The following is a 72,089-nucleotide window of genomic DNA, read 5'->3' as shown; positions in this document are numbered from 1 at the left end:
CTTTAGAAGTCGCTTGTCCGTAGATTAGGATCTGCCAAGAGTGCTGAAACAAAGATATAAAAACAAATGTTTTTGTACGCACCCCATGAAGCTGTTCCTTCTGTTTACACGAGGTTATTCAAGTTTAAATAATGCTTCGTAAGAATTGCGTTCGTGACATATAAAATAAAAGGTTTTTGAACACGTTCACATGTTGGATGTAACCATCTGACGGGGGGGGTGTCTGTTATCAGCCGGACCCATCGCTGCTCAGTCAGACCTGGGCGCATCGTCCACTGTGAGCACGACGTACATATACGTATACACTCAATCTCAAGTTACGCTAACGTTACACTCTGTGTATAACGCAGCATAACGCCATGCACCATGTAATAATAACTAATAAGAGATTGTGTGAGTAAAGCTGAGAGCACCGATACAGAAGCAGCACAGGCTGATGTCAGTGTAAGGCCGGGGTATGTGAGCAGCCCCTTACTAGCCGTTAGGTATATGACTGTGTTTACATCAGGCATAATGAACTTTTAATATGTGACTGTGCTGTGCGACATTATAAATGTCTTTAAAATCCTTCTGCATCACATAAAGGTTGTAACCTTTAATCGATCCTCACTACAGAGACAAGTAAATACCAGCGCGTCTTGTTTAACACCTTCTGTGACTAATAAATGGCAGGACGGACGGTCACTATAAGGGTTACCTTACTGAGGCACCTGGAAGGCTGCAGAGATATAAAATCCTTGTTTCTGGGATGTGACAAGGACACTGAGTGTATTTGATATATAGTCTACGCCCCACGTGGCATCTCCCAGACACAGGGAGCAAGCACACTTGTCCCAGTGACCGGAATAGCTGCCCCCCACTGGAGAACACTCATCCCCTGCTGCCCCCACTAAACGCCTTGACCCGATTCTGTCTCCTCCTAACAGCTGTCTGCGGAAGACAAATTCACTGAGAAACATCAAACAGGTTTTCTTCCAGTTTAGAAGAAAAAAGGACAAATGCTGAGGATTTGACATCACTTTCCTCCTGCGGCGTAAACACATTCTGCGCCAGGACTTAGATTCCAAAAGACACACAATATATTGTATATGTTGCAGAGATGGTTGAACTCTATTGTTTCCTTGAATGTCAGAACAGCTCTGTGTACTCTGAGAATCATTCTCAAGTTGATCACTGAGGGTCTCATGCAAAGTTTGACGGACTTTACGCAAAAAACGTAAGTATAGTTTGCATCCGTGAAAATGATGCAATTTGCAAAGTATAGAGAGCCGCAGGTATCTTAACATACCCGTGAGGCTGCATAGTATGCAAATTGTGTACTCTGGACTAAGATATGATTAAAGTGTAGGATATGCTAAACTGAATTCTAAGTGGTTCATTCGTCATTCGGTTCAGGGATTTTTTAAACAAATAAATAAAAGATTGTTGTAAGCCTATAGACCCCCCACTCCAGGAACTCTGCCAACCTAGACCAATATGGCCTTTATTGCTTTTCCATAAATCCAGGTCTGACTATTACTTCGAACCTGAAGCTCAGCTGGTTAACTCTCAATCACAGTGCAAATAATGCAGAATCCAGTGACAGTGGAACATGAAAGTGCAAAGTTGGAACATTTTATAGATACATTTCCATGGTGGTTTCTGGTCACAAATAAGCAAATCTGTCACAAGATCACAAGATCTGAGCTATACGACTGTAGCATCTCCAGAGACTCTGAGCTATAATTTCTGAAGCCTCGGAGCGTCTCCAGGACAAGTAGTTAGTTGCTATTTTTAAACTTCAAAGTCAAGTAAGTTGTGTTTTTAGAACCCATTATAGAGCACTAAAATCCATGTTTTGTCTCTCTGCATCTCAACAATGGGTTGTGCAGAACCTTCACTGGAAATAACACACAACACGATTATTTATATACACCAACAGAGACACGATGATCAGGAGTTGTAGTGGTGAAGAAACACCAGATACAGCCATCGACATCTCAGAGAAGAGAGGTGGATCTGGGCGGTTCCAGAGGAACCTAGAAGTGGGGCCTGGAGCTCAGGGAACGTTAAGTATTGTCATCATCTCTCTAGAGGGGGAATGGAAAATGTAACCAAACCGCTAGAGACACCTAAAAGCCCCCTGGGACAATCTGGGACACCTCAAAGACAAATATATATATATATATATATATATCAGTCCCTTCTCCTGTGGAGCTCACAATCTAAATTATCTACTGTGGAAACACTAAACACATTTCTGGCCCAGGTTTTTTACTTCAGAAGCCAAATAGCCTATTAACATGTGTTCTGACTAAGAGATGAAACTAGGGAACCTGGAGAAAAACCAAGCCAACAAGGGGAATTCATAGATCTATACAGGTAGCTCCCTGGTTGGGTGAAAAGCAATACCCAGCCCTGCAATGCATCAGCGCTGATCACTGACCAACACTATATTCTGTCTGCTCCTGTGCGATCCACATGGTGTGTAAATAAAGCTAGGTGAAATAAGAATCTGGTCACTCCAAGTAGGTGAATGGAGACCGAAAGTTGGAGTAATGCCCTTAGCCCAGGGCAGTCTTATTCCGCTACCTGTGAAGAGAAGAGAAATGCAGCTCATGGAACCACTCTTAATGCTCTGGAACAGAGGGGATGGCTCCCAAGCATGAAGAATAAGAGACATTATCCAACCCTGGAAAAGTACGGAGAGCCCAGGAAGCAAAAGAACCAATCACAGACAGGAAGATGAAGAACTCACGGAATACCAGAGAAGAAGCACAGGAAACATTGTTACATTATATGATCATCACATAGAATGGAGCGCCCTGATATTAGCAGCTGTTACGGTGAAATGGCTCCCACAGAATATCCGGTAGATAATCAGGAGCTGGACCCTGGATGATGAGAAAGGGGGACACATGAGAGAGACAGCACACTGGAGAGTAAACGTGGAACTTTTGGGGTATCATATAAAGGACAACTATTTGGCTGGTGTATGAAAACGTAAATCTAATATTGAGTTTGCTGTTTGATTGCTGTCTGTTTTTGGTAACATTGCACTGGGCCCCCAATAAATCCACTGACATGGGCCCACTCTTTTCATGTTTTCTTTGTATCAAACATGTTATCAAGGCTTGTAGCCCCGGAGTGATTCTCTGGTCCAGGGATAACATTAGGACTTGTAATATACTATCTGCATGTTACTACAACAGAGCAGTGTTAACACACTCTCACCTCTTATTTATACATATATATTATACATAATGCAGTTGCAGAATACAGCCTCTCAGTGTTTCAGACTATTAATAATTTAATTAAAGCATTAATGGTAATTGTCCAAGTATGAAATAGTTTCTAGTGTAACATTCTGTACAGGATAAGGAGCTAGAAAGTACTATAATGATTATACTTCTCAGAATACTTTACAGAGCTCCGTTTTACAGGGGTTAAGTCACTATGAGAAACGCGTGCAGCTTTGCCTGAGTAACATGTTGATATTGTGCTGCTGCAATGCTCTGCTTAAAAGCAATAATTAGCCGTAACACTTTAATTGTTTGTTAGTTAATCCACATTTGTTTCCTGATTGTGGGCAGCCTGTGTTTTTGTGATTGGTAAACAGTGTTGCCCAGTCTGTTCAAGCTTTGAATGTCTTTCAATACTCGTTCTCCAGGCTGTGGTGAGATGTGACTGTGCAGAGTGCACGCTCTGTGGCCCAGAGCAGCTGATAAGAAACACTCAGGCATGAGAAATGTGGAAACATTAAACCATCCGCAGTGAAACTCGTCTAATTATCTCCAAGCAATTAGCATCAGTGCAGCATGTTGCTGATAAATACCTGGGGATGATTTGTGTGTCCGCAGCACAGAGACCAGACTTTAAATGAAAGTACTGAGATCACTGGCTGGAGAAGCACTGAGCGTGTAACTTATCCTGGTATTGGCTGTCTGTGATGTTGGGCAATTCTGTCAATTTGCCTTTTGATCCCTCGCTGACTGTGCTTAATACTATTTGCATAGCCACACTCACTATGTTGTGTAGCCACACTCACTATGTTGTGTAGCCACACTCACTATGTTGTGTAGACACAGGCACTATGTTGTATAGCCACACTCACTATATTGTGTAGGGACACCCGCTATGTTATGTATACACAGCCTCTGTTGTAAACTCACACTCACTATGTTGTGTAGGGACACCCGCTATGTTGTGTAGGGACAACCGCTATGTTGTGTAGACACAGGCACTATGTTGTGTAGACACACCTGCTATGTTGTGGAAACACGCCCCTTCGGAAAAAAAGATTGCGCCACAAGTCTGCCTACATCAGACATACTTAAAGTGATGCGAGGTCACATTTTCTAGTATATCCCTAGGGGACAATTTGCCTAGAACAGTGATGGGCAACAGTTGGCCCATTGATCCTTTACCTGTGGCCCCTACTTTATGACCCGTCGCTCCTTTTCTCTGATTTATACCCCACCGAGGTTCACGTGCGGTCCCAGGTCTTATTTTATAGGTAGCGGGTAAAGCTGGATGGGTCATGCAGCAGAGACCAGGACTGAACGTGAATGTGGTTCCTGCTTACTTCATTAAGGCCTGGGCAGAAATGTTTAGGCCGCGGGTTACCCGTGTGCTGCAAAGTCTTTCCGCTTACACATGTGAACAGACATTTTCTAAATGGGACACATTATACACAACAGGGTGACGGATGGAAACCTCTCTGCAGAATTGCTTTGTGTCCAGGGGTGTCACTAGACATTTGTAGGGCCCATGACAATATGTTTTACGGTTTGTTACAAAGCAGTCCTGTGAAGCTGAGGCAGACATTTAATATGGTGCAGGAACCACAGTAGCTGCAGGTCTGTATATGACACTGTCATTTGCCCACTATGTTCTTGCACAAGTTTGTCTGTTCTAGATTTTCACAAGTTGTACGTAAATATTTGAGGAGTGTCCAGCGGACGCATCTGCTGTTTTTTCAGACCTGAATGCATCTTCATCTACACTCGCATGCAAGTTTTTCTCTGTTCTTCGACCGTTTGGCGCATCGTAAAAAAAAAACGTCTCTGCATTTTTCACATTTCTTGTAAATAGATTCATGGTCTGTAACTCACTTTCCTGAGGTCACAGTGTCACTTGTAGGACTTCTGTGTGGATCTTCTGGTTCATCAATGATCCTTATTGTGCAGGAGCTTTTCATAGAAAACAGTCACAGAGGTCTCTTCCAGTCTCCTGCGGTTTTGTGGCACCTTATAGACGGGCTTTATCCAGACCATGCTATCTCTCTGTATGACATCACTGAGCACGCCTGAGGCTGACAGGCCCTGTGTTATTCCACCCTCCCAGTGATTTTATGGGGGAAGCAGACAGCTATGACACCTGGGAATAGTAATGTGTATTTCTGCACGGAGAATATGTTCCATTAAACACTTCGCCTCACACTGAACAAGTGGAGCAGTGTTCGTACTGAGCCGGGACCCTCACCTGGGGAACACATTCTATGCCCCATAACCCTCTGTAAGCTAGAAATAGACTAAGCTGACCCATGAAACTACAGACTCCCCCATTCCAGCTAATGTGTTTCCCCCCAGAGTATTCCCTGTTTCACAATGACCCACTTTATTCAATCTGCCGCAATGTGGGGAGAGTCTAGGATGTATCTTGCTGGGGTCCTCTTTGGACACTTTCAGGACCACAAGGGTTAAAATGACCCTTTCATCTAAAGCCAGCTTGTTTATAAATAAAATATTCTATACCCCAGTCAAGCGAAACTCGTATCTTTATACTTAGAATGAATGTAAATGTCCAATATGTAATTATATGTGACCCAGCCGGTTTCTGCTGAACAACATATGCGGGTGTCAGAGGTCGCCTTATCTCTTCTCTGTCCTAATAACCATAGGTTACCCAATACTAAGGCTAGGTACACACTGGAACGTTTTCGTCCAATAATCGGGCAAGTCAGCCAACACACGACTGTTCTGTCAGTGTGTATAGTGACACGATGATCGAAAGTCGTTCCATTGTGTTGATTGTCGGCTCATTTGGTTGGTCGTACTGTTTAATATTTTCCGAACAATCACCTAACGCTCATTTAATGTGTATAAGTTTCTGATCGATCCACGATCAAGTGCCGATAGTTCCTCGAGCTGCGACTCCTTTGGGGTCGTGTGTATGTTAATTTCTGATGCCTGTACCTGTCCCATGTGGTGAATGAAGAAAACGTGTTACCTTCACTTTTTTTATAAGGTTTGGGGTGGTTGAACATGCTCTGCCTTTTATTTAAATTTCTTGGGGATATTGTTAGATGGACCTCATATGTCGTTTCAGTGTGTACAGAATTCAAATCTTTGCCCAGACGGTCGGTTTTTCGTTAATAGTCTAAAACGTGACTAGTGTGTATGTATTAATCGTCTGAGCAATCAGACCTTCGGTAGAAGGTAGAGTCGTTGTAGATAACACATCAGTCGGAAAATTCTCCAGTGCCTAAAGCTGGGTACACACTACACAGTTTTCATCCACTAATCGGCTAAATCAGCCGACATACGACCGCTCGTTCAAAAGTCGGGTCAGTGTGTGCAGTGACACGATGGTCAAAAGTCTGCCCAAATGGACGATTGTCGCCTCATTTGGTTGGTTGTACCATTTAATATTTTCGTTCCAATCTCGTTTCCGCTGTGTAGTGTGTATAAACTTCCCACCGATCCACAACAGTGAGTACGAAATTACAGTCATTGCTCACGACAACATGGCTGTAAAAAGTCGCTAAAGGGACGTCCGCTCTTCCCTTTATCGTCCTAAACAAGGCTAGTGTGTATGCAGTCCATGGACCGAGCGATCGGACCATCGATCGCATGTAAAATCGCTCGGCATAAAAAGTTGGTTGAAATTTCTGTAGTGTGGACCCAGCTTAAGTCCTGACTCTCCAAGTGATGGAACTGCTGGATTTGTGTCATAGTATTATTACTCCTCAATGTTACTGCCTGCCAAACTGAGGTTCTTTCTACCATTTTTATAATTGTCGTTATTCCTCAGGACTTTTGCCCAGTTTGCCTGGGGGTGGTGTAGGTGCATAGACCTGTGCACCTCTCTCTGGAACCTGCCACCCAAGGGTAACTCAATCCTCTCAACTGGGGGTCATCTATGCTAACAGATGCCCCAGGCAGGTCTGACAACAATAAACAAGCACGGCTGCAGCTATAGTAGCGCAGTACAATCATCTGGAGACTAATGAATGAGTGCTGGACCCGCTATCACCATTATTACATCTTTTATCTCCAGCACAGTTTTTGGTTTCATGATTTACATTTGAGGTGTTACATAATTAACCTACAAAGCTGATTGGGACATGCCATCTCTCGTTTACCCTCTACAGCTCCGAGCCATCTCTCGTTCACCCTCTACAGCTCCGAGCCACACTCGCTACCTTCGTGGGACAGGCTGAATTCATTCCATTTAAGCTCTAATGAGTTTGAACACATTTGTGTCCAAGATTGCAGATGTAAAATGCATTAAAATAAACACAATTGCACCCGTAGCATATTACATCAACCAGATACACTTATCTGCATCTTTAAAAATATTTGTTTTAACAGCAAAATATTTGTTCATTAATAGGTTTCAATAACATTTTTTTGTAAAACCTGTTGAATAGAGAAGGCACAACTATCCCTCCCTTCTCATGTACGAATAAAAAAACATATTGCTAAAAAATACGCTCACAAAATCATATAATATAGGTATGAGCAATGCAAAAAAGCATTGAGGTAAATCTGCAGAGAGGCAGTCAGAAGCGGTTAGCTAGTGCCGGAGACCGTATCATCATCAGTGTGTATATGTTCCAGCCCTAAGGCACCAGAAATGTATATGGCTTGGACAGGTGTATCTCCTGTCTCCGAGCCCGTCTGCCTCTGTTCAAAATTATGCAAACATGCCCTTATGCACACAATTGCATTTGATATCTGTGATCTAGGAAATGCAAATGCATTTAAACTCAGCAATACCCCATAGAGGGCAAGGTGGCCTGCATTAAAACACCCCTTCCCTCCCCCGTTACACCACTCCAATCGCCAGCGGCCACAAGTGACAGATTCGAATAGGAGCATATTCTTGCAGCCGTTTCCTGTATTCCTTAGGCCCTGTCCTATCATGTTTATTATAAGTATGTGACACAAACATTGTCCACAGCACTGTACAAACCCCAGCAAGGGTCAGTAACCGCAGCTACTCACCCGAAGGAAACGAGAGAGCAGTAAATGAGGGAGATCTATCTACCAGTGATCACTATGACACAAATTCGCTGTATAGCTCAGGGAGAGAACCTTCCCGTCACTTTTAGCTGTATCACGTACCCAGTAGCAAGAGGCCTATTAAGCAGCACAAGGCCTGCAATAAAGAGCTAATTACTTACAGTATAATTAGTTTTCCTTAAAAGATTCAGTCACCCTTCAAATGATCACTTTGAAAAGTGATTGTGTTTTCCTTTCTAGAAGAGACTGTTGTATTTCCAGATTGTATCAGCCAATTACTGTTACTGGAGCCATAGTGATTTGGGTAATGATAACAATCTAGCTCTGCTTGGAGGAAAAAGAAAGAGGAGGATTGTGGGGGGGGGGGGGGACGCCGAGATTTATCCCAGACCTCTACTGCCAGGGGAAATCAGGACCTAAACCTAAAGCCTAATGTCTATAAATGGATGTTATACCAGGGAAAGGTGGAGAATGTTCTGCACTCCAGGCAGCCTCCATATAGCAGGGTGATGCTCTGCACTCCATCCAGCCTCTATATAGCAGGGTGATGTTCTGCACTCCATCCAGCCTCCATATAGCAGAGTGATGCTCTGCACTCCATCCAGCCTCCATATAGCAGGGTGATGTTCTGCACTCCATCCAGCCTCCATATAGCAGGGTGATGTTCTGCACTCCATCCAGCCTCCATATAGCAGGGTGATGTTCTGCACTTCATCCAGCCTCCATATAGCAGGGTGATGTTCTGCACTTCATCTAGCTTCCATATAGCAGGGTGATGTTCTGCACTCCATCCAGCCTCCATATAGCAGGGTGATGTTCCACACTCCAGGCTGAAGGGCAGATTGATGAACAGACAGCTGGCAGCCTGCAGGATGTGGTAGGAGGAAGAAGGGAGTTTTATATTCTACAGCTGCCCCTAATTGATCATACATGTATTAATGATTAATATATTACTCTCCCAGTTCTTTCATAGGCATATGGAGTCTGTGATCACTTCCTTCCTCAGGTTACAGCGTCTTGTATACAATGTATATACCCTGAGATTCACAAAACACAAATACTTATAAGTAAATGAATCTACAACGGCATCTTTTACTGCCTTGACCTGTTTATTTACCAATAGAGATTCTCAAAAGTTTAAAATCTGTTGGAATTCAATAAAATTTCATCTTTTTGAAGCCCTCGAACATGTTTGCGGTACAATCGTCAGTACGTGGCATAAAATCATCATTTATTGCCTGTATTACTGGCATCGGAGGAGTGCAGGTGGCACCTAATCCCACTTAGTAAGAACAATATACTCCATGGACAATACCCTGAGCCAAGTACTGCGGTGTAGGTCATAGTAGCAAAATCCAGTGGCAAATACATGCGGTGGTAAGTGCTACAGAGTCACAGGTCACACAAGTTAATGCCTCTTTCATAGATAACAATAAGCAGCGTCTATGTATCTGTAGAAATATCAATCCCTGCAGCCTCCTCCTGATCAGCCCTATCAATGAGCTGCAGAGAGGAGATGTGGTATACTGGGGCTCCCTCTAGTGTAAATATTCAGAAACTGAACAAAAATGTTAATTTGCTGTATAATGTTATGTATTACCTTTTATCTGTATAGTACCACCATATTATGCAGCTCTAATTAATCATTCACATCAGCCGCTGCCCCATTTGAGCTTACAGTATATACACGCAGTTTACCATCTACTACATAAACACACATTAGGGTCCAACTTTGCCATAAATTAATCTATGTGGACCTTTGAGAAGATGGAGAATGTAAATAGCAATGTACAGAGTACACGGACCATGGGAAAGAGGAACAGAAGTTTGCGTTTGGCTGCTGGTAAGATTTGGGTAGAGAGAGGACATTAAGTGTAATGTACGGAGTACACAGACCATGGAGCAGCGTGAGCACGTTCCTATTAGTGTACCGAGTAAGCGGCACAATCAGCAGAGGGAGGACGTTCCTAGCAATGTACGGTGTACACGGACCATGGGGCAGAGGGAGGACGTTCCTTACAATGTACGGTGTACACGGACCATAGTGTAGAGGGAGGACGATCCTAGCAATGTCTGGAGTATGTGGAGCATGGTGCAGAGGGAGGACGCTCCTAGCAATCTATGTACTTCACGGACCATGGTGCAGAGGGAGGACATTCCTAGCAATGTCTGGAGTATGTGGACCATGGGACAGAGAGAGGATGCTCCTAGCAATGTACGGACAACGCGAATCATGGGGCAGAGGGAGGATGTTCCTAGCAATGTCTGGAGTACGTGGACCATGGTGTAGAGGGAGGACGTTCCTAGCAATGTCTGGAGTACACGGACCATCGGGCAGAGGGAGGACGTTCCTAGCAATGTATGGAGTACGTGGATCATGGGGCAGAGAGAGGATGCTCCTAGCAATGTACGGACAACGCGAATCATGGGGCAGAGGGAGGATGTTACTAGCAATGTCTGGAGTACGTGGACCATGGTGTAGAGGGAGGACGTTCCTAGCAATGTCTGGAGTACACGGACCATCGGGCAGAGGGAGGACGTTCCTAGCAATGTATGGAGTACGTGGATCATGGGGCAGAGGGAGGACGCTCCTAGCAATCTATGTACTACACGGACCATGGTGCAGAGGGAGGACATTCCTAGCAATGTCTGGAGTATGTGGACCATGGGACAGAGGGAGGACGCTCCTAGCAATGTACGGACAACGCGAATCATGGGGAAGAGGGAGGATGTTCCTAGCAATGTCTGGAGTACATGGACCATGGTGCAGAGGGAGGACGTTCCTAGCAATGTCTGGAGTATGTGGACCATGGGACAGAGGGAGGACGCTCCTAGCAATGTACGGACAACGCGAATCATGGGGAAGAGGGAGGATGTTCCTAGCAATGTCTGGAGTACATGGACCATGGTGCAGAGGGAGGACGTTCCTAGCAATGTCTGGAGTATGTGGACCATGGGACAGAGGGAGGACGCTCCTAGCAATGTACGGACAATGCGAATCATGGGGAAGAGGGAGGATGTTCCTAGCAATGTCTGGAGTATGTGGACCATGGTGCAGAGGCAGGACGTTCCTAGCAATGTAAGGAATACACGGATAATGGGGCAGAGGAAGGACGTTCCTAGCAATGTCTGGAGTACGCGAACCATGGGGCAGAGAAAGGACGTTCATAGCAATGTCTGCAGTACGCGAACCATGGGACAGAGGGAGGACGTTCCTAGCAATGTCTGGAGTATGCGGACCATGGGACAGAGGGAGAATGTTCCTAGCAATGTAAGGAGTGCGCGGACCATGGGACAGACGGAAGACGTTTTAAGCAATGTAAGGAGTGCGCCGACCATGGGGCAGAGGGCGGATGTTCCTAGCAATGTATGGAGTATGCGGACCATGGAACAGATGGAAGACGTTTCTAGCAATGTAAGGAGTGCGCCGACCATGGGGCAGAGGGAGGATGTTCCTAGCAATGTCTGGAGTACACAGATGATGGGGCGGAGGAATGACGTTTCTAGCAATATCTGGAGTACGTGGATCATGGGGCAGAGGGAGGACGTTCCTAGCAATGTAAGAAGTACGTGGATCATGGGGCAGAGGGAGGACATTCCTAGCAATGTCTGGAGTACGCGGACCATGGGACAGACGAAAGATGTTTCTAGCAATGTAAGGAGTACACGAACCATGGGACAGAGGATGCTCCTAGCAATGTACGGAGAACGCGGATCATGGGGAAGAGGGAGGACATTCCTAGCAATGTCTGGAGTACGCGGACCATGGGACAGACGAAAGATGTTTCTAGCAATGTAAGGCGTACACGAACCATGGGACAGAGGACGCTCCTAGCAATGTACGGAGAACGCGGATCATGGGGAAGAGGGAGGACGCTTCTAGCAATGTCTGAAATATGCGGAACATGGTGCAGAGGAAGAACATTACTAGCAATGTAAGGTGTACGTGTATCATGGGGCAGAGGAAGGACGTTCCTAGCAATGTCTAGAGCAGGGTTGTCCAACCCGCGGCCCGTGGGCCGCATGCGGCCCAGCGCGACTGTAAATGTGGCCCAGCGGTTGTGGCAAGGGGGCAGCGCTGTTAATGAAAAAAATATCCTGCAAAAAAAAGAAAATACTTATCTTGCGGTCACGTCAGCTGACGCTCCGGCTCGCTCCCTGGTCTCCTCCTCCGTGCAGTGCTCGCAGTGAATGTCGGGGGTGACGTCATCACACCCGACATCCATTGCGTAGCGCAGCACAGAGGAGTCACTCGCGCGAACTATCAGCAGCAGTGAAAGATTATCCAGTATCTTATTGTTGTTACTCTGAATTTTAACTTTCTGCACCAGCAATTATGAACTAGCTGTGTTCTCTGTATGTATCTAATATAAATATTAAGAGATGATTGTATTTTTAATATTTTAAACCATTTTAAATGTGCAGTGCTGAGTAGGGTGAAATTATCACCCACTGTTACCCTCATCGGAGGCTGCTCCATGAGTCATTTTTCCCGCCACCGTATCTTTAAATCTCTGTAGATTTCTATTAGTCCTCCTGATGCTATCTATATCGGTGACCATTTCAAAATTATCAATTTAATTCCCCGAACCCCACTAAGGGGCAGATGCAGGTAAGTTAAATTGCAGCTGGTAATGGGACTACTGCTTTAATCATGATTCTGCAACAGGTTTCCTAACTCTTACTAACTTCATTTCCAAGTAAGTTTAATATGTTAACTATGTTTTCTATGTTTTTTTGGGATGATCAGCTATCGTTAGTGTTAGTGTATTTTATGTGCGGCCCAAACCAACTCGTCGTCTTCCAATGTGGCCCAGGGAAGCTAAAAGGTTGGACACCCCTGGTCTAGAGTATGCGGAGCATGGTGCAGAGGGAGGACGTTCCTAGCAATGTAAGGAGTACACAGATCATGGGGCAGAAGAAGGACATTACTAGCAATGTCTGGAGTATGTGGAGCATGGTGCAGAGGGAGGACTTCCTAGCAATGTCTGGAGTACACGGACCATGGGGCAGTGCAAAGAAAAGTTTTCTTTCTCTGGACCAAGGTCATTAAATGAGAACAAAGGGGTGGACACTGCACATTCTTTGGGTATTCCTTGCAGTGCGTACTGGTCTTTAGGTCTCGTGCTATGACTGTGCCTCTGGGGAGAGAGGCACACTGCTGGCCGCACTATGAACAATAAAAATCTTCACACATAAGAAATTGCTCCATGTAATAAAGCCAATCACGATGTCTCCTCATGATTAATTTAAGCCAGAAAGTATGTCAAAGCAAGCAAAATATTATGGGAAAAACAGAACGGATTTCTATAATGAAAGGTTGATACTAAAATGGCCGCAGGTTGGACTTTGTTGCGACGTTTGCACTTCCACACAATGCGCCATCTCTCTGCACAACGGGGAGAACTTACAGTTTTAGGAGGCGACTCCCAAGATCAGAGGCCAGGTGTGATGTACAGAGCGCACTGGGTGCAACATCTAGGCACAATATAGCAAAATAAAGGCGTCTTATGAGGCACCTCGTAAAATACCTTTACTATTTAATAAATTAAAATTGTCACAAACCCTAATACAATATGCAAGTAATACAATATGTAAACAATGCAATATATAAGTAACACAATATGTAAACAATGCAATATATAAGTAATACAATATGTTAAAATTAAATATGTAACAAAGTTGATTAGACCCTTATTTTCCTCCTACATTATTTATCATCATACTATAAGGCATGAAAGTGTTAATTCAAAGCGCTGCCCCCGTCATAGTGAATAGAGGAGCCTCCATCCTCCACCTTCTAGCTGAGACAGTGCAGTCTGCTCTCTGACCTCCGCTTCTGGTCCTTTCATCCTCTTTACCTTCTTCCATCACCCTCTGACCCCTCTTTCCCAAACTGTAGACTCCCCACATGGATGTTTCCTCCCTTCTCTCCAGCTCTTTCATCTCTTTCCGTTTTTTTCTGCCAATAGGAAACTGCTCAATTTGTTCTCAGCTTCTGAAGTCCCAGAAGCCGAAATGTCACCTCTAATCTTCCATGTTATTGTGCTGCTGCTTTTGTAATAGCCATCCTTTACCGGCACCTGCTGCTGCTGCTCTCCCACGCAGCACGCGGTGTATAAAGCACTCAAGGGTTTGAGATTTAAGAAGCAGTGACTTTGCTTTTGTTCAGTAACTTCAAATGAAGTTTGAGTTAAAAGATCATCGCTGATATCCAGAGGGAAGTGACTGCCAGAACTCTCTCCGACGGCTCAGACACCGATCAATCAGACAAAAAAGGTGACAAAACTCAGTCATAACCAGGCTTTGCTACCCAGTATAAGATCTTTTATAACAGGAAACAATTTATGGAGTGGCTGGCACACAGTACAAGACAGGAAAAGAGTCGGGGGCTCAGCAACGATATATAGTGGATTGATAGGGAAGGTTCCAATGACAAAGTTGGAGGTAGATGTCCTCAAAAACAATTTAAGGGAATAGGCTGTAAGTTTAAAGCAAGGATCTTTATTTTCTGAAATACTGCCTCATACCTCCCAACTAAGGAGGTATGTGGTACAATAATCAACCACACTGTACTCACCCACCATCATTTACAAGTAATGATGGAAATATCCATAAATTATTATTCTAATAACCTACAAAACGAGCAACACACAACATCACCTTTGTTATACACGTCTTATTGCTCAGGTTCCGGACGGTTTGTCAGAGCCACTAATCGACCACTGGAATTATGGGAAAATATTTGCTGAGTCGAACTGCTAACATATTGAAAATGACTTAAATTCTAAATCTTGGCCTGAAAATCAATAGGAGGACAATGTCATTTTACTGGTGTAAATTAATTAAATTTCCAAAATAAAAAGAATATTCCAGGTTGTCTAAAAAAATGCTGCAAAACAAGACTACAAGAAGTCAGTTTGTCATTTCTGTTGCACGTTTGGTGCTTAGTGTGTTGTGCTGCGGATTTTGGGAAAGTAGTGCCCATAGGCATTGTGGGAAACACTGATCCCTTGTGCAGTGACTATTCTCTTCAACAAGATGCATAGAGCTAGCAAGGTATCCAGCTTTATAATGACGTCCTTTACTGGCAGGAAAGACTGTAGATTCTCCAGGATTCAGTTGCACACCAGGGGTGGGGGGCACCAGCGACAGATTCATAGTCACAGAACTGTAGAAAATGATAACACGCAGACAGGTCGGGGACAGAGTAATGACAGGCAGCAATAATCACTATACCAGACAGTAGCATCCTGTAGCAGAAGACTAATGATAGAACGATCTGGGTTAACCTGCAGGCAGTGTTACATAATGGGTAATAAAGGGTAGATAAGATGTCATTATGGAACTGCAATAGTCCATATGTGCACACTGATAGAACAGGGCTGGGAGGAGGAGGCAGGTGACCCTATGGATAGTCCAATTATTTGGGTGTCCTTTGTTTGGTGATTTCATGTTTACACACTGGCCAGTGCAAGTGGAAATATGCCCTAAAAGGAAAATGAAACCCAATACATTTCTATTCAAGGACAATTAATTCACACAAAGATAATTTCTGAAGCAAGTAACAATGTCCCATCATATCCTCACTTTCCAGTCGGTTTGTTAATCCCTATCCTCTAAACATTCAGAGTCTGCATTATGCAAGTAATACTCTTCGTCTTGTATTCCCCCTCAGCCTTATGTTTAGATGTTGTAGATTGCACAGTTCTATCAAAAGACCAGAAAGAACCTCGGATTCCATTCTGCGATTTAGATTTAGCTGCTTAAAACATAACGTTGCATAACCAGGTGTCACGTTCTACCAGATACCTGTGTCACAAGGTTTATGCATATTGTAGACTTATGTTGTCTTACAGGTGGAGAGGAGGAACAGGGGGCGGGCGGTAGTTGAGTGCAGTTATTATGTTATTAAAGTTATTTCGTCGTTTTCCAATAATCATTGTCTATGCGATTTGTGTGGTTCCAAAGCACAAGCAATTTATTAAGCAAAAGCAAAAGAATAACAGTTCAATAAATAAGTACAGCCGAAACATATGCTGCGCAGTGCTGCTCGGTACTGCGCACTGCTGGATCCAGCTATACAGTCATTCAGTCCTGAAGTCTGTGGTCAAAGTGACTAAAGCTGATTCCAGGGAGCAATATATATACATTGTCACGGTGCGCTGGGATACTAGACCCCTGGCCTGCCAATACTAACACTCAGCAGAGGCGCGGAGTCTAACGCGGCGGCTGGCCTTCACCAAGAACCCCCGCAAGGTGGTATGGACTTTGCGGCGAGACCCACGGAGTTCAGCGAGTTAGGTATTGCGGATTGCAAAGATGACCGCTGGAATAGTGGTTTGCAGCGTGAGCTGAGGTGATCTGCGGTTGCAGAGATGAACGCTGGGATAGCGGTTTGCAGCGTGAGCTGAGATGATCTGCGGTTGCAGAGATGAACGCTGGGATAGCGGTTTGCAGCGTGAGCTGAGGTGACCTGCGGTTGCAGAGATGACCGCTGGTTTGCAGCGTGCTGAAACAAAGGAGATGTCCACACAATCACCCGCAGACCCGCAACCAAGATGGAGGCCGTCAGCTGGAGTCGGACGGGCGCAGAGGAGAGGTGGGTGAACCGGGTCTCGGTCTGGAGACCGGGAGCACCCGGCGTCTGACATACATTTGGTGTTACAGTAAATACAATACAGATGACTTAGCATGTTTCCATATGTTCAGGCTTCAGGAAGGTCTAGTGTAATGCAGGTCATTGGGCCAGTTCAAACTATGCTATCCAAGGATGGGGGTCAGCTCTCCAGAAGATGGATACTAACCTTCCTGCCAAGAACTAGTATAAACTGGTCTATTTGCATTACACAGACAATACCATTCTAATAATTTATTCCCTATAATCCATATTTAGCATACGCATCATCACCATTTATTTATATAGTGCTATGAATTCCGCAGCGCTGTACAGAGAACTCATTCACATCAGTCCCTGTCCCATTGGAGCTTACAGTCTAAATTCCCTAACACACACACAGACAGACACACACACACACACACACACACACAGACAAACTATGGTCAATTTGTTAGCAGCCTATTAACCTACCAGTATGTTTTTGGAGTGTGGGAAGAAACCAGAGCACCCGGAGGAAACCCACGCAAACACGGGGAGAACATACAAACTCCACATAGATAAGGCCATGGTCGGGATTTGAACTCATGTCCCCAGTGCTGTGAGGCAGAAGTGCTAACCACTACGCCACTGTGTTGCCCAAGCAAGGTGCAATCTTTTCGGCAATTGAACTGGACGTCTGCGGATAAATAGGGGATTTGAATGATACCAGACATGACGTTTCCTGTGACCTAAATCTTAGATCTCACTAATGTGTATATATAACCTTATAATATTTAACTATAGACTAAATAATATCTGATCATAAACGACTGTGGATTGCAACTTTTATAAAAATGAACTATATACAAGTGAATGTGTAAGTGTGAGTGTGTGCGTGCGTTATTTATCGTGTGATTGCACCATGACACGTGGCGTACTGATCGAAATCGCACGGTAAAACAATATTAATCAATATACTTTCTTTCATCCAATTATTCCACTTTGACAATGTTTATGTGAGTGTAGCATGCCCCAGGGAGATGCAATATAACTAGATGTAGATGCATCACTTGTGGGTGCTGGAGGACTGGTGCAATAATGCATGATGATAATGATTATCAGCAACACTATCTAGTAACTTCCGATCAGCTGTTTGCACCTCTCCAGTTGATAACAGTGGTGCCAAGTGTAGTAAACTGAATATAACACCAATACCCCTTGTTAATTCACCATTAAGGCATCCCCCTCCCCTCCAATTTCTTTCTGAGATACGTTATCTTGAGATATAAGCCACTCGACATAAGTGTGCTTTTATTGCAATAGAATTTTTATGCCTATGTATGGAAAGCAAGATGCTTCAAACTCTACATGAAGCCCTTAGCATGTCAGCTAATGAATGTTTTCACTTAGTGCAGCTACCCATATGCGTTCTCAGTTGCAGAAAAAGAAGGAATGCAATTTTCAAGGTTTAAGATTTTAAGTAATCAAAAGGCAATTTTTCAAGTACCTCGCACAACCAACATGAGTGGATTTAGCATAACACGCGTCTTTCAGCCATACTAATTCCAACCAAAGGAAGAATTCTTTGAGGAAACTTAGATGGACCTGTTAAATTTACTACAAGAGGAAAAGACATAAGAGCTGGCAGAATTAGAACTATCCATCTAATATAAAGGTTAACAAGAGCTGTGTTCCGCTGTTCCTGTGTCATTCTATGGATAATTTGCAATCTATGAAGAGAGCTGGGACTTATTCTGTTGTGAGCTGTGGTTGGGATCGGGCTGGACAGACTTAAAGACAAATTCTGCCAGAGAAATGTGTGAAATTTTGTGGCCAAATGCATAAAGAGCTGAATAATTTACCGCTGTTTTTACAAATTTCTCTCATATCTACTATGGAGAGATTTGTATTATTTCACCTACTAATCAGAGTGCGTATTATCTAGGGATGTGCACCGGCCACTTTTGGTGTCTTGTGTTTTGGATTCGGATTTACTTGAGGTTTTGGATTCGGATTTGTTTCGCAAAACACCTGACAAAAGGTTTTGGTTCGGATTTATTTTGAAAAAAACATAAAAAGTGCTAAAAACCAGTTTGTTGTTTTTTTTATTTCACTCCTACGCTATTATTAACCTCAATAACATTCAATAACAATCATTTCCACTAATTTCCAGTCTATTCTGAACACCTCACAATATTGTTTTTAGGCCAAAAGGTTGCACCGAGGTAGCTTGAGCACATAATGCCAAAAACAGAGGTACAGGATGGAATTGTTCTGGGCCCTCCCTCCCACCCCTCGCGAGATTCGAACGACAGAGCCTCATTTTCAATTTTTTGCCCGCCGGAAATATCCAAACAGTGCTCGGATCCCGTTCGGATCCGCACTGTTCGGGTGGGCTCGGATTAGCGGAATCCTAGCCCGCTCATCTCTAGTATTATCTCTTAGCTGGATATCTTTCCCTTGGAAGTTGCATGGAACCAAGATATCTTCATACAGATAATGATGGTTATATAAATAAACTGGACAGCAGGATCTTCTGGACGGGCTCAGTGGTGACACGCAAGAGGTACAATACTGACCAGGCTCCAATATTCAACAGAAAAGGCCTTTATGGTGGTAAATCCAGGCTGCCAATGACAGGACAAGCCAGAACATGTCTATAGTTATCGGCCAACAGTCCCCCACGTTCCAGTAATTCCCAGAAAGTGTCCTGAGCTGCCCAATGTGGACATAACGGGCTTCATGTTACATTCATATCCAACTAAGTGCTGCAAATGTCATAATGCAGAGAAATATTGATAAAGAATTCAGAACCTGCCATTCAGTCAACTGAAGAAAATTCTGGTTTTATTCCAGGACAGCAAAAGTGTCCTCAATCTCAGCCTGTCAGATCAGATACCTGTAATATTTATAGTCCCTGGGGTTATTTCTCCTAATATTCTGTATTATAGTGAGGGAATGATCCAGATAAACGTCAGTTCTTACATGAGAAAGCGGAATCTGCCCTGAACCAAGATGGCCGCTCCGCCATTTCCAGTTGCAAATGCGTTGGTGTTTCCCGCCACTTCCCGCCGGTCAACAGCTTCCGGCTGTCTTTGGTCGCCAAGGCAACACTTCCGGCGCGGTACAGACTGGAGATTCAAGATTCATCCTGATACAGAGAAATGGCGAGAGCCGGAGGCAGGGTAAGAAGGAGACAGCCTGAGAGACATGCAGACTGGGGAGAGAGAGACAGCCTGAGAGACATGCAGACTGGGGAGGGAGAGAGAGACAGCCTGAGAGACATGCAGACTGGGGAGAGAGAGACAGCCTGAGAGACATGCAGACTGGGGAGAGAGAGACAGCCTGAGAGACGTGCAGACTGGAGTGAGAGAGACAGCCTGAGAGACGTGCAGACTGGAGTGAGAGAGACAGCCCGAGAGACATGCAGACTGGAGTGATAGAGACAGCCTGAGAGACATGCAGACTGGGAAGAGAGACAGCCCGAGAGAGGCGCAGACTGGGGAGAGAGAGACAGCCTGAAAGACATGCAGACTGGGGAGGGAGAGAGAGAGAGAGACAGCCTGAGAGACATGCAGACTGGGGAGGGAGAGAGACAGCCTGAGAGACGTGCAGACTGGTGAGGGAGAGAAAGACAGCCTGAGAGACGTGCAGACTGGTGAGGGAGAGAGAGACAGTCTGAGAGACGTGCAGACTGGGGAGGGAGAGAGAGACAACCTGAGAGACGTGCAGACTGGGGAGAGAGAGAGAGACACATGCAGACTGAGGAGGGAGAGAGAGACAGCCTGAGAGACATGCAGACTGGGGAGAGAGAGAGAAACAGCCTGAGAGACGTGCAGACTGGGGAGAGACACAGCCCAAGAGACATAGAGGCTGGGGAGGGAGAGAGAGAGATGTCCCAAAAGGGTGTGCAGGCTGGGCAGTGGATGTCACACAGCTGTTTAATTGATCTGATTTTGCTGTAGGTCTTTCCTTCTGGACGTCTGACTGTCCACGCGAGACCGGCGACCTACAAGAGAAGGTAAGTGGGCTACTTTTAAGCATAGCTTTTGCTCTTTGTCCTACAAGCTGACATGTCAAACAAGGACAGTGCAAGGAATGATTACATTATATTTTTGTTCCTACACTACTTCTGTTATTGCAAAGTTGACCAAACAATTCTATGCTCTCTTCATAGGGCTGCCGTAAGGAAAATCTCCACCACATCGCTAGACTCTGGTTACTCTTTATGCTCCACAGACTCTGAAGACCAGGTATGAATATGGAAAATAGCATCTATTCTTGGAAGTATTTCGTTTTTTTGGCCTTTAAATCCACAAAAGGCCACGGGTAGATTTATCAAACCTTCTAAAAAGTGGAGGTGTTGCCCATAACCATCAATCAGATTCTAGTTATCATTTATCTAGTACCTGCTAGAAAATAATAGCTGGAGTCTAATTGTTTGCTACGATTAACACCTCCTCTTTTTCGCAGACTGTGATATTATGGACGTTTTGTACAAGTCCTAACTACTGTTAAGTTGGGTGCGAGTGGGGTAAGGTGAAAGTGGACCTGCATGAAATTTATATATAGATCTGTTCTTTGCTGTACATTATATAATGATATGAGGATAGAAAATTTATATTTACATAATGATTCAGCTTCATGAAAAAGGAAATAATTTTCTGTATTGGTTGTTCTTGAAGGACATATTTCATAGGGTTTCTGAAAGTAATTTGTCAAATGATTACTATAAATAAACTTGTATTTTATTTATTGGTGTAATTCCAGAGCTATGTTTCTGATACATTCTCAGTGTGACTGATGTAATATAAAATGTTGCTCTTGTTCCAGGTATTGGTCATTAATAAGGGGCTGGATCAGTGTGCTGCGTTACTACAAGACATCTTGCAGAACGATGCGACAGGTATGAACTGTACTAGCTGTTGAGTGATCCGTGTACACGTCCGCACACTTACACTTCCTGCACTGTATTCATATAGAGAAAAAGCCACACAAAGTGCCGACCGCCAAAGGGAGCGTGAAGTCGTCCACTGCGACAGGAAAGAAGAACACTGCAAGGAAGCCGACCACCGCACCACATGTGTACAAGGAGAAAGGCGAGTGCTTCATGGCTGGTTTATTATACGTTCGCCTTAATGTCCATCTTAAGCACATATCCTACTGACCCTTCCCAATGTATGGGGGGGGCATGGTCTGAAGGTAGGAATTGTCTGAACGAGTATTCGGGAAAATGCAATCTTCCTACTACCTAGGAATCTTTATCGGTCATGAAATACATCCGTAATGTTGCTAGTTCTTAATAAACTGACAGTCCCTATATTGTTATGTTTTCTGGTTAATAACCCATTTCTTGGTGCGATTTTGTAGGATTTCTGAGAAAGTCTGTCCCTGCTGGGGGCTGTAATGCTGATGTACAGAGACCCCGTGTGTGTGCGCAGTCTCCGGTGGTGCCCACCACAAGCTGTGACCACGTACCCACTCAGATGCAACGTCTTCACAGAATGCCCACACATGTGATCTGCCACCCTGTGTCTGTGCCATCACTGTCTGAGCAGGGTATGTGTACACAGAGTATTACACCATGTGGCGCTGTCTGACTGGTATCCCATTGGGCCTGATGTGAGTTCTCACCTTTACTCTGCCAATCACAGGTCCTGAAGCTGCTGCGCCGTACAACTGCCGGTTACCCACATCCACACCGGCCCTGTCACCTCAGCCTGCTGCAAGCCCTCAGGTAAGAAATAATCATACACCATGTCCCCTGTACAGCCCCATCTACCAGGCAGCCCTCCTGATGTTCAGTTATCGTACTGCAGCTATATGCGCCATCACTTATTGTGTTTTATTGTAGCTGAGTTTTCAGTAACTTTAATAATGCTTGTTTTGTAGACCTGTAACAATTACGGCTACCACCAGACTCGGCCACCAGGGGGCACCTCTCACCTTCTATCTTCAATGATTGCAACATCTGCGGCTCACACAGTCCCCTCTTTGATTCAGAACTCTGCTGATCTATTGTCCCAGCTCAGCAACTACAAGAATCAGATCCAGGATTCTGATTTGCTGCAGTGCGTGGCCGCTCACTTGGCGCAGCTGCAGCGCTCCGAGAACCTCGGGCAGAACCTCGCGGAGCCTGTGTGTGATAGAGAGGGGACTACAGGAGAGACTGACGAGACCTCCAGTGGGGAGGATGACACTGTGAACATGGCTGCTGTGAGAGACACCAGCTGTCAGACCAGCTTCACCAAGTATAACAAGAGCCCAGAGCAAACCCAGAGGAAAATAAGAACTGTGAAATGTCTGCTGGGAGAGATAAAGGCGTTGGTGGCGGATCAAGGTACGGAGAGGGATATTTATAAATATAATTGTGTACTAACTGCTATTAACCAGCGCAGAGTATCACTGACGAACCTCTTCAAAGGGACAAAGTGGGGTCCAGTATAAGATTATAATTGTATTTATCTTAGAGAAGTGGTGTGAGAAGCTGTCAGTCAGTCCAAGCTGGAGTAGTTTAGGTGAGGTAATAAGACCGTATTTTGTTATCGCTGTCTACGTTTCTAATTGGGAGGTAATCATGACATTTATGTGAGGCTGTGGGAGGCCCCAGGAAACGAAGGGCTGAAAAGATTGTGTGATGCCCCCATGAATAGTCTGTGTAGTATAGTAAGTCTGTCTCCTGATTCCTCGTGCTTATAGATGATGGGGAGGGACTGCGTCTGGTTACGGAGCTGGAACACATCGTGTCTCTGCTGCCTGGCGTAGTTGGGAACACCAATGTACATGCCGAGATGGCCATTGCTCTGCAGCCCCTGAGAAGTGAGAACGCTCAGCTTCGGAGGTAACTCTCTCGTCATCTCCTTGTAATGTTTTACCAATTCTGCCCTGTACCAGTATGTGTTTGTAGAGGAGGGGATGGTGTTTGTCATTGTAGATGTGAAACAGGCATGTGAAGGAGATGTTACTTTGTATTATCTCATATGTGATATGAGTTATAATAAAATGGAGTAACTTGTGCTTTTCACTAATTAACTTAATCATTTTCAGGCGATTGCGAATTTTAAACCAGCAGCTACGAGATCGGGAGAGAGGAGCAAGATCCGACGAGCAGAACCACGAATGTGAGTTATGTCACGGGAAACACAAGTGTTCCTTTGTGGCCTGTGCACGAAGCTCTGGCAGAAAATCAAAACCATAGAAATAACTGGACAACAGATGAGCCGACAGGGATGTAAATAAACAGATCATACGTAGTACAGTAAGAGACGAAGCCTGTCTGGTTATTGTCCATGAATACATCTTATGTCGCTGTATATGCCACAGAGATGGATGTCTCTTGTTGGCTTTGTGTCCTGACCTGTACTCTACACACCAGATGGGCAGCCGTGTAACGTCTCATCTCTCTTCCAGTGACCTCTCTCCAGTCCATGAATGAGACGCTACAGCATCAACTGGAAGAGTCTCAGAAATGTCTCCAGTCCCTGCAGAGTAAACACGAGGATCTTATACAAGCCCTCGATTTCCAGAGGGAAGAGAACAGGAAGTTTACACAAATCAGCCAGGAAAAGGATCAGGAAATAGGTCAAATCAGGCAGCAGAATGACGTAACGTCGGCTAAAATGAAAATGGGCAAGTGTTGTATTGTCTACAGGGCTGTGTCGTCTAATTCAGGTCACAGCGACCTTCATCTCTGTAGGAAAGGAAGAGTCACCTGAGCAAATAGGAACATACATAGTTATAAAATAATTACCTATTCGTATAAAGGTACAGATATAAACACAGATAAAAGTCTTAGTTGTAAACAAGAAAAAAGTTATATTAAAGTAAAAGCAGATTAAATTTGTGTGGATCCACAATCTAATGGTTAAAAATTAAATTATATAGTTTATGTAGTAAACTGTCTGCGCTCATGCCATATTGATCGTATCACTTCTTTCCATGTGAGAAGAATGTTATACTGCCGGTATACAGTGCTAGAATTGTATGACTTAGGTCACTGTTCATTCACCTGTTCCTCTCCTCTCTTGGATGGGATCCACCATGCGATACAGATGTCTTTTAAGCTTGCTGTTATTTGAGTCCACAAATAAAAGTTTAATTCATAAGTATTTAAAGGGTAAACATTTTTATATATTTTTGATCCCTTTCCATGGCTGGAACCTCTTACATGACCGCTCTGAGCGGATTGTCACCATTGAAATGCATATTCCTGAGGATGCCCTATCGGGTGAAACGCGTGGTGTATAATCATATCACTACTAAAACCATCTATTATCCTCTATCAACTGCGATAATTTCACTACTGAAAGTGCCAGAAACACTTTCGCATTTTGTCTTCTTGCCGGGAGAAGGACGCGCTAAAGCTGTTGTCAGCTGAGCGCTCGGAAAGGAAACAATCTTCAGGCTCCTAGTGCATGCGCACCCTTCATTACTGTATTCTGATTCCAGGACCAGAGGTAAGAGCAGCGCCCCATAACTTCGGGCTGGTAAGAGGTTCCAGACACTGAAAGGGATCGCAAATAAGTAAGGATTTATACCCTTTAAATACTTACTAATTAGACTTTTTTTTTTTTTTTTTTAACGGCAAGCTTAAAAGACATCTGTATCACATGGTGGATCCCATATCCAAGAGAGGAGAGGAATAGGTGCATGTACAGTGATTGCAGTTATAGCGCTGTATACCGGCAGTATAACATTCTTCTCACGTGGAAAGAAGTGATACCATCCATATAGCCAATCAAACCCAGGTACTTGCTATGAGCTCAGCCAGTTGGCTACTTAAACTATCTAATTTAATTTTTAACCATTAGATTGTGGATGCACACAGATTTAATCTGTTTTTACTTTGTTGAATACAACTTTTTTTTCTTGTTTACAACTAAGAGTTATTGAAGCAAGATGCAATACCAATGACATGACTTTTGTATGTGTTTATATCCATACAATTATACTAATAGCTAATAAACGGTTATTTGTTTTTTAGCATTGTCATAACTTCCATTCACTACTTACATGGTCGCATTTCAAGCCACTGCCGAGCTGCCTCTAATCATCCCTTATAGCCGCACCACGATTGGTAGCACCAAATGCAGGAGACAGCGCAGTGATAGTATGTTTTTGTGTTTTCCACATATTTATGGTGTTTTCTATGTGTTAGGCTGTGTAAATACAGAACTTTATGGTAAGTCTGGAGGACTCTCTCTTGCAGAGGTCGATGAGGCCGTGGGGAAGGTGAGGGGCGTTCAGTTTAAGTTGGAGGCTTCAGAGAAAGAGAACCAGATTCTGGAGATAACTCTGAGGCAGCGAGATACAGAAGTCGGCCGCCTCCGCGACCTGACAAGGTAACCTCCTATTACCTGACACTATAACCCGTAACTCCTATCAGTCCATTGTCCTTATCACATGACTAGTACTAAACGTTACTCTGTACCTTGCAGCCAGTACTGCAGGTTTAATGTTACTGTGATAGTGTACAGCTCTCTGTATGATGAAATGTTTTACTCTGCAGACATTATACACATGAGAGGTGCTGTGACTGTCACACAGCATCTGTCAGACAGGAAAGGGTTAAATGCAGGACACTAATAATGTAGACCACCTCATGCTGGTGTATGCGACCAATGTTGGGACTTTTTCTTGTATGGTAAACACATACCCTGCTCTAAGTGGCTTATTTAATAACCTGGTGCAGTGTGTGCTAATGTGCTGTAACCATAACAACCAGTCACCTTCCTGCTTTCATTTATTAAGCTGGAAAGAGTCACAATCTCATCGTTGGCTGTGCGCAAATTGTACTGAATAATTTTACAGACTGGAAGCTGATGCGTTTCTACCCTTACAGAACTCTGCAGGCCAGTATGGCCAAACTGCTCTGTGACCTCGGCAAGGAGAACGCCAAGCCCAGACGCGAGAGCAACCTGACGCAGTCCGCCCTGGACAGCTACGATAAACAGCTCCAGAGTGAGCAGTGTCCGGCCAGCACATCTATAATGCACTATCTGCAGAGATTAGAGACTGACCATGTGTTCACCAGCACTGATACAATCTTCCCTGATAAACCCCGTCCTACGACACCCCAAATGAAGTACAATAACGGGGTAACCTCTGCCCTCAGCGATTTTACAGCTGGCAAAACTTGTGTCTTTAATCGGGGATCTGAGAGCACTCACAACCCAGCACCTCCTTGTAACCTCCAAAAACAGAGTTTGGGACTAGGGAGTGAATCGTGTTATGTAACGAGTGATGAGTACAAGCCAGATGAGACCATGTATTTACCCTTATCCAGCAGCCCTCATAACGGCCTCTTTGTTCCGTCCCAGAGGCAGATGTGTACCCCACCCCAGGTTTGTGGTGTGGAGAAAGGAATGGATTTTGGGTCTGCCTATGCCAGTAACGGGGGCTTCAGCACTATGAAGAAGTACCCTGTTGTGCCAAAGGACTCAACAAATACCCCAGACACGTTAGATCAGATTACCAAGATCAACCAGGAAATCCTGACCATGGAACCGTGTACAGAAACCGCGTCTCCGTCAGAAGACCCCTCTCGGACATTTTCACCTGTCCTACAGCAGATGAGGAGCTTGCAGGTCCTCGATCATCTTCCCAGTGACCACTCAATGTTAGACTTCAGGTCCGGGAAATCTGACTGGACCATCTCCTCGTTCTCAACCTTCACGTCACATGACGAGCAGGATTTTAGGATCGGCCTGGCTGCTCTGGATGCCAATATTGCTAAACTGCAGAGGACTTTACAGATCAGTGTTAAGAAGTAGTACTGTGCCGCATGCCAACAATGTGTGGGGGTTTTTATGTTTAAATTATTTTGTAATAAAACAATTGTGTGTGACTTGTACAAATGGATTTAGTTGTGAAATGGAAATTGGTGGGATTAATGGTTAGTGTTTTTCAGGAACTAAGTTAATCTGGAACTAAATTCACCTTTTATTATCCCACTGAATATTTCTTCATATTAATGATTAGATAATGACTGTAATCCCGTTTGTCGCCTGCTACAAATAATTGCTATAGGAGTGTAACAACCCTAAAGGTGCTGTTTTATACTATGAGACATTGAGGATAATGGTCACAGAAGAAATATTATACAAATCCAGTTAAGCAGAAAATTCATGTTGAGAAATAAACCAAGGATTTATTAACATGGCTATTATTACTCCTGAAGCTCAGGGAATATCCAGTCTTTGATATATAATTCAGCGACATTATATTATTGTTATTATTCTATAATAACACCAACGCACAACTTACCCGGCTGTACTCAGGAGACGGCTCACAGTGTAGATTGGCATTGCAGTGGTTTGTGCACCATGCCAGAGAAAACAAATACTGAGCATTGGTACTCTATTCTACTCACCCCCAAAAATAAGTATCAAACCATCTGTGTACCTCTCCTTAGCCATCGCCTGTCCTGTCCCTAGGAGTTATCGGAGACCACCGGAGCCCAGGCTGGAGGAAAAGTCCTACGGCTGCAGTAAAACCGGTCAGCTGAGGATGAACTGTCCCAGCACCCCAGACTCGTGCCACTAATCCGAGTCCTGGGGCTAGACTGACGTGTTTAACTGGGGAAGTTGAGAGTGTTTCCACTACTGCCAGCCCAATGAAGTGTGGTGTGATAGACGACTTGGCGGGAAGAATCACTTGTTTGGCCAACAGGCCCCACAAAAATGGAGAACCTGCAGCCACTCCAAGTTGGACCAGTGCAGGGAGAAGGACTTCGAGACTCTGAGGCCTCAATAAGTGTAGTGAATCCCCATCTTATTGATCCTAATGGACCAAGGGACTCAGTTCATAAGTGAAGTGGCTCAGTGTCTGGGCAGAGTAAGGCAGCTCCATACCATCCCCAAACTAACTGTGAGCGGTACAACGGCACGCTGAAGCATATGCTACGGGCATTTGTAACTTCTAAGGGGAAGGGCAGACTGGGAATGCCACACCTCCTTTTTGCCTATGGAGATACCACAGGAGTCTACCATTTTCTTCCTTTGAATTACTATATGGCCGCAGAGTCCTGAGACCTCTTGAACTGTTCCAGGGGTCTTGGGAAGGGGAGCTAAGCACCCAGGATGTCTCTGTGGTGAAATATGTGTTAAAGCTCAGAGATCGGTTACAGAATCTCATGGGGCTTGCGCAAGATAACCTAGCAGAAGCACAGACCATGCAGAAGACTTGATATGATCAGGGCGTGCACCAGAGTATTTGAGGTAGGGCAGAAAGTCCTTGTTCTGATGCCCACACATCAGATCAAGCTCCAGGCTGCCTAAGCTGGTTTGTACATGGTCACAAATCGACAAAGACATCACCTATGTGGTGTCAGTTGATGGTAGATGGCAGCGGGCCTACCTTGTGAATATGTTGAAGGCATACCACGAGCGTGTGGAGTTGATAACGGCTATTTGCTGCTTGCTGGTAGAGGAACCAGGAATTAATCAGCTACCTGACCTCCCCGTGGATGCCAGAGATGAAGGTCTGTAGAGACAGTGGCCTGGGATGAGCAGTTGAGTGAACGTACGAGGGAGCAGCTTCAGGCAGTGCTGTGGCCCTTTGTGACTTAGTTTAGTAGGAAGCCCGATCGGACTTCCTTGGTGATGCATCATGTGGACAGTGGTGAGCATAGGCCAGTTAGGGAACCTGCTTATCGGATCTCACCAGAGGCAAAGGAAAGTATATACAAGGAGAAAGTGGTCGGCGTTCATCACCCAAATATGAGAAGGAACTATAGAAACAACTGACAGACAACAATACATGTCTCTATAGGTCGTACACTGATGAGCAGGGCTCTCCTCTCTCTCTGTATCACCCAGTATTGGTTTATTACTGTTTGTTCCCAATTGTAAAGCACTACGGAATTTGCCAACGCTATATAAATAAATGTTGATGATACATGTGCAGAAAACAAAGGCGATCCTTTGATAAATATCCAGAAGAAACAAATAAGTTGAACCACTTAATATAAAAATCTTAGTGTTCGGTCAGAAAAGGAGTATGAATCCATCAATGTTAAAGACCCTTCCAATCTTATAAATACACCCTGAAATTCATAAAGACAGTCAGAAGACCAATAGTAGCTGGGGTAGATTCTATGACTTTATATCTTTTGTAGTTTATAAATAAACACCAACCATTGGTTGTAGATAGAAATTCTTATTTAAAAGATGGCTCTAATTTTTTTTATAAAATTGCAGAATATTGTGTGGGATCCTGATTATATATTGGTCACCGCCGATGTAGGATCTACTGAACAAGTTTTACAAGAAGAAAAAGTTGAAGTGATCGTAAAAGAATTCCCCTTAGACTAGATTTCATTAATTCAACAGTTTTTTCCACCTTAATAGCAAATATTATCTACAAATTGTGAGGACAGCGATGGGGACCAGGTTCACCCCTAGTTATGCCAATCTTTTTATGGTGTATTGGGAGGAGTTAACCATCTGGCATTACAATCCATTTGGGGTGGACCTGGTCCTGTAACATCGCTACATTGATGATATTGTGTTTATATGGAAAATAAATAAGGAACTCCTAGATTCTTTTTGAGAGTACTTAAATTGAAATACATTTCATATAGATTTATCATTTAAAATTAGTATGATTAGTATCGATTTTTTTAGATTTTACACTATACATAAAAGAGGGTTCTCTCTGTACTTAAAATAAACCCACAGATTCAAATTCAGTTATACCAGCTAGTAGAGAATATCATCAAAATTGGCTAAACAACATTTCTTACGGCCAATTTGCTCACTTAAGGAGGAACTCTACTGACAATTCCACATTAAATACACAGGTGGAAGATATGGCCACACAATTCCATGATTATTCTTATCATAGATTTGTAAGGCGCCACAGTGCTCCGGAGCGCCGTACTGTAGGGAAAACAGTATATACATAAAACAGGGACATACAAAGTAGGCAAAATAAATGAAGTCATGAAAGGGGAGGAGAGAATTAGGGCGGTAGTTGGAGAGAGAGGCTGGATCGAGAGATGGTTTCTTTAGAATAGGTGAGATGAGCACATGTTTAAAGGAGAATGGAAATGTACCAGTGGATAGAGACAGGTTGAAGAGGTGAGTTAGAGGTGGCCATGTAGTAGAGGAGAGGGAGTGGAGAAGTTGGAAGGGAATATGGTCAAGTGGACAGGTTGTAGGGTGAGATGATGAAATGAGTGCAGAGATTTCGTCTTCAGTTACTGGAGAGAATGAATTAAGGATGAATTGGGGAGTGTAGGTGAAGGTGGGTAGAGTGAGTGGAATTTGGCATGAGGAAATATCTTGTTGAATGGTGTCAATTTTGTCTTTGAAATAGTTGGCAAAATCTTGGGCAGTGAGGGAGGAAGGAGGAGGAGGTGCAGGTGGGCAGAGAAGTGAGTTGAAGGTGGCAAAGAGGCGACATGGGTTAGAAGACTGGGTAGATATTAGAGATTAGAAGATTGTTTGGGGATTGAAAGGGCAGTGCTGTAAGATGAGAGGATGGAGGAAATTGGGATAGGAGCGAGATTTCCTCCAGTGGTGCTCTGCACTGCGGGAACAGTTTTGCAGGTAGCGGGTCTGTTTGTTGAGCCCTGACTGGGGTTTGGAACATCGGAGACTATATGTAGTATCTGGAGCTCCATTATCTAGTGCTGAATTGAGTGTTTTGTTCTAGAAAGAGGCGGCCTGATTAGGACAGGACAATGCAGATATAGGAGAAAGTAGTTCTTTTAATGAAAATGAGAAGTGAATTGGGTTAGGAGTACTCAGGTGTCACTGTGTACATGTGGATTTGGGTGCAGGGGGAGGGCATAAGGTAAGGTGAGGCTGAAGGACAGGAGGTTGGGGTCGGAGAGTGGGAAGACTAAGTTGGAGAAACTAGAGATGGAGCAGTAACGGGAGAAGACAAGGTCAAGGGAGGCCCATCACAGTGGGTGGGAGATGTGGTCCATTGGTAGAGACCAAAGGAGGAAGTAAGTGAAAGAAGTTTAGTGGCAGATGAGACAGTAGGATTATCAATGGGAATGTTGAAATCGCCTAGTATGAGAGTAGTCAGGTCAAAGGATAGGAAATAAATGAGCCTGGCTGCAAAGTTGTCAAGGAATTGAAAAACTGGACCAGGGGGGTGATACGTGACAGCAACAAGAAAGTTATAAACCGTAAGAAAGGTTATTACAACTCTGTACTTGTAAAAACAGAGAAAAGAATTTGTGATATAGATAAACCCATTCTTCTAAAAAAGAATTCTCACCTTCGCGTTAATAAAGAAAATAAAACTAAGGATATAGAGTGGTCCTTTATAAGTAGGTACAACTGGCAGCATAAAGAAGTATTGGGATATTTTGAAGAAGACAGCGATAGCTCCCACTTGCCAGATATCTCAATTTTTTTCTACAGGAAAGCAAAAAATATTAGCTTAGGGAACAAACTGGGAGGCCGTATTAACACCAAAAGATTCCACAGATGTGGCCCATGTTTGTGCAAAAACATCCTAACAAACAATTCAGAGAGCAAGAAGTACAGGGTAAAGAATACCCCATAAATCAATTCATTACGCGCAATTCTAACAACGTGATCTATTTATTAAAATAAATGTGGTAAATGCTATGTGGGGGGATCCTCTCGTCAATTGGAAGTGCGGATATCAAAAGGGTCTACTCGCTCACCCGCGCACTTTCAATTTTTTTAATTTATTTTGTATAAACTTTTTTTATTGGTTTTATTCAAGGTACAAAAATGAGAACCAACAGTAAACCCAACAGGTGCTGTGGTACCGTTTTTATTAACAATTACATTTTTTGAAAGAAAAAACATAACTTTAGAAAAACTACTGATACAATTCTTAGAGATATGAAAATAGAATCAAATTGGACAGAGATATTAATACTAGATTGGCTAAATCCGAGATAGGATGGATATATAATTTAAACACTCTTATCCCCCATGGATGAAATTCTGATTTTAAATGAAAATGGTTCTTGTGAAAAATAGTAAATTATAAATAGTCTATATATACAATACTGTGCAAAAGTTTTAGGCAGATGTAGAAAAAATGTGGCAAAGTGGGAATGCTTTAAAAAGTGTTTTATAGATTATTTTTTATCAATTAACAAAATGTAAAGTGAATGAACAGAGGAGAAATCTAAATCCAATCAATATTTGGTGTGACTACCCTTTCCCTCCAAAACAACATCAATTCTTCTAGGTACACTTGCACACAGTTTTTGAAGGAACTCGGCAGTGAGGTTGTTCCAAACATCTTGGAGAACTAACCACAGATATGTGGATGTAGGGTGCTGAAATCCTTCTGTCTCTTCATGTAATCCCAGACGAACTTGATGATGTTGAGATCAGGGCTCTGTGGGGGCCATATCACCACTTCCAGGACCCCTTCTGTACGATGAAGATAGTTCTTAATGACATTGGCATACCATATCTTGCATATAATTAACTTGGTATTAACAATATAAAACTGGATTTTAAATATAGACAACAGCATACCCACCTGCTTCTTTATATTAGTTTAATATCTATTCTGTATTTCACCAATAGGGGTAAGATGATGCTTATGGACATTCTGTACATATGCAAATGAGAGACATCCTGGCTTTGGATAGGACAAGTCCTGATTATATGATAGGATGATTTAGCAGATAGCAGGGTATTTAAATTAAAGTCTAGTCACTATCCGATTGCCGGAGTATCTGCAGAATGCAGTGTAATGTAGATGGACTGCGGGAGGGGTTCCGCCTTGGCCATTTGATATATTTTGATATTTGATCCCATCACAAAGGGTTTTCTTTTTTATATTGGTAGAATCAGTTTCATATCCATTTATAAATACCATATAAAAAGGTCTGTGAAACATGTATTATATAAAGATAGATGCATTATAGAAATTCAACATTTTGTATAGCCAGTGTGTGTGAGTGTGTGCGTATGTATATATGTGTATGTATATATGTGTATGTATATATATATATATATATATATATATATATATATATATATATATATTTATACACACACACACTCGAGTATGAAGCACAATCTAGGTTTCTAATTGGTTGGTCGTAGACAATGTGGTCGGACCTATTGAAAGCCATCCTACATGAACAATGTGTGTTATATAAGCTTTATTCAAATTAGAACTTTATAAATGGTGTTTATATGTAAAAAAAAATGTATTAATAATTATTAATGTATAAAATTGAGAATTTTTTATATGAATGTTCTGCAGAGGATTGGATTGGTTAGATAGTTATATGATTTTGATACTTGTTTGCAATGTTTTATTGAATGTATGGCATGCCTTGAAAAAGACCTTTACAGGTTGAAACACATTGGCAGTGGCCTTATCATCGTAAGGCTCTCTGTCGGACCTATCCTGCATTATAGCTGCTTTTTGGGGCGCCCCATAAAGGAACGGTTACATGTGAATAAGATCTACAACATCTGGTAGGTGGGGAGCAGAGCAGCCTGTCACCTGAGACACCATACCTGCATAGTGATGTTATCATACATATTATTGTTCTTAGAGGTAATGCACCGTATGCCTCTTTTTTTCTATATTTATTCCATATATGTTACAGTTTTTGGATTCAGCATTTGGAATTTGGCAAACAAATGTAGGATTATGCTTTTTGAATGATCGAAAACATTTGCAATTAAGTATATATAGTGATGGGGGGATTCCCCTGAAGATTTACTGCCACAAGTGGTGATAGATGTGTTGTTGTGATCTTGAAAGTAAACCCTCACAAGGCGTGGGATCACATCTTCCATAGGTTACTGGCTTGGAGATAAATATATATCTATCTAACACACACACGGCTTAATTATTTTGTATAAGGTGTAGCGCCCATTGGTGTGTATATTTCTGTATTTAGGCTTCATCACCCCATTTGGCCTGTTTCTGTTCAAGTCCCTGCGGTTTGGGATGAAGAACGCGCCAGCCACAGTCCAGCGTGTGGTTGATCACCTGCTGGAAGGGTGTAAAAGCTTTGCTCAGGTTTACTTCCACAACATTGACATTTTCAGTAAGTCCTGGGAGGACCATCGGATTGGGTGACAGAGGAGGTCATTTATACAAAGCAGAAAAGTGAAGGAATATTTTACAGTTACAAAACCCCTCAGATTACAATCCTCTTAATGCAATAAACGTGTAATGCACAAATTATGTCACTTGGGCGATCTTGTTGCTCTGAGCTGTTATGGCCAACACTATTTGTCATTGAAAATATGAGATAATTAGCAAGAATTGTGTGTAAAGGAAGTATCTCATATTACTGCACTAATCCTTGTTAGTCCAATCCACAAGTTATGTCCTTGTAAATAATCATGTGACCCGATTCCCATTTGGTTATTGAAGCCTATTTTGATTAATAAGAATTAAGTCTACAATACGTAATTTCAATATCAGCCTAAATAATTAAGTTGTTTATCCTGTTCCCTACGGTCAGCATCTGGAAGCTGCAATAGATTCCGTTCGGTTATTCTCAGCACATTCTGCGCTGTAACATTGCTAGAATAAATATTTATTTATAACCTCTCTAAACTATGCTAAATGCTGCTACCTGGGTACTTTTAATATACTCATCACTAAAGTAAGACTGTCCTATATCACACATGCAGAGGATAGAGGACAATTTTCTTTCAGATCCAAATTTGACAAAACATTGTAGGACATAATGTTAACGGAATTCCGCTTTAGAGTTTAGTAATTTCAGCATCACACTTAGTTTTTAGATCTTTTGCTATCCCTATGAATTACTAAACACATTTACTGATAATATACATAAAATCCTGACATTATATATATATATATAAAACTATGATTACGGACAGAGCTTTTTAGTCTATGCTTGCAGTCTTCCTGTCTTTAACCCTGTTAAAAGAGAAACTTGCACATAACCATGGTGAACAGGAAGAACAATGATTTCAAGCACCACCCTCCTTTTAAAGCTTCCAGTCTGTTATTCTAAATCAGCATGACAGAGTGATCTCCAGCCTTGTCCTCGTCATTACTCTCACCTGTGTTAAGAGAATCACCGACCTGATGTCAGCTGGTACTTTTGTGGCAGAAATGTTGCAGTGGAATTGTGGTTTTTGGGATAAAGTTCATTATTGCAATTCATCTGATCACTCTTCATGACATTCTGGAGTATATGCAAATTGCCATCATATAAACTGAGGCAGCAGACATTGTGAAAAATAATATGGGTCATTCTCAAAACTTTTGGCGATGACTGTATTGTTGAGGGCTTTGGACTAGAATGGTGTTCACAGAAGCTGCCGTCCAATCATCCTACAATACCAGCGCCAAACTGCACAGGACAGGTCATTCAGGCACTGGGTAAACGGGTGAAGACAACACCAACCATTTCCCTCATACTGTGCCTGGGGGCGTGGGAGAATCAGACAGCCTGATTGTCCCATCTGAGAGACCAGATTGGACTTTGAAAATAGTAATTTGATTGGATGCTCGCTAAGTTTCATATACGAAGTGTAAAACCACAGCACAAAGTCTCCAGTGATGTCATGGGGTTACTTTTGTGCCAATAAACCCAATTTCATAGGCCAGCACATGGATTCACGAGCCAAGATGGTGGTGTCTGTTCAGATAGAGAACATGGGCTGGACGGTAGCATTTCTTGCCTAGTGCACATCAGCCACATGATGCAGTGCTGGATTATTTCAGTAACCGGAGGGTGGGGACAGAGCATTCAGGAAGGGGTCTCCCGTTTTACACTTCGGCTCGTAGCTTTTTCTACCACTGCAGCTGGACAGCGACACCGAAAACCCAAACTCTTCTATCTACCTAAATAGAACGCAGATCTACCTACAGAATATCAGCACCCAAAACTGTACTGGACGTACAACTTGAAGTGCACTTAGACAATTACGCTCACTGGACAGATAATTATAACGATATATAATGTTAAGTCTCTTTTCCCTATTGAATCCCCTCTAATGTCTGTAGATCGTACATCCGCAAGTGTCTGCGCTGACCCCCCACTGAGATAGGGAGACGCTGCACTTGCGATTGGTTTATTTCTATACAGAAATATTTACTTGTAACCCAGTAATTGAACGATGCACCCAATTGAGATTAATATTTTATTTATTTGGAGGCAAACATCTGGCCAGCCATCGAGCAGGAGGTATATACACATCTGACAACAGACTTTACATCAAATATTTACAGGAGAAAGAAGTGATATAAATGAGTTGGTTCCTTTATTCCGGTCACACGGACACGTACTTCTTTTGCAGGATCTTTGCAAGTAAACATGAGAACAGAATGCCGAGTATCTGGAGAGAAGACAGAAAATACGCCGGTAAATCAGCAAACCCCAAACCACAGCACATATATGTTTGTACCTAATCGCCATTGCCTATTGCACGACCCTGGTTTATATAGATGGAAGATTGTATGAGGCAGTCTTAGGCCTACTCATGTTATTGACCTGATGAGAAAGGAAACTGAACCTCTCTATTATACCAACGTTCGCACATTTCTGCGGTCGACCATTGCACAAAGTACGTGCGTTTGTTGCAGACACAAGAATCATTCATCTGTAGTCTCTAGCCATTCAGAAGGCATTTACAAGCATGGACGCCTCTGGAAACTGATGAAGTCTCGTTTTCATAATGAACTCAAACGAACCAGTTATTAACTCATTTGTATTTAAGAAAGATTACCCCAAAATTTTGGCCTGTACCACCATGGCCCTAACTTGAGAACCTTACAACGTGCAAAGAACGGTTTACCTGCGAGATCCCAAGGCCAACACCCACCGCGCCGATCAGCTCAACGTGTTCCGATATCCACTGCTTCATCTTTATCACACAGCCCTGCAAGAGATACACAGTGCTGTACACATCATAGATCTTATACTGTGATAGTCACCACATAGTGATCTACACATCAGACATTAATCATCACCTGTCACAGCAACGATTACAGAAGATTCTTCATAACCATTTAATAAGAAATAAAAATCCTGGGTCAGCGCATGTGATAGGAGGCTGTACTGGCGATTACTTACCTTAAAGCTCCAGTCGCTGTCTCACATCGGCTTTGTGTTAGTGACCAGAGGGGAGGCAGGTAAGATGTGTTGAGGGTCCTGGAGATCCCTCTATCACAATGTTCTCACCATTCAGTGGCTAAAGCCATCTTCAACGTTGGCCATTGTGGACAAGTTCCGAAAAACTAAGCTTTTCAGAACTTTATTAAATTGTCCAGACCGCATTTCCCATTGAGTATTATGGGGACTGCAGTTTAATACGGTAATTTGCCTAATGCCAGAGATATCTCCTGCAGCTTTTCTTAAATCAAATTTTGACTTTAAAAATTCCTAAACCATCCCCTATATCTTATATTGGCTGATATTCACCACAAAACACTGTATACATCACAGGCACTATATTTTATGCTGGTTTTACCGATTATTACCCACTATTTAAACAGGAATATTTTATACAGCTTTATACATAGAAACATTGCTCAACATCTATATTTGTTTCACATTGAATTAATCTGAATTAAGTACATGAATAAGAACATTTAGGATCAGTTATTAATTTCAGTAAGAAAACGGGATCAGAACGTGATCTGTAGGTCGCCAGAAATAATGTAGAATCAGTTCAACTTAATTCAGGTGTTTACTATCCTCAAATCTATAAGTTAGGGGGGGGGGGGGTTTGGGGGGAGAAAGCCTTACAAAAAATAAATAAATCTACTCATTTATTATCCGTTCCTGCACCGGTCCCCTTTTTATATGATTTTTTTTTTTCATAACCTCTGATGCCCCAAATCAAAGCTGCGTCTTGATTACAGCACTTTTCTAAGTCATTGGATGTCCCACCCAGAGCTGTATTCAGTATATTATTCATTTTCCTACCCTTTCCATTGCGTTCAATATGTCTTCTATCCATAATCTGGTCAAATCTGCAAAACTACAAGAGGTCATCATTTATATATCTCTTCTATTAACAGATCTGACCTTCAAGGCAAATGCTTTACGAACTGAAATACCTGAGAGAGCAATGTCCAAACAATCTGGTGGTCACTGACCCTAGGATTTGTAAAGCTCAATCATTGAACATGGTAGATAGAGCTCAGGTTCCATCATTAAGGTGATGGTTATTTCCTTGAGACAGACCTTCAAACACTTCTACTTATCCATCGTCCTGTAGAAGGACGGATGTTTCAGAAGAGATCAGAGGCCTCAGCGGGACTCCTCCTGATGAGGAAACACCACCCCGGTATCTGCAATTATAGAGACATTGCAGACAGTTTCCGGAGTGCTAGCCAGGCCACTCACCTCTGGGTACAGCTTCTCCCTATTTTCCAGGGCGGCCTCTCCACACTTCTGCTGGATAATCCGGCAACAGCTGGTGGGAACGGAGTTTGTAAAGAGTCCGGAGCTGCTGCTAAACCAGTCGGTGAAATTATTTGTGCCACAGCACCGGAGCTACAAGACAGGAGAGTAACAAAAAGGCTTTCAACGCGGTGCTCAACGCTCACCAACAATGCTGAACAGATGAGTAACTAACGTACAGAGTCGGAAAGAGGACAGGGAAGCCAGTCCTAGGCAATTCCTATAATCAATTAATGATCACACACACACACATATATATATATAGATATAGAGGTTGGTTATTTTGGTTTTAAGTTGAATATAGTGACTTATAAAAGCTGTAGAAAGCAAGTAGCCCAATTTAGGGGGTTCTGTCCTTCCAAGATACAACTTTCACAGATAGAGAAATGGTTTAGATCAGGGGGAAAAATGTAACCTACATCCGTATTACTGTTAGCCCCAGTAATTAGGGCATCCTTGCCAGACATTAAAGCAAAGGGAGAAGCAGATTTTGGACCTGTAGACATGGGAATTTATCCTAGAAGACCCCTCAGAGCACAGATTATGGGAATGAAGAAAATATCCAGGATCTGGGAATAAGACGCAGCCGCTTCCAGATCTTTGATCCGATCGGTAATCGTTTTTATTTTCTCATGTTCAAACCAAAAAAGAGTTTCTGGCAGAGAACAGAATGGCTTCATTTATTACTTAGCAGAATGTGGCACCAAAACAACAAGAACCAGAGCGAATCATTAATTACTGAGGACCTTCCAGCATTTCCAGAGCTTTGGTTCGGTCAGACTGCAGCAGATCTCTTCTAGTATAGAATGATGATAGGAGGGACCATGAGTAGAGCATCTCCCTCTAAGGACAATCTACTGCAACGTATCCCTGATCGGTTTTGATCAAGAGCATTTAAATAAAAATAACTGTTCTCCCTGCAGAGATGACAACTTTCTCAATAAATGGTTGTGAGATCCTGTGACCAACATAACCAAATAATATATAATGAAACGGTTAATGTTGGTGAGCACAACGAGAGCTTGGATGACTTTATAGATCCTGAAATTCCAGGGATGGTCAGTGCTGGTCAACTATACAGGTGGGCACGAGAGATTTGTTTCCACAAGTAGAAATTGAATATTCAAATTTTAAGGCGTTCAAATACATTTACCAAATCCTCATATGCAACAGGGAGCGAGACGATGGCCAAGAAATGTAATTGGTGAGGTGTTAAGAACTAGAACATGTAATTGTATTATCTACAAATTATGCAACAACTTGACCAATACCGGATTAATATGATTTACTGTGTAATGTGAAAACTTATAAAACTAAAATAAAGAATAGTGTTCTCCAGCCCGGCTTGCATTCCATGTGGGGAACAGTCATTGTTCCAGCTGAAATACAACTTCCCCTGATAGATTTAGGGGAGCGGACACTTACCTCTTGCTGCACGTAATCCACCCCTCGGGTAACCTCTTTGTCTGCACCGTACTTATTCAGCAAGTTATTGAATCTCTGGATGACGTTACTTTGTAGCTGCAAGTAAATAAATATCGATAAATCAGTAAATTTGTGCCAAGAAGATTTAATCTTATTTATGATGTTTTTCCTATAATTAATGCCTGATATTTGTGCACCACATACAGAAAGGGGGTATCCTCACCCCCCACCCCCATCTGTATGAAATATATACATGGGAATAATTCATCACATAATGTTTATAATTTGCAAGTGCAGAATATAAACAAGATAGATACGACTATAACTAACGGACATCTACACTCAGGAGCCCAGAACGGGTCTATAGGGAACTTGCTGGTAAAATGCAGCACAGAACGGGTGAGGGGGGCGCTAGTCATGGCACAGAGCATCGCTGCACCAGTGGGCGCTAGTCATGGCACAGAGCATCGCTGCACCAGTGGGCAGTAGTCATGGCACAGAGCATCGCTGCACCAGTGGGCGCTAGTCATGGCACATTGCATCGCTGCACCAGTGGGCGCTAGTCATGGCACATAGCATCGCTGCACCAGTGGGCGCTAGTCATGGCACAGAGCATCGCTGCACCAGTGGGCACTAGTCATGGCACAGAGCATCGCTGCACCAGTTTGCATTGTGCGATTTAGAGGATTCAGGGTAATCCTGGGGATGGGGTATTTCTGATGCCCTATGAGACTCCTGCCTGGGGGCATTTCTCCTCATGGCAAGTTATGCCCAGATTTTCTGGTACAGAGCCAGAATATGATCCCACAGTCAGAGCGGTGTTGGATGGAGGACACCCAAACATTCATCCCCATTTACATCTTTCTGCCCTGCATGAGGGTAGTCCAGCGTCGGTCTTCGGTTATGAAGCAGTCAGTGAGGTAAGAATCAGGCTATAAGGGGCATTCATCAGGGTACTGTAGACGTGAAGAGGATTTAAAATAAATGGTGGAAAGATGGAGACCGATCTGGACATATTATGGCCTTTAATCTCGCCTTGCACCAATTCCATTCCTCGTCCTTGCGGGCAGTAAGGGGGCATATAGCAGGATGTGAGATCTCCCCTGAACACTACCAGCCTCTCAGATGGGACGTACAAATAAAGGACTATACGACCACTCACCTTGTCTCTGTAAGAATACGCTGATATTCCAACCAGAATCTCTATGGCGAAGACCAGAAGCAGCACGCCTGTAAACTGAGAGAGGTCGTCAGACTCGGCACCACTTAGTTGTGAACGTGGCTGAAAATATTCCATTATATAGAATTATGGTTGTTAATATCAATGGAGGATGGTGCATGCGGATATACCGGAGTAAGTGAGACCAATGAGTATTTGGCATAGGTAGTTTAGGGATCATATTGTATAGACACTAATAGAGACATACATAGATATAGGGACAGTGGTTTATATAGGGCAGATAGATACTGAAAATGGGGGATTTAGTGTCTGCGCAAACTAACAAATAATGCCATATGTGTATATTTATTGTTTATAAGGAAAACTTGAATCATTCATTATTAATAACAGGTCAGATTGACCGCATTGTGGATAGAGTCAAGGATCAGAGGAGGAGAGGGGGTGAGGCACAGGGATACGGATCTCAGAGGAGGAGAGGGGCTGAGGCACAGGGATACGGATCTCAGAGGAGGAGAGGGGGTGAGGCACAGGGATACGGATCTCAGAGGAGGAGAGGGGGTGAGGCACAGGGATACGGATCTCAGAGGAGGAGAGGGGGTGAGGCACAGGGATACGAATCTCAGGAGGAGGCAGGCATCGGGATAAGGATCAGATGAGGGGGGAGAGCACAAGGATAAGAATGAGGGAGGGGGGTCCACAGGGATAATGGGGAACTTACAGCTTTTAGCAGGATTTTGTTTTCCTTTACTGCTGCCAAAGCTCCAAACCCAGACAGGAATATGATAACTATTCCCACCACGGCTAGAATCAGAGGGGCCCCAGCCGAGGTCTCCGTTATCACCATTGAAATATCTGCCAGTTTCGTCTGTACCGAGGCTCCGAGACAAATCAGCACAATACCGGTCACCTGAAAGGAAAGAAGAACACGTCAGTCGCCTGCAAAGATCATAACCGCACAGAATCACAGCCTTCACCACGGACACTAGATGGTGAGCGCAGCTTCTGTGGGACACCCGAGGTGCAGTGCAAAAACTGCTGGGGGCTTGGGCCTTTAGGAAAGCGTCCCGTTCCTCCCCAAAAGGCCCCTCAAGGAGATGAGGGTCTTTGGACCCAACTTCACCGAAGCTAGGGGAGGCCCCTTTACATCCCCCGGCCCCCAGAGTCATAAGGCCCTTTAGGGGGGGCAAGGGTCTCCGGGACTACCTCGGTTGCAAGGCTCAGGCAGTCCCCTTTACCCAGAGGTCGGCCAATGCTGCCCCCTGGGGACTGGATGTTCAGCTGAGCCCCCCTCCCCATAAGGAGGGAGCCTCTGACAACATAGGAAGATACCCAAACCCAAAAACCTACAAATGAAAATCAAACCAAGGGAAATCTGTGCAAAAAAGTGCTAAGTGCTGTATGTTCAATAAATAAATAATTCATAGGCCCCGGCCTCATGGCCGGAGGGTGTAAAACATTTTCTGGCCCAGCCAAAAGGCCGGGACCAAGAAGTGAAAGTGGTGCAGGGTTCACTTAAGTGTAGCGTGATAGTGGGTCACCACCACCCGTGCCAGCACTTCTAGTGCCACAAGTATGCAATGTAAATAGTTTTCCATCATGAAATCTGTTTTGCGCTATAAAATATTGTCCCTTTAATTATAAGATATTTCTCCCTTAATTGTGTCCCATAAGTTAATTATAAATTAATTTTGTCTCAATAACGATTGCTCTATAATGCATAAGTTAATGGTGGGTAGGCCATATATACTGTATTGTTACTTATTGCAGGTAAAGTGTTAGTCTGGATAAATGATGACTTTTACCGCAAACTGTTTGTGATTGACCGAGCGGAAAAGGCTTGTGCAGGGCGACAGTTTGCCGATCCCCTTATGTTATGAACGACAAGCATGGTGTGAGCTATCTCGCCTATCGGAAGCAGGTTAAAGTCGTCACACATCATTGGCTATTTCAGTTTGAACCCTCTAAACCACATGACAATACATCCTGCAGCTTAGAGATGCAAATCAGTGATATTAAAGGGCAGAAAAGTCGCAGCTTGATACATTTAGCCCTATACCCCCTGGACTGTCGCACTCATACATATAATGCACCATGGTTCCCTTAAGGTAACATCGCACAGCATAAGGGGGGTTTCCCAAAGAGTTATCTCTCAGTCACAAGTGCATGCATTACCCGTTCCTACCACCAGGTTGTGCTGAAAAGCCCTTTGGAATGAATGTGAAAATTCCATGATCTATATCAATAGAATATAAAATATAATATATATCAAACGCTGCTCCTCGCCTTTATAAATACACACAAGCAAATTTGGTAAAAATATTTCTAAATGACTCTTGTGTACTTGACTATTTCTACTGAATAGATTTTCCTAATTTCTTGGCCTGATTTTGTTTGGTTTATTTAGTTTTTTTGGGTGGCAGTTACCATTTATAACGACCTCTGCTGTTCCAAATTGACTTGATTTTCTATCCATTCCTTTTATTTGTTAAATTGATAGGAATATACTAATTATTTTAAGCAACGATGTGTAACTGCGATGCCACCTAAAAGGTAAATGTCTCCTGTGGGAGTAACTGCACGGTAAGAAGCAGCAAAGAGACGAAGGACAGAACAGGATAAAGCCGGAGGACAGACTGACGGTGACCAAAGAGAACGTGATCGTTATCACCATGTAAATTTGACTTCTCAGCAAACTGCCCGTCACAGAGAAAACAATCAAAGAGCAAACAGGACAGAGGTAATATCACGTCAACGCCTATAAAGTCAGAGGACAAGAAGCCGCGCCATTCTCGATGTCGATAACTTTGATGAAACATACACTAAGCATTTTGCGGCTGAGCAGCCATCTGACAAACTATTCAATCAATGCTTTCACCAAGGTAAAATCACATTGGGTGTAATAAGATCTGCCGCCGTCATTCAGCACTTAATGAATGGACATTCAAAACCAATATTATTTTGTTCCATCACTCTCATGTGCTTTAAGCTAATAAATACATAAATAACCCCCTGCTCCAATCTATAACCAGCAACATCCAGTAGAACTACACGAGGGCGAGGTCCTCCTGCTAAAGCATAGACCAGCCACAGGCTAGGCAGCAGTGGTTTCACGTTAACCTGGTAATGAGGGTCCTACCCTCCTTCTAGTGCGTGGTCTCATCCCAGCACCCCAGGGCTGCTGAATTAATGGTTAATAAATAAATCGGAACCCTGGAGCGGTAACTCTGCCATCTCAATGGTCCAAATAGAATGGGATCATAAAACCCCTCCCCCCATTATATAGGGAGTGAATATCACACCCACACATAAACGGTTACTTTTTATACAAAATGATTAGAACACATGACTATATCCACCCGTCAGGAGCGCACGGTACATGGTCGCCCTGAACAAGCCTCTGCCGCTCAGTCACAAACAGTTTGCAATAAAATTAATCATTTATCCAGACTAACACTTTACCTGCATTAAGTAACAATACAGTATATAGTAGATATAACAATGCAGTTAGACCGGCAATAAGGATAAATAAGAATACATTTAGGCTCAGGTAAGAGACAGTTGGAATATACATAACAATGGTTGGAAGTCATTAAACATTTTAACTAAATACAATAAACATGAATTATTGCTGTAAAATAAAAGTATTATGGACCTAAAATATTAGTTATGGTGAGATAACGAGAAGCAGTTGCAGGTTCTGTAACTTACTTGGAGCATAAACTCTTTGGGGTAGATCAAACCTTCTAAAGTGGAGATGTTGCCGATAGCAACCAACCAGATTCTAGTTATTTATCTACATTCTAGAGAATAATAGAATCTGATTTGTCGTCATCGGCAACATCTCCACTTTTCTTTTTTAGAACTATTGATGAATCTGCCCCTTTGTCACAGTAATACCAACGAGTCCTCTCTTTCAGAGATTTCTGTAACACTCCAGAGTGACAGTAGGACGAATCCTATGGCAACACTCACGAAACGCGTTAGGATTTCCTTGGGACGCATCTATAGTATGCGCTATATCTTATGGATGGATCTCTTTCACAATGTGCAGCAAGAGTCCCCCAAGAGGCCAGTACTGGTACTACATGCAGTAATAATTTTGGGAGCTACGTTATGGTAACTTGAGGCGACACGGTAATGTGATAACATTGTGATACTCCAGGTGTCTTTATAGTTTGCTACATCTGTAGAATAGACGCATATTACGTGGCGTGGAGAGTGCAGAAAATACAGCGCATTCCTTCTACAGGCCACTAGTTTACACGTCAGCTTACACTGTGCTCGCAACCTTACGTTATGGCCATTTGTGCCCAAACAGCAGCAGAGATAGTTATATGTCTGTTAGGGGTCTGGTGTATTCACTCCGTACAGTTAGGCCGCAGCAAGATCAGATCTCTCATTACCATAATACAGGCAGAGGCGTCTGTCCATAGTCACAGTCCACTGACGTCACCTCCAGATCACCCTCACTCAGACATTGATGTGTGGTGCACACAGGTGCTGTAACCAGCAGCAACCAAACATTGGTTCTCATTTTGTAAACTACAATAAAAATAAGGAAAGAAAACAACTTTTATGACAGAATCCTTCGTTGCTCCCGGTTACAGCACCTCATAAGTCAGCAGCATTTTACACACATTGTGCATGAAACCTTCTCCGGTGACTTTAAAATACTACAACTCCTATCGTGATGAGGTTTACTGAGTTTGGGGACAATGTTCTTTTTCACCTTTTAAAGACTTCCCTTCCACAAAATATTAGCAATTAAAATAAAGCTTATAGAAGATTAGAGCGTGAGAATCACATGCAACACGCAGAATTTTTTTGTGTAAGTAGCAAATGCGGAAAACTTGGGACACTGCTTAAAACCTGAGACTCTCCCTGCAGTCAGATACACAACAGTAACAGTAATAGAAATAGCACAGGGCACTGTGTGGCGATCTCTCTTGCTGCATCTTATATTAAGAAGACTCCTATTCTTCCTGTCCTGTATACCGGATAGAAATCTCAATATCTCCTCTTAACGTGGGTGGATAACCACACGTATGTAAGGATATAACTGTGGATGCGTCGTACAGGGATAGCGCACAGTCATACAAAATCCGCATGGAGACGGAGTTATTTTTTGGGTGCGCAGTACGATGTGTATTGAATGTTACTAAAAACAGACATCTGTCCGTCTCGAAGGCCCTTAGTGTGGATTATTAGACTGTATTGGGGGGTGAGGGGTGTCATACACAAATCTATTCAGATTCCTTAAAAAATGACCATTATAATCTGACACAGCAACATGGTTACAGCGTTTCTGAAAGGTCTCAGACACAGAGCAGCTGCGAGATAGAAAGTTATTTACTTGTATCTGTGCACATTCAGGAAATCCTCAGATACTTTACAAGTCAGACAATATAAATATATAAAACAACAGTGTTTGGCCACTTTCTATCCATTACCCCCCACACCCTTGAAGCCTATGATGGGACTTAGAGTATATTCTCTTACCCAGTAAAACAGGATGACACAGAAGAATCCGGCCTTGATAAAGACCAGTTTGTCCAGAGAATCATTTTTCATCTTTGCAGCAGCTGAACCAGGACTAAGAAAAATAATATGTTGTTTTCTTGTCTCATGAGCTAACACTCTGACCCAGCAGCATCCACTTACTCCCTGTAAGAGTCTGAAATAATGATGTTTTTATCATTAACGAGTGTCTGACTAATCAGGTGAAAATTAACTATTTCTGCACTGGACACTAGATCTGAGTAATAATTCCCTGTTGGGAAACGTTGTACATATTATATGGAACATGATTCAAGGAACAGACTTTTTAATATCTCATTTAAGTCCTTCCGTACAGTTTCCATACACTGATGCCATTCTGTTGTTTAATTATGGGTTAATCATACAATTACATCGCATTACTCAGGCTGGTACCAGAAGCTGCTGCCAGATCTGCTAATTACAACCAGACACACATGAAATATAAGATACTGTGCACCTTCCACACACACAAATGTTCCAACATGACCCTAAGACCTGGTACACAGCGTTCAGGAGTATCAGCCCCTCCTGCCGCGTTGGGTTTATATATTACACATGATCCCAACTTTTGCAGTTATAAAATAAATTTAAGATATAAATAAACCTATTTAGTGGTGTTAAAAATATATATTTTATACCATAAGATCAATAAATGTACTTTAAAAGATATGTTGCTTTTATAGTACAAAATTAGAAAATACAAATTCGAACCAGAAATTGAGTTCATACAAAAATACCTGGACTGGTAACACTGTATAATCATTGTGTTATACAGAATACAGTAATTGGGCAAATATAGGGCCGTACCCCACTGGAGGGAAAGTGACTACTGCCATAGGGGGTACGACTAACCCTGCCTAGGGACCTGCCTACTGCCATAGGGGGTACGGCTAAACCTGCCTAGGGACCTGCCTACTGCCATAGGGGGTACGGCCAAACCTGCCTAGGTAATATAGATAGATATTAGATAGATAGATAGATATTAGATAGATAGATATGAGATAGATAGATATGAGATAGATAGATAGATAAGGGATAGATAGATAGATATGAGATAGATAGATAGATAGATATGGAATAGATAGATAGCTAAATGGATATGAGATAAATAGATAGATAGATAGATATTAGATAGATAGATATGGGATAGATAGATAGATAGATGTGGGATAGATTGATAGATAGATAGATATGGGATAGATAGATAGATAGATAGATAGATATGGGATAGATAGATAGATAGATAGATAGATAGATAGATAGATATGGGATAGATAGATAGATAGATAGATAGATAGATAGATTGATAGATAGATATGGGATAGATAGATAGATAGATATGGGATAGATAGATAGATAGATAGATAGATAGATATGGGATAGATAGATATGAGATAGATAGATATGGGATAGATAGATAGATAGATAGATAGATAGATATGAGATAGATAGAAAGATAGATAGATGGATAGATATGGGATAGATAGATAGATAGATAGATAGATATTAGATAAATAGATAGATAGATATTAGATAGATAGATAGACAGATAGATAGATAGATAGATAGATATTAGATAGATAGATAGACAGATAGATAGATAGATAGATAGATAGATAGATAGATATTAGATAGATAGATAGATAGATAGATAGATAGATAGATAGATATTAGATAGATAGATAGATAGACAGACAGACAGATAGATAGATAGATAGATAGATAGATAGATAGATAGATAGATAGATAGACAGACAGATAGATAGATAGATAGACAGACAGACAGATAGATAGATAGATAGATAGATATGATCTCTGACACCGCGTAGGACCAGTCAGGAGAATGGGTCTCACACAGATTAATGTTACAGCTGAATGTTGATCCTGAATATAATTAGTTCTGTCTGGATCCCATCGGATGACACTTGGGGGTATATTTACTAAACTGCGGGTTTGAAAAAGTGGAGATGTTGCCTATAGCAACCAATCATATTCTAGCTGTCATTTTGTAGAATGTACTAAATAAATGATAACTGGAATCTGGTTGGTTGCTATAGGCAACATCTCCACTTTTTCAAACCCGCAGTTTAGTAAATATATCCCTAAATACATGGCAGCTCCTGTTCATTAGATCTATATCGGCCACATGCACATTCCTCACCCACCACCAGAACACGTGTTAACATGTTACAGTATGTAGGGAACATAAACTGGGAATTCCTCTCCGACTCTCCGGCTCTGTCCCCAACACGGTGGCCGTGGAATCTCTTATCAGACATAATAGACACAGTCGCTTTTTCTTGGCTGACGTCTTATTTTGGCTGCCAGTTCCCGGCTTCTAAAGCGAGTTGAGCAATCGCCTGCATGTTTATAAATAATTACCCAAATACATTCCTCTCCGAAATATGTCATGTCCCACATATAACCATATATGGGAGCACTCTGCCCCTGTGTGTGTGTGTTGGCTGCACACATTGTTGTATCACTTGATTGTCTAAATTACTGTTGTGTAACCCTTCAGGACCAGGAGAGACCTGTGAGGAATGTCAGACTGGAAGCTGCTCCTCTCTGGGACCTAATAGTCCAGAAATTCATTGTTCATGTAGTTTTCTATCTGTGTAATTGTTCCTCAATCTTTCTAAAGCTGGGTACACACTACACGGTTTTCGTCCAATGATCGGCTCAATCAGCCGACATACGACCGCTCGTTCATAAGTCGGGTCAGTGTGTGCAGTGACACGATGGTGGAAAGTCTGCCCAAATGGACGATTGTCGCCTCATTTGGTTGGTCGTACCGTTTAATATTTTCGGTCCAATCTCGTTTCCGCTGTGTAGTGTGTTTAAACTTCCGACCGATCCACAACAGTGAGTACGAAATTACAGTCATTGCTCACGACAACATGGCTGTAAAAAGTCGCTAAAGGGACGTCCGCTCTTCCCTTTATCGTCCTAAACAAGACTAGTGTGTATGCAGTCCATGGACCGAGCGATCGGACCATCGGTCACATGTAAAATCGCTCTGCATAAAAAGTTGGTTGAAATTTCTGTAGTGTGTACCCAGCTTTAACTATAACAGAAGTTGGGGAACTGTGACCAGGGGAGGTCAGAAGATAATAATAATTATCTGAGAGAATCGTTCAGAGATTGAGCTGTGATGTTGGAATATTTGGGTCATCTGATGTAATCAGATGATTCAACTAGAACAATCATTAATCAGTAATTAAATATCAGTAATCTCAGATATTTGGACATAATTTCTTAAAATAATGTTTTTTAGATGAAGGCTCCAAATCATTATGTCTGCAGGATAATTAGTAGCTTCAATTGTCACTTTTCTAATAATTTAGCAATCAACTGAAAGATCAGGTAATTTACCCCGTACCAAGGTATCAGGAAAGATTAAACTTGCAAACATAAATGCGAGTATAGTGAAAGCTATTGTCCTCTGTTATCACATTTGGACTCAGGAGCATACAGTTTTCTGAGACGTCCAATAGCTTTCAGAAAGTGTGTAAACCGTCTTAACATATATTTGTGAATGGTATTAATATTTATTTTCTATACCAACCTATAACTTTGGTTTAATGGATTTTGACCCAAGATGTTACTTGGTTTATTTTTATATCTTGTGTCCTCTCAGTCTAGCAGCTGATGAAGTGCTAGCACCTTTGGCAAATAGAACGGAGCATTTTGTACTGGAAGGCCTCATATTTCCATTTATACTGATTTAGACGTCCCCAGCATTGGGCCAGGTGGTCCTGGGAACTTCATAAGTCATGGAGCCCACCAACCTCAAGAGCCCCCTATTTTCTATACAAGGGGGGGGGGGGCATATGTGATTGGGGAGTCCTCTCCATGGTTGAGTTATCCTTTGAGTCCTGGGTATATGGGTAACCAGGCAAACTGCTCCATATAATAATGGATAATTTAATATGTCCTGCGTCTAATTATAAACTGCCCAGAGAGGACTCTTCCTGGAGTGACTCATGAAGTGTATTTTATATTGTGAACTTTGTCCGTCAGGCTCCAAATGATGTGTTGCTGGGTGTTGGATTCTGGACAAGCTGAGGGTGTTGGGGGTCGAGAGGACCGCGGGGGGGGGGGGGGGGGAGTGGATGTATTTCTGAGGATGAGATACAGTCCGGGACGAATATTGTGATGTCTTCTGTTCCAGCTTCTGCAGCGGAGACAAGTGAGGAAGACTCTGGGTGAGGGCCCATGAGGAGAGAAGGGGCCACTGCGAGGACCGCCATAGGGATGTGCTGCCATAGGAAGGTGAAAGTAAGTAAAACAAGGATGAGCGATGTTTCTGGGCTGTTACTTGTGTTGACCAACTTCTGGGCAAGTTTTCCTTGGTACGGGGTAAATTACCGCATACATACCCTGTAGGAAAATTAGGACATTTTAGGCAGTGCCCTCATTAGCCCTAAAAGAAAAATACTGACCCCCCAAGCAGGCAGACCCTGGGACCCCCATTATTTGTATATATATATTTGTGTGTGTGTATATATATATATATATATATATATATATATACATATCTATATCTATATATATATATATGTATATATATATATATATTACACATATATATATATATACAACATGCAGCACAGGTCCACTTAGAGTATACACTTGACAATGAATTGATTTGTTATTGGTTGGCGTTTTATTTATTTATGTATATATATATATATATATATATATATATATATATATATATGTACTGTTGTTGTACCATATTTAATACATATCTTTTCTACATTGAAAAGTTTGTGTCTATTTGGTAACGTTGACAAATAAATTGGACTTTTCATTGAGTATCACAGTGGGCTGCGTTGTTATAGGAGTCTGATAAGTGTTCTCTGACCTCTCACTCGCAGGAAGATGGACCCCCGGGGGGGTTATTACGCTACGGCGACCACTGGACTCTTATCCCCAGCGCTGTGTGCGGCCATCTTTACAGATGACAAGTTATTGTCTACATTTTCCTACAGCTCAAACCCAACCATTCAAAGCTGCAATATCCTGAGCGCATGTTACACTGTTGTTGGAGATCTTTAATGTTATACATTAAATCGAAGTTACCTATGTGATAACCCACAGACCAGCTACTCAGCTGAGGGAGACGTCCTGGGAGGAGGAGTTGCTGGCAGTAAGGAACCGTACAGTTCAGCCTTGGGTGCCGAAAATGACATTTCCCAGCATGCTCGAGTGGCCAGTAATTAGGATGTGCAAATCCTTCCAGACCTTTGATTCGTGTTCAGAGAACCCTACAAATTTCCAGAGATGAATGTTCAATAAACAGGCCTCCTTCCCTTCAACTAGCTTGTCATTAAATTATTAGAATCCACATTTAATACAGAGACACCTCATTGCATTACTAGCCCCTAGAATATGATAAAAGCCCCCATCAATACCATATTATATTACAAGCCCCCACCTGCTGCTCAATTACATTAATTACTCCCACAATATTAATAGGCATGCACCAGCCCACACTTTACATAAACAGCCCCCACCAGGAGCCACATAACAATAATACCACCACTATATTACATTAATATCCCCATGTTACATTAATATGGCAAAATACATTGCATTAATACTCTCCTTCACACATTACATTAATATTCCATTACCACAACCATAATACTCCATTACTACCGCCTCTGCTGCTGGATGGAGCGGGAGATGACCCACACAGAGAGGAAGGACAGAGAAGAAGAGGAGGAGTTGAAAAAAAGAGAGGAGACAGATGGACCAATCAGGAAGGAGGATTAGGTCACCCTACTGTACTGGTTGGCTGTGAACCCTGTCAGCTTAAGCATCCTACACTAGGGTGATAGACAGTGGGCTGATTTGTCCTGACAACAGCAGGGAATTTAATACTTTATCTGGACCAGGGCCGGATTTACCGCTAGGCAACCTAGGCACCTGCCTAGGGCCTAGCGGTTCTCGGGGGGCCCAGCTGGGGGGGGACAAAAGAAAAAAAAATAAAGAAAAATTCGGCCCCTCCCCCGACTCGCGCCCCCCCGCCCCCCCGCGGGGGGTTGGGGGGGGGGGCGCGAGTTGGGTTCCGCGAGACTGGGGAGGGGCTACTGTGTAGGCGGGTCTCCACCCTCCCTCCTCTGTGTGGACTGATGTGTGTCACATGGGACGTCCCATGTGTGAAGGGGATGCACAGAAGACTGCACAGCTCCTAGATGTAAAAAGGTAAGTTGGGGAAGGGGTAGGGTAGTATATTAATAGTGTGTGTGTGTGTGTGTGTATTATGTGTATGTGAGGGGCCATTGTCTGTGTGTATTATGTGTGTGTGAGGGGCCATTGTCTGTATGTATTATGTGTGTGTGAGGGGCCATTGTCTGAATGTATTATGTGTGTGTGAGGGGCCATTGTCTGAATGTATTATGTGTGTGTGAGGGGCCATTGTCTGTTTTATTATGTGTGTGTGAGGGGCCATTGTCTGTTTTATTATGTGTGTGTGAGGGGCCATTGTCTGTTTGTATTATGTGTGTGTGAGGGGCCATTGTCTGTTTGTATTATGTGTGTGAGGGGCCATTGTCTGTTTGTATTATGTGTGTGTGAGGGGCCATTGTCTGTTTGTATTATGTGTGTGTGAGGGGCCATTGTCTGTGTGTATTATGTGTGTGTGAGGGGCCATTGTCTGTGTGTATTATGTGTGTGTGAGGGGCCACTGTGCGTGTGTATTATGTGTGTGTGAGGGGCCATTGTCTGAATGTATTATGTGTGTGTGAGGGGCCATTGTCTGTGTGTATTATGTGTGTGTGAGGGGCCACTGTGTGTGTGTGTGTGGGGGGGGGGGAGTGTATTTATATTATGTGTGTGTGAGGGGCTGTTTGTGGGAGGGAAATAGGTTTATTTTTTAAATGGTAACACTATTAATTTAATGTTCTGGTTGGAGGGAGGCCTACTTATAAAATGTGGGTGCTATATTGATTTAACACTGGGGCTGGTTGGAGTTCACTAAATTTCATGGGTGGCGTGTGGGGGGCTAGGGGGGGGGAGCCCCGGGGGGGGGGGGGGGGGCTTGGGCAAACCAATAACTTGCCTAGGGCACCATGAGGTCTAAATCCGTCTCTGATCTGGACCCTAGAGAAGAGCCAGACCCCAGGACAGACCACAATGCCAGGGCTGGACAAAGCATAGTTTTGTATCAATTTCATATAATGAATGGAGTTACACTAACTGTATAAAAGTTACATTACATGTCTTACATTATGGATTTATAATAAAAGAAGATATTTAATCCAATAGGCTACTAAACCCCTAGATCTCTTAATTAACTTCTGCAAAAACCTCCAGATCATGCATTGGGTACGAACCAGTTTTGTTTCCCTCATCCCAGTGTACAACATCTGTGCGGAACAGAAATAGCCCCGTCTGGGGCCTGGAACGTTCAATTCAAATGGTGCTAAATTAACACCGTGGCCCCTGAGAACTAAAGGACCCTTGTGTATCACAGTTTATAGGTCACATTATTGTAAAGGGACCTGTCAGGTCTGAGAGGAGTAACGAACATGAATGTAATAAAAATATTGCTGTTTTGTGTAATATTTTTCTGGTGCCAAATCTGTGTATTATTTAATATTGTATAACTGGCCTATCCTCTGGTTTATCTATGGTTGTAACAAGGCGTTGGCTTAGTACGCCTGTGTGTGTGATGAACAGGGATAAGAGGCATCTCTCCTCTAATGTGCATATATAGCCAGTGGCTAAGGAGGTTTGTAAAGTAAGTAAAATATTATAATTCTTAGAGAAAAATTAATACCTTCATTTATGCCACAAGTCTCAGCGTACGAGCTGTGGGACCACAAGTCTCAGCATACAAGCTGTGGGACCACAAGTCTCAGCGTACAAGCTGTGGGACCACAAGTCTCAGCATACAAGCTGTGGGACCACAAGTCTCAGCATACAAGCTGTGGAACCACAAGTCTCAGCATACAAGCTGTGGAACCACAAGTCTCAGCGTACGAGCTGTGGGACCACAAGTCTCAGCATACAAGCTGTGGAACCACAAGTCTCAGCATACAAGCTGTGGAACCACAAGTCTCAGCGTACAAGCTGTGGAACCACAAGTCTCAGCGTACAAGCTGTGGAACCACAAGTCTCAGTGTACGAGCTGTGGAACCACAAGTCTCAGCATACAAGCTGTGGAACCACAAGTCTCAGCGTACGAGCTGTGGGACCACAAGTCTCAGCATACAAGCTGTGGGACCACAAGTCTCAGCGTATGAGCTGTGGAACCACAAGTCTCAGCATACAAGCTGTGGGACCACAAGTCTCAGCGTACGAGCTGTGGAACCACAAGTCTCAGCATACGAGTTGTGGAACCACAAGTCTCAGCATACAAGCTGTGGGACCACAAGTCTCAGCATACAAGCTGTGGGACCACAAGTCTCAGCGTACGAGCTGTGGAACCACAAGTCTCAGCATACGAGTTGTGGAACCACAAGTCTCAGCATACAAGCTGTGGGACCACAAGTCTCAGCATACAAGCTGTGGAACCACAAGTCTCAGCACAACCTGTGAATTTCCTGCTGTTGTGCAGTAGGAGAGTCACAGGTTGCCACCTGTGCATCATATTGTACCTGCAACTCCATAGTGAACCAGCAGATGTCACTGTAACTGCAGAAACCCCTCCGAACCTGTAGCTAAATTCGCTTTTATAGCAGAGGAACCGACTTACACCCCTATAACAGAGCTCTATGCAAGAAAGGGACACATATCAACATCTACAGGGATATACTCAATATGCATTAGATGTGATGAACATATAACATGGTAAACTGACAATGCTCCCAGTGAAAGACAGCAGGTGGAGCGCTGCTCAGCTCCTGTGAGATTTGGGCACATTGAGGAGCACAATAAACCTGCAGTTTGTCTCTAAACAAAACTATAGCGTCACTGGGACAACAGAACAGCAGAGCCGGGCTGAGGATTCCTCCCAGGAGCTGCCTGTGGGCGGGTGGGGCTGAGCTACTGGAGATTGTCAGGAAGAGATGGATTGCAAGTTCTTCGTGCAAGGTATGGGAGTCTGCAGTCACTGAATGGTGTGTGAGATTTGGGGAGAGGGATTACTAATGCAGAAGCCCCGTGGGGGGGGGGGGGGGGGGGCAGTGTCTGTACCCATCATGGTGCCCCCTCTTCAGTCACTGGGATCACTGTGTCTGCTGGAGTGAGTGAGGGGGGTAGAGCTGGCAGAGCTCCTGCTGGGGGTTGCTGTAGGAGGGTTTAATGTCCACCCCAATTCCCCCCTGTACCTATATATAAACCCCTCACATGTTAGTCTGTCCCCCAGTGCTGGGCTCCAGGGATGGCTGAATGCTCAGGTAAGGGGGCTGCATGGTGCCTGGGGGGGCTACATGAGGGGGCAGTATTGTGTCAGTGGGGGGCAGCACTGTGTCTCTGGGGGCTACTTGAGGGGGGCAGTATTGTGTCTGTCATTTACCTGTTGCTGTGCTGTATAACTGAAGTCACTTCACCCACAAATATTATGTCTGCTTTTTTTTCTTTAATCTAAAAATAACTCCTATTTTAATCATGTCGCTCACACAAAATATAACTGAAATGTAATCACCGCTTAGAGGGTCCATCTGTGAATTGTGACCCAGAAAACAGGGCGCCAAGATCACAGGTATTGTGTGTGTGAATATCAATATTGTTGTTATTTTTATTGTGGCTGTTTGGTTTGTGTACATATCTATTTGTCTAACCCATAATAACATAAGATACATTATTTGCAGGTAAAATTATATTCTTTAGAAATTAAGGACGTTATTATTATAGAATTTGGGGGTTCCAGGCTGGGGAAGGATAAGAGTTGTGTATTTGGGGGTCTTGTATATCTGCACCACAAACACCTGTAAGACGATAAAAATACACGTGTTATATGAAGATATCAGGTGAAGTGTAGATAAGTGACCAGTAATAAGACCTAAAGGAGTCACAAAGAGAGGGGTCCCCAATAACAGCCCCCGCTTCCCATGTACTTCCAGCACCAGGTCACTATTCTGGTGCACTGTGTAGTATTGTAAGATAGCACCTGGTGCACCGTGTAGTAGTAGTATTATATAGCACCTGGTGCACTGTGTAGTAGTAGATAGTACATAGTGCACCGTGTAGTAGTAGATAGCACCTGGTGCACTGTGTAGTAGTATTATATAGCATCTGGTGCACCGTGTAGTAGTAGTATTCTATAGCACCTGGTGCACCGTGTAGTACTAGTATTCTATAGCACCTGGTGCACCGTGTAGTAGTATTATATAGCACCTGGTGCACTGTGTAGTAATATTATATAGCACCTGGTGCACTGTGTAGTAGTATTCTATAGCACCTGGTGCACAGTGTAGTAGTATTATATGGCACCTGGTGCACCGTGTAGTAGTAGTAGTATTCTATAGCACCTGGTGCACCGTGTAGTAGTAGTAGTATTATATAGCACCTGGTGCACTGTGTAGTAGTAGTAGTAATATTCTATAGCACCTGGTGCACTGTGTAGTAGTAATATTCTATAGCACCTGGTACACTGTGTAGTAGTAGTAGTATTATATAGCACCTGGTGCACCGTGTAGTAGTAGTATTATATAGCACCTGGTGCACTGTGTAGTAGTATTATATAGCACCTGGTGCACTGTGTAGTAGTAGTAGTATTCTATAGCACCTGGTGCACCGTGTACTAGTATTATATAGCACCTGGTGCACTGTGTAGTAGTAGTAGTATTATATAGCACCTGGTGCACCGTGTAGTAGTATTATATAGCACCTGGTGCACCGTGTAGTAGTATTATATAGCACCTGGTGCACTGTGTAGTAGTAGTATTCTATAGCACCTGGTGCACCGTGTAGTAGTATTATATAGCACCTGGTGCACTGTGTAGTAGTATTATATAGCACCTGGTGCACTGTGTAGTAGTATTATATAGCATCTGGTGCACCGTGTAGTAGTAGTATTCTATAGCACCTGGTGCACCGTGTAGTACTAGTATTCTATAGCACCTGGTGCACCGTGTAGTAGTATTATATAGCACCTGGTGCACTGTGTAGTAATATTATATAGCACCTGGTGCACTGTGTAGTAGTATTCTATAGCACCTGGTGCACAGTGTAGTAGTATTATATGGCACCTGGTGCACCGTGTAGTAGTAGTAGTATTCTATAGCACCTGGTGCACCGTGTAGTAGTAGTAGTATTATATAGCACCTGGTGCACTGTGTAGTAGTAGTAGTAATATTCTATAGCACCTGGTGCACTGTGTAGTAGTAATATTCTATAGCACCTGGTACACTGTGTAGTAGTAGTAGTATTATATAGCACCTGGTGCACCGTGTAGTAGTAGTATTATATAGCACCTGGTGCACTGTGTAGTAGTATTATATAGCACCTGGTGCACTGTGTAGTAGTAGTAGTATTCTATAGCACCTGGTGCACCGTGTACTAGTATTATATAGCACCTGGTGCACTGTGTAGTAGTAGTAGTATTATATAGCACCTGGTGCACCGTGTAGTAGTATTATATAGCACCTGGTGCACCGTGTAGTAGTATTATATAGCACCTGGTGCACTGTGTAGTAGTAGTATTCTATAGCACCTGGTGCACCGTGTAGTAGTATTATATAGCACCTGGTGCACTGTGTAGTAGTATTATATAGCACCTGGTGCACTGTGTAGTAGTATTATATAGCACCTGGTGCACTGTGTAGTAGTAGTAGTATTATATAGCACCTGGTGCACCGTGTAGTAGTAGTAGTAGTATTATATAGCACCTGGTGCACCGTGTAGTAGTATTATATAGCACCTGGTGCACTGTGTAGTAGTAGTATTATATAGCACCTGGTGCACTGTGTAATAGTAGTATTATATAGCACCTGGTGCACTGTGTAATAGTAGTATTATATAGCACCTGGTGCACTGTGTAGTAGTATTATATAGCACCTGGTGCACTGTGTAGTAGTATTATATAGCACCTGGTGCACCGTGTAGTAGTATTCTATAGCACCTGGTGCACCATGTAGTAGTATTCTATAGCACCTGGTGCACCGTGTAGTAGTAGTATTCTATAGCACCTGGTGCACCGTGTAGTAGTATTATATAGCACCTGGTGCACTGTGTAGTAGTAATATTATATAGCACCTGGTGCACCGTGTAGTAGTAATATTATATAGCACCTGGTGCACCGTGTAGTAGTAGTATTCTATAGCACCTGGTGCACTGTGTAGTAGTATTGTATAGCACCTGGTGCACCGTGTAGTAGTAGTAGTATTATATAGCACCTGGTGCACCGTGTAGTAGTAGTATTATATAGCACCTGGTGCACCGTGTAGTAGTATTATATAGCACCTGGTGCACTGTGTGGTAGTATTGTACAACATCTGAGTAGGGAGCAGTTAGATGAATGTACATTATTTATGATGGGTATAATGTACTATGTGTGCAGTATTACACAGTACTGGGAGTAATGGTGTCTTACATCACTTACATTACTGGGGGGTTGTTATTGTGTCTATTAGGAATGAGAAGATTCTTGCAGCTCAGAGTTATTCCTCGGACCCCTTCCCCCGTCAGAGCAGAGCCCACCTCATGCTCCCACTATGGTACTATGCCCGGTATAGTAGGTATCTGGGTATTATCTGTCCTCTATACGCATTACAGGAAACGAGGGGTCCCCAGCAGCTAATGGGGTCTCAGACTAAGTGGAGTCTTACGAGTAAACTGATTGGAGCTGGGGTCTTGTGGGAATTAGGAGTCATTGGGGTGTTGAGATCAGAATGGAGGACCATTGACGCTCAGTCCATGTGGGGTCTGTGCTGGGGGAGGGGTGGGGGTGAGTTTAGTAGAAAGTTTTACATCAGTGAAATATAGAGCTGGGCTCTTAATCTCCGAGTCCCCAATTTGTATCTTCCCGATGTCCCCAATCGCTAATCAGCGGATCTACAATGAAACAGGGGCCATATTTGCTGTGTTACCCAAAGATAATCTGCTACATACCCTAAATTATCAGCCGGGGACCAGAGATGTTGGAGATGATTATACAGACCCACCGTGGGGCAGATTTGCTGGTTCAGGGATTACAAACTGACATTAAATACAAGAAGTCCCCACATAGCCGGGACTGGTGCCCAGATCACCTCCACTCCTGCTGTCAGTAAGCATCAGGCTCCTCTTTCCTCCTTCCGAAATCCAGCAACTGGGAGTAAAATCTGCACTTGCAGGGGGCAAAAATGTAAAATCAGAACCTGTTGAGGGCGCGCGGTCTATCTAAAATCTATATTGCAGTATAAAAATAGAGGTGGCCCCTATGTGGGTGCAGCCTGCACCCCATGTAGTGCTTTACTCAGCTTCAAATTTCTCTCCAGGGAATAATTTACTTTTTATTGTGAATAAGCCCTCAGTGCGCAGTGATATAGGAATCATGGATCTGCCCTCTACCCCCACTGTTAGGGGTCATGTCACTGTATGAGGAGGGCAGTTACTGCCACAGAGCAAAAAGGGAGTAGGGGTTATCCTGCCCCCCCACTCCACTTCCCATTCTCCCCCTGCTAGTGTTTAGGTGATAGAGGTCGCTGTATGAGGCACGAGGTTACTCCAACAGAGAATAGATGTACGGGGATGGTAGAGGAGGGAGGCTGCGTACTTGGTGGTGAGGGGGATAAAGTTTCCCCCTCTCCTCATGTCAGGATCGGCCCGGCTGACAGATATTATTAATACACGTCACCTACACTTACTGTACGGTTACATGCAGTCCAGAGCATTGCACTCTTCTTGGAAGACTCCACAAGATGCTGGAGTGTTACTGTGGGAATTTGTGCCCATTCATTCTGTAGAGCATTTATCAGGTCAGACACTGATGTAGGACGAGGAGGCCTGGCTCACAATCTCTGTTCCTGTTCATTCCAAAGGTGTACGATGGGGTTGAGGTCAGGGCTCTGTGCGGGTCAGTCAAGTTCTTCCACACAGAACTCATCAAACCATGTCTTTGTAGTCCTTGCTTTGTGCACTGGGGCACAGTCATGTTGGAATAGAAAAGGGCCTTCCCCAAACTGTTGCCACAAAGTTGGAAGCATAACATTGTCCAAAATGACTTGAAGCATTTAGATTGCCCTTCACTGGAGATAAGGGGCCTAGCCCAAACCCTGAAAACAGCCCCATGCCATTATCCCTCCTCCGCCAAACTTCACAGCTGGCATAATGCAGTCAGGCAGGTAACATTCACCCGGCATCCGCCAACCCAGACTCGCCCATCACTCCACAGAACACGTTTCCACTGCTCCACAGTCCAGGGTCAGTGTGCTTTACACCACTCCATCCGACGCTTGGCATTGGTCTTGGTGATGTGAGGCTGCATGCAGCTGCTCGGCCATGGAAACCACAGTTTTTGTGCTTACATTAATGTCAGTGGAAGTTCATAACTCTCCAGCTATGGAATCAGCAGATCGATGGCGACTTTTACGCACCGTGCGCCTTAGCAGTCGTTGACCCCGCTCTGTGATTTTACGTGGTCTGTTGTTGTTGTTGTTGTTCCTAAACACTTCCACTTTCTAATGATATCACTTACAGTTAACCGTGAAATATCCAGCAGGGATGAAATTTCACGACCTGTCTTATTACAAAGGTGGCATCTATCACAGTATCACACATCCTATCACAGTATCACACATCCTATCACAGTACCACACATCCTATCACAGTACCACACATCCTATCACAGCACCACACATCCTATCACAGTACCACACATCCTATCACAGTATCACACATCCTATCACAGTGTCACACATCCTATCACAGTACCACACATCCTATCACAGTATCGCACATCCTATCACAGTATCACACATCCTATCACAGTACCACACATCCTATCACAGCACCACACATCCTATCACAGTACCACACATCCTATCACAGTATCACACATCCTATCACAGTACCACACATCCTATCACAGTATCACACATCCTATCACAGTATCACACATCCTATCACAGTACCACACATCCTATCACAGTACCACACATCCTATCACAGCACCACACATCCTATCACAGTACCACACATCCTATCACAGTATCACACATCCTATCACAGTGTCACACATCCTATCACAGTACCACACATCCTATCACAGTATCGCACATCCTATCACAGTACCACACATCCTATCACAGTATCGCACATCCTATCACAGTACCACACATCCTATCACAGTACCACACATCCTATCACAGTACCACACATCCTATCACAGTGTCACACATCCTATCACAGTATCACACATCCTATCACAGTACCACACATCCTATCACAGTATCACACATCCTATCACAGTACCACACATCCTATCACAGTACCGCACATCCTATCACAGTACCACACATCCTATCACAGTATCACACATCCTATCACAGTACCACACATCCTATCACAGTATCACACATCCTATCACAGTATCACACATCCTATCACAGTACCACACATCCTATCACAGTACCACACATCCTATCACAGTACCACACATCCTATCACAGTACCACACATCCTATCACAGTATCACACATCCTATCACAGTACCACACATCCTATCACAGTATCACACATCCTATCACAGTATCACACATCCTATCACAGTATCACACATCCTATCACAGTACCACACATCCTATCACAGTACCACACATCCTATCACAGTACCACCCATCCTATCACAGTATCACACATCCTATCACAGTACCACACATCCTATCACAGTACCACACATCCTATCACAGTACCACACATCCTATCACAGTACCACACATCCTATCACAGTACCACACATCCTATCACAGTATCACCCATCCTATCACAGTATCACCCATCCTATCACAGTACCGCACATCCTATCACAGTACCACACATCCTATCACAGTATCACACATCCTATCACAGTATCACACATCCTATCACAGTACCACACATCCTATCACAGTATCACACATCCTATCACAGTATCACACATCCTATCACAGTACCACACATCCTATCACAGTATCACACATCCTATCACAGTATCACACATCCTATCACAGTATCACACATCCTATCACAGTACCACACATCCTATCACAGTATCACACATCCTATCACAGTACCACACATCCTATCACAGTACCACACATCCTATCACAGTATCACCCATCCTATCACAGTACCACACATCCTATCACAGTATCACCCATCCTATCACAGTACCACCCATCCTATCACAGTACCACCCATCCTATCACAGTACCGCACATCCTATCACAGTATCACACATCCTATCACAGTATCACACATCCTATCACAGTATCACGCATCCTATCACAGTACCGCACATCCTATCACAGTACCACACATCCTATCACAGTACCACACATCCTATCACAGTACCACACATCCTATCACAGTATCACACATCCTATCACAGTACCACCCATCCTATCACAGTACCACCCATCCTATCACAGTACCACCCATCCTATCACAGTATCACACATCCTATCACAGTATCACACATCCTATCACAGTATCACACATCCTATCACAGTATCACACATCCTATCACAGTACCACACATCCTATCACAGTACCACACATCCTATCACAGTATCACCCATCCTATCACAGTACCACCCATCCTATCACAGTACCACCCATCCTATCACAGTACCACCCATCCTATCACAGTATCGCCCATCCTATCACAGTATCGCCCATCCTATCACAGTATCGCCCATCCTATCACAGTATCGCCCATCCTATCACAGTATCGCCCATCCTATCACAGTACCGCCCATCCTATCACAGTACCGCACATCCTATCACAGTACCGCACATCCTATCACAGTACCGCACATCCTATCACAGTACCGCACATCCTATCACAGTACCGCACATCCTATCACAGTACCGCACATCCTATCACAGTATCACACATCCTATCACAGTACAACGCTGTAGTCACTGAGCTCTTCAGAACGACCCATTTTGTATCACAAATGTTTGTAAATGGAGACTGCATGGCTGGTGCTGGATGTTATACACCTCTGGCAACGGGTCTGATTGTAACACCTCAAGTCAATAATTAACAGGTGTGGGCAGATACATATAGTGTATATACCATCTGTGTCATAGAATTATATACAGTGTCATGTTATGTATAGAATATTGTATGTAATAATGTATATACCATCTGTCATATATATATATATATATATATATATATATATATATATATATATATATATATATATATATATACTATTTGTCATGTAACAATGTATAGAATAATCAGCGTGACACATCCGTGTGTGAATACTGGGCTCACAGTCTCCGTCTGTGACGCTGATAAGAAATTCTATGAGGCTGACACCAAATATAGATCCTGGGTTTCAGGCTGATAAACTAGAAGGGATGTGGCGAGAGGAACTTCACCCACTCGGAGGATGGACAGTGAGAGAATCACCGGTCAGTTCTCTAAGATAGAAGTTGTCGGCCAAGTCCAAAGTTTGATGGGCATCAGTGGGTGTCAGCCCCCGTTTCAGGGACCACTAAGCCGACAATTCAGGTTGTTTTGTATAAAGAGATTTGATACAAATATAATTTCTCATGTTTTTTTTTTTTCACATGAAAATTTACTGCATAATATAATATTAAAAGTTACTAAAATAAACCCTGACAATACCGTAGATGTTTGTGCTTTTCAAAGGCAAGTGGCGCCAAGAAAAGTGCTAAGCTCCTCCCCCATACGTAAATATCATCATCCGCTATTTATATAGCGCCACTAATTCCACAGCGCTGTACAGAGAACTTAAAGTCTAAATTCCCCCGACGTAAATATTATTTTATATATGTTTATGGCTTACATTGTACATGTGATGGTTTTATTACATTGATTGGAGTGCGACGTGGAGGCTCAAATATTGTCCCGTTAAAACTACAGGATGTGACCCAAACGGAGCTGGTGATCCACATTCTTTCGCCCTCTGCGTCCATTTCGATAATCTCGCTCCTGTTTTTGTTCCACTGAGAACTAAGCGCAGCCGTGCTCCAATATCGCACTTTACAAGGGGCGCGTTCTCCCAACTGCGCCGTTCAGCTGGGGCTTAACTGCCGCCATCTTGATGCGAGTTCGCAGACACTTTGACGCAGTTGTGCGAGCCCAGATGTTATAGAACCCGTCAGGAATGACTTGTGGTGATATCAGTCCTATAAGATGTCCGATGCCGAGAACACGTTTACACTACAAACATGGAGCGTTTACAGCACATCTGCCCCTCTGTCTGTTGGTGTTTTATTGTCACCTGTGTTTACCCCAAATATTGCTCATTAGTTCTGCTTCTGGGAGTTAGATACCAGCATCTACTACTCTCACAATATCTTCCCCTCCCCACTTACAGCAGAAAATCAAATAGCAGAGACATGTCCCTGCTTTCTAGAGACAGTCCCTGTTTTATCAGTTTTTCTCGCATGAACAAACTGCACATCTTCTCTTGGTCTGTATGTATGACATTACTCTTCTCATTACCTTGTATAGCAGAGCTCCTCACAGTGACGGTAATAGGAAGAGCTCAGTGATCATGTATGTGTGTATGACATTACTCTTCTCATTACCTTGTATAGCAGAGCTCCTCACAGTGACGGTAATAGGAAGAGCTCAGTGATCATGTATGTGTGTATGACATTACTCTTCTCATTACCTTGTATAGCAGAGCTCCTCACGGTGACGGTAATAGGAGGAGCTCAGTGATCATGTATGTATGTATGTATGATGTTATTCTTCTCATTACCTTGTACAGCAGAGCTCCTCACAGTGACAGTAATAGGAAGAGCTCAGTGATCATGTATGTGTGTATGATGTTATTCTTCTCATTACCTTGTATAGCAGAGCTCCTCACAGTGACAGTAATAGGAAGAGCTCAGTGATCATGTATGTGTGTATGATGTTATTCTTCTCATTACCTTTTATAGCAGAGCTCCTCACAGTGACGGTAATAGGAGGAGCTCAGTGATCATGTATGTATGTATGATGTTATTCTTCTCATTACCTTGTATAGCAGAGTTCCTCACAGTGACAGTAATAGGAAGAGCTCAGTGATCATGTATGTATGTATGTATATATGTATGTATTACATTACTCTTCTCATTACCTTGTATAGCGGAGCTCCTCACAGTGACAGTAATAGGAGGAGCTCAGTGATCATGTATGTGTGTGTATGACGTTGTACTTCTCATTACCTTGTATAGCAGAGCTCCTCACAGTGACTGTATAGAGGAGTCACTTGAGGAGTGTTCTCCAACCAACAGTACTTTCTATTCTCTCTCTGGTGCTCTGTACTTCTGAATAACCAGTTTCCATACGAGAGCTTCTGTCCCAGTGTCTGTAGATCACCCCCGGAGGTCAGGTTAGGTATTGCTGCTGGTGTGTAATTAACCCCTGTACTGCTGGCCGGCGCTCTGCAGATGGGTAAATGTCACCTGGGAATCGATTGGTTTCAAGGCTGCGACTGTCCCAGAGGGGGATGTGTGCGATTGTGACATACAGGGCAATGACCTGTGTTCCTGGGTGACACAGCGGTGATCTCGGTGACAGGTGATGGGACATGTGGATCAATCAGCGGATGTTACCCTGTTCTGGAGCTTTCTCTGTTTATACAGCATCATTGGCACAGTGGTAGCAAAATGTTTTAATGTGGTGTCCAAAATGAATGATAGTGGAATTATTTTTTTTAATTACTGTATCATCATCATTTATTTATATAGCGCCACTGATTCCACAGCGCTGTACAGAGAACGCACTCACATCAGTCCCTGTCCCAATAGTTTGATATATAAATTAATTATGTATATATTTATCATTTTGCTATGTCTCCTGTATTATCCTGTTGTCTATGGCGCTCGAGTGTGTGGGGGGAAGAGGGGGCGCTCGGGTGTGTGTGGGGGGAAGAGGGGAGCGCTCGGGTGTGTGTGGGGGGAAGAGGGGGCGCTCGGGTGTGTGTGGGTGGGGTGCTAGGGTATGTGGGGGGGGAAGAGAGGGCGCTCGGGTGTGTGGGAGGAAGAGGGGAGCGCTTGGGTGTGTGTAGGGGGAAGAGGGGGCGCTCGGGTGTGTGTGGGGGGAAGAAGGGGCGCTCGGGTGTGTGTGGGGGGAAGAGGGGGCACTCGGGTGTGTGTGGGGGGAAGAGGGGAGCGCTCGGGTGTGTGTGGGGGGAAGAGGGGAGCGCTCGGGTGTGTGTGGGGGGAAGAGGGGAGCGCTCGGGTGTGTGTGGGGGGAAGAGGGGAGCACTCGGGTGTGTGTAGGGGGGAAGAGAGGAGCACTCGGGTGTGTGTGGGGGGAAGAGAGGAGCACTCGGGTGTGTGTGGGGGGAAGAGAGGAGCACTCGGGTGTGTGTGGGTGGAAGAGAGGGCGCTCGGGAGTGTGTGGGGGGAAGAGAGGAGCACTCGGGTGTGTGTGGGTGGAAGAGAGGGCGCTCGGGAGTGTGTGGGGGGGAAGAGGGGGCGCTCGAGTGTGTGGGGGGGAAGAGGTGGGCGCTCGGGTGTGTGTGGGGGGGAAGAGAGGAGCACTCGGGTGTGTGTGGGGGAAGAGAGGAGCACTCGGGTGTGTGTGGGTGGAAGAGAGGGCGCTCGGGAGTGTGTGGGGGGAAGAGGGGGCGCTCGAGTGTGTGGGGGGAAGAGGGGAGCGCTCGGGTGTGTGTAGGGGGGAAGAGAGGAGCACTCGGGTGTGTGTGGGGGGAAGAGAGGGCGCTCGGGAGTGTGTGGGGGGAAGAGGGGGCGCTCGAGTGTGTGGGGGGGAAGAGGGGGCGCTCGGGTGTGTGTGGGGGAAAGAGGGGGCGCTCGGGGTGTGTGTGGGGGGAAGAGAGGAGCACTCGGGTGTGTGTGGGGGGAAGAGAGGAGCACTCGGGTGTGTGTGGGGGGAAGAGGGGGCGCTCGGGAGTGTGTGGGGGGAAGAGGGGGCGCTCGGGAGTGTGTGGGGGGAAGAGGGGGCGCTCGGGTGTGTGTGGGGGGAAGAGGGGGCGCTCGGGTGTGTGTGGGGGGGGCGCTCGGGTGTGTGTGGGGGGGGCGCTCGGGTATGTGGGGGGGGAAGAGAGGGCGCTCGGGTGTGTGGGGGGAAGAGGGGAGCGCTTGGGTGTGTGTAGGGGGAAGAGGGGGCGCTCGGGTGTGTGTGGGTGGAAGAGAGGGCGCTCGGGAGTGTGTGGGGGGAAGAGGGGGCGCTCGGGTATGTGGGGGGAAGAGGGGAGCGCTCGGGTGTGTGTAGGGGGGAAGAGAGGAGCACTCGGGTGTGTGTGGGGGGAAGAGAGGAGCACTCGGGTGTGTGTGGGTGGAAGAGAGGGCACTCGGGTGTGTGTGGGGGGAAGAGAGGAGCACTCGGGTGTGTGTGGGTGGAAGAGAGGGCGCTCGGGAGTGTGTGGGGGGAAGAGGGGGCGCTCGAGTGTGTGGGGGGGAAGAGGGGGCGCTCGGGTGTGTGTGGGGGAAAGAGGGGGCGCTCGGGTGTGTGTGGGGGGAAGAGAGGAGCACTCGGGTGTGTGTGGGGGGAAGAGAGGAGCACTCGGGTGTGTGTGGGGGGAAGAGAGGGCGCTCGGGAGTGTGTGGGGGGAAGAGAGGGCGCTCGGGAGTGTGTGGGGGGAAGAGGGGGCGCTCGGGAGTGTGTGGGGGGAAGAGGGGGCGCTCGGGTGTGTGTGGGGGGAAGAGGGGGCGCTCGGGTGTGTGTGGGGGGGCGCTCGGGTATGTGGGGGGGGAAGAGAGGGCGCTCGGGTGTGTGGGGGGAAGAGGGGAGCGCTTGGGTGTGTGTAGGGGGAAGAGGGGGCGCTCGGGTGTGTGTGGGGGGAAGAGGGGAGCGCTCGGGTGTGTGTAGGGGGGGCGCTCGGGTGTGTGTGGGGGGAAGAGAGGAGCACTCGGGTGTGTGTGGGTGGAAGAGAGGGCGCTCGGGAGTGTGTGGGGGGAAGAGGGGGCGCTCGAGTGTGTGGGGGGGAAGAGGGGGCGCTCGGGTGTGTGTGGGGGGAAGAGGGGGCGCTCGGGTGTGTGTGGGGGGAAGAGAGGAGCACTCGGGTGTGTGTGGGGGGAAGAGAGGGCGCTCGGGAGTGTGTGGGGGGAAGAGGGGGCGCTCGGGAGTGTGTGGGGGGAAGAGGGGGCGCTCGGGAGTGTGTGGGGGGAAGAGGGGGAGCTCGGGTGTGTGTGGGGGGAAGAGGGGGCGCTCGGGTGTGTGTGGGGGGGCGCTCGGGTATGTGGGGGGGGAAGAGAGGGCGCTCGGGTGTGTGGGGGGAAGAGGGGAGCGCTCGGGTGTGTGTGGGGGGAAGAGGGGAGTGCTTGGGTGTGTGTAGGGGGAAGAGGGGGCGCTCTGGTGTGTGTGTGGGGGGAAGAGGGGGTGCTCGGGTGTGTGTGAGGGGAAGAGGGGGCGCTCGGGTGTGTGTGGTGGGAAGAGGGGGCGCTCGGGTGTGTGTGGGGGGAAGAGGGGAGCGCTCGGGTGTGTGTGGGGGGAAGAGGGGAGCGCTCGGGTGTGTGTGGGGGGAAGAGGAGCGCTCGGGTGTGTGTGGGGTGAAGAGGGGAGCGCTCGGGTGTGTGTAGGGGGGCGCTCGGGTATGTGGGGGGAAGAGGGGAGCGCTCGGGTGTGTGTAGGGGGGAAGAGGGGGCGCTCGGGTGTGTGTGGGGGGAAGAGAGGGCGCTCGGGTGTGTGTAGGGGGGAAGAGGGGGCGCTCGGGTGTGTGTGGGGGGAAGAGAGGGCGCTCGAGTGTGTGGGGGGGGAAGAGGGGGCGCTCGGGTGTGTGTGGGGGGAAGAGGGGGCGCTCGGGTGTGTGTGGGGGGAAGAGAGGAGCACTCGGGTGTGTGTGGGGGGAAGAGAGGAGCACTCGGGTGTGTGTGGGGGGGCGCTCGGGTATGTGGGGGGGGAGGTGGCGCTTCGGTGTGCTCAGGAAAGTAGCAATAAAGAAGACAATCGAACAGTATTTTGCTAATCTCAGTGTGGGCCATTTCTGCCAGACATCACAGCTCTGAAACCCGTCACCTTCTGTTGGGAAGAAAGGATTTTGCACAGAGCCTCTCGGGTGCTGTTAGTAATGTCAGTCTTGTATACAATATATTAATACTTCACTTGAAAAAAAATTGTATTCTCAGTTACCACTTCCCAGGTAAGTAATAGGACAGAGCTGTAGTGAGCGGGGAGGAGAGAGCGCCCTATGTCGGTGACACAGATCTGTAGTGAGCGGGGAGGAGAGAGCGCCCTATGTCGGTGACACAGAGCTGTAGTGAGCGGGGAGGAGAGAGCGCCCTATGTCGGTGACACAGAGCTGTAGTGAGCGGGGAGGAGAGAGCGCCCTATGTCGGTGACACAGAGCTGTAGTGAGCGGGGAGGAGAGAGTGCCCTATGTCGGTGACACAGAGCTGTAGGGAGCGGGGAGGGGAGAGCGCCCTATGTCGGTGACACAGAGCTGTAGTGAGCGGGGAGGAGAGAGCGCCCTATGTCGGTGACACAGAGCTGTAGTGAGCGGGGAGGAGAGAGCGCCCTATGTCGGTGACACAGAGCTGTAGTGAGCGGGGAGGAGAGAGCGCCCTATGTCGGTGACACAGAGCTGTAGTGAGCGGGGAGGAGAGAGCGCCCTATGTCGGTGACACAGAGCTGTAGTGAGCGGGGAGGAGAGAGCGCCCTATGTCGGTGACACAGAGCTGTAGTGAGCGGGGAGGAGAGAGCGCCCTATGTCGGTGACACAGATCTGTAGTGAGCGGGGAGGAGAGAGCGCCCTATGTCGGTGACACAGAGCTGTAGTGAGCGGGGAGGAGAGAGCGCCCTATGTCGGTGACACAGAGCTGTAGTGAGCGGGGAGGAGAGAGCGCCCTATGTCGGTGACACAGAGCTGTAGTGAGCGGGGAGGAGAGAGTGCCCTATGTCGGTGACACAGAGCTGTAGGGAGCGGGGAGGGGAGAGCGCCCTATGTCGGTGACACAGAGCTGTAGTGAGCGGGGAGGAGAGAGCGCCCTATGTCGGTGACACAGAGCTGTAGTGAGCGGGGAGGAGAGAGCGCCCTATGTCGGTGACACAGAGCTGTAGTGAGCGGGGAGGAGAGAGCGCCCTATGTCGGTGACACAGAGCTGTAGTGAGCGGGGAGGAGAGAGCGCCCTATGTCGGTGACACAGAGCTGTAGTGAGCGGGGAGGAGAGAGCGCCCTATGTCGGTGACACAGAGCTGTAGTGAGCGGGGAGGAGAGAGCGCCCTATGTCGGTGACACAGATCTGTAGTGAGCGGGGAGGAGAGAGCGCCCTATGTCGGTGATACAGAGCTGTAGTGAGCGGGGAGGAGAGAGCGCCCTATGTCTGTGACACAGAGCTGTAGTGAGCGGGGAGGAGAGAGCGCCCCATGTCGGTGACACAGAGCTGTAGTGAGCGGGGAGGAGAGAGCGCCCTATGTCGGTGACACAGAGCTGTAGTGAGCGGGGAGGAGAGAGCGCCCTATGTCGGTGACACAGAGCTGTAGTGGATGGGGAGGAGAGAGCGCCCTATGTCGGTGACACAGAGCTGTAGTGAGCGGGGAGGAGAGAGCGCCCTATGTCGGTGACACAGAGCTGTAGTGAGCGGGGAGGAGAGAGCGCCCTATGTCGGTGACACAGAGCTGTAGTGAGCGGGGAGGAGAGAGCGCCCTATGTCTGTGACACAGAGCTGTAGTGAGCGGGGAGGAGAGAGCGCCCCATGTCGGTGACACAGAGCTGTAGTGAGCGGGGAGGAGAG

At 44.7% G+C, this 72,089-nt stretch overlaps 3 protein-coding genes across 6 annotated transcripts in view; 2 read left to right on the top strand and 1 right to left on the bottom strand.

The window, feature by feature from the left end:
• The first annotated feature begins 19,908 nt into the window (after positions 1-19,908).
• Positions 19,909-27,683, top strand: CCDC14 (coiled-coil domain containing 14). The gene is made up of 13 exons (XM_075181183.1): positions 19,909-20,012; positions 20,793-20,848; positions 21,005-21,080; positions 21,661-21,733; positions 21,810-21,926; positions 22,198-22,386; positions 22,482-22,564; positions 22,720-23,167; positions 23,527-23,668; positions 23,875-23,948; positions 24,238-24,456; positions 26,036-26,168; positions 26,669-27,683. The coding sequence occupies exons 1-13, from the start codon at positions 19,992-19,994 to the stop codon at positions 27,597-27,599; spliced, it is 2,562 nt and encodes an 853-aa protein (XP_075037284.1). The 5' UTR covers positions 19,909-19,991; the 3' UTR covers positions 27,600-27,683.
• A 9,232-nt stretch (positions 27,684-36,915) lies between these two features.
• Positions 36,916-47,466, bottom strand: LOC142097100 (CD151 antigen-like). Of its 2 annotated transcripts, none has more exons than XM_075178691.1 (7): positions 47,301-47,466; positions 42,520-42,708; positions 41,784-41,858; positions 40,622-40,717; positions 39,140-39,289; positions 37,584-37,667; positions 36,916-37,124 (listed from the first exon to the last, which is right to left on the bottom strand). In XM_075178691.1, exons 1-7 carry the CDS (start codon positions 47,370-47,372, stop codon positions 37,059-37,061), a joined length of 732 nt encoding a protein of 243 aa, XP_075034792.1. In that variant the 5' UTR covers positions 47,373-47,466; the 3' UTR covers positions 36,916-37,058. The 2 variants fall into 2 exon arrangements, with proteins under 2 accessions (XP_075034792.1, XP_075034794.1); XM_075178693.1 differs by lacking the exon at positions 47,301-47,466 and adding an exon at positions 46,205-46,302.
• An 8,822-nt stretch (positions 47,467-56,288) lies between these two features.
• MYLK (myosin light chain kinase) overlaps positions 56,289-72,089 on the top strand; it is a 148,981-nt gene continuing 133,180 nt past the window's right edge. For 2 of the 3 annotated variants that reach the window (XM_075181182.1, XM_075181180.1), the window contains exon 1: positions 56,289-56,387. The gene's annotated coding sequence lies outside the window, so the exon portion shown is untranslated. Of the gene's footprint in view, positions 56,388-56,677; positions 56,693-72,089 lie in introns of those variants that run through there. The other variant, XM_075181181.1, reaches the window with a different exon arrangement.

This window comes from Mixophyes fleayi, chromosome 7, assembly GCF_038048845.1.
Source record: "Mixophyes fleayi isolate aMixFle1 chromosome 7, aMixFle1.hap1, whole genome shotgun sequence".
Lineage (NCBI taxonomy): Eukaryota > Metazoa > Chordata > Amphibia > Anura > Limnodynastidae > Mixophyes > Mixophyes fleayi.
Note: the sequence above shows the minus strand (reverse complement) of the source record. Positions and strands in the feature narration are given on the sequence as shown.

Excerpts from the sequence above, each read along its gene's own strand:
- LOC142097100 (XM_075178691.1), bottom strand. The coding sequence starts at position 47,372 with ATGAAAAATGATTCTCTGGACAAACTGGTCTTTATCAAGGCCGGATTC. Across the intron at positions 42,709-47,300 it reads GTGTCATCCTGTTTTACTGG|GTGACCGGTATTGTGCTGAT; the intron begins GTAAGAGAATAT and ends CTTTCCTTTCAG. Across the intron at positions 37,125-37,583 it reads TTGGCCTTGGGATCTCGCAG|ATACTCGGCATTCTGTTCTC; the intron begins GTAAACCGTTCT and ends TCTTCTCTCCAG.
- CCDC14 (XM_075181183.1), top strand. The coding sequence starts at position 19,992 with ATGGCGAGAGCCGGAGGCAGG. Across the intron at positions 21,081-21,660 it reads CCACAGACTCTGAAGACCAG|GTATTGGTCATTAATAAGGG; the intron begins GTATGAATATGG and ends CTCTTGTTCCAG. Across the intron at positions 21,927-22,197 it reads ACATGTGTACAAGGAGAAAG|GATTTCTGAGAAAGTCTGTC; the intron begins GCGAGTGCTTCA and ends GCGATTTTGTAG.